The 72,089-nt window shown below is 35.8% G+C and overlaps 1 protein-coding gene across 1 annotated transcript; it reads right to left on the bottom strand.

Moving 5' to 3' along the window:
- Positions 1-22,396: 22,396 nt before the first annotated feature.
- LOC141389505 (UDP-glycosyltransferase UGT5-like) lies at positions 22,397-51,929 on the bottom strand. The gene is made up of 3 exons (XM_073961092.1): positions 51,179-51,929; positions 23,587-23,755; positions 22,397-23,498 (listed from the first exon to the last, which is right to left on the bottom strand). The coding sequence occupies exons 1-3, from the start codon at positions 51,859-51,861 to the stop codon at positions 22,761-22,763; spliced, it is 1,590 nt and encodes a 529-aa protein (XP_073817193.1). The 5' UTR covers positions 51,862-51,929; the 3' UTR covers positions 22,397-22,760.
- Between the last annotated feature and the right edge of the window lie 20,160 nt (positions 51,930-72,089).

Genomic DNA, 72,089 nt, shown 5'->3' with positions numbered 1-72,089 from the left:
ACGACGTAATCCGAATTTCTGCCCTTTATAGCCCACACAAATAAATATCGCTTGTAACGACATATCGGTTGTAACGTCGTCCTTTTGGCAAATATTTAGACTTTGCTATAGGTTATAATGACGAAACATACATTTTTGTTGCATGATTCAAACTTAACAAGCGGTTAGAAATATGTACTTGTAAAATAACCAACATATTTACAACATGTTCAAAGATGGGGTTGAACAACTGAATTACGACCAACAACCTATGACTGATTTATAACAAACAAGTTCGACTTAAGTCTTTCTTTGAATAGCGTTGTGTGAGAGACTGTTGCTATATATGTTCGTCCGATTTGAGGTATTTGGTGTACCAAACACAAATTCAGTCCAATTTTCGGTTGATTTCATGTATTGGACGGTCCAAACAACAACTTGGACAGATATTTTGATGAAATTTGGAAAATGTGACGCAATTGTGGAAGATAACTCTTTAACTTTTTAAAACTTAGTTTAGAGTAATTTAGTATTACGAGTTCATTTTATGTATAGGTCTAATTATTGTGATTGCTTCGTTTTTGGTCGGAGACTGAGGGTATATCTCCTTCAGCAAAGCTGAATGATACTCTTTTACTTGTTTTCTTTTTTAATTTTGATATGAATAGCTGGCTGGCATTAAATAAAGGAATTGTTCCTTTCTTCTCGTATTTCATTCTAAATGATCAGTTTTTAATATCTTTTAAAAATAAAATAACTTACTCATATATTCTTTGGGATATATTTTCTCGAATAGCCATGAAAAACATATCCACTCCAAGTGCAACTAGATTCCTCAGACGAAACATAAATCCACTTGTATCTGGTGTCAAGTTCATCATTGACGAAACTATGTAAGTTATTTCCAAAGGGTTTCCAATTAAATTACAAATTGCACTCAATGGTATATTGGGCCACAGTAATGCCACAGGACAATCAAAATGTTCACTTAGGCCAAAAAGAAAATCACCATAAATATAACCGTATAACATTAAATCGAAATGGTTATCAGAATTATTCATTAATTCCATCATTTTGGGATCATCTAAAATATTGGCCAACGACGAAAGAACTTTTTCAAGCAACGGTACAGCGTTGAAAAAACGTTTCAATTTCGATTTACTTGTCGAATTTATGGCCGTGTTCATGTCAAAATGGCCACAATCGAGTTGTATATATGTTATACTCGGATGTAACCATTCCGGCTTAAAAGGTAACACCGACACTACAGTAACATTGTGATTTCGCTCCGCCAATTCTCTGACCACAGCCATTTCAATAATTAAATGCGAAGAACTTGGTGATGGTAGGAGTGCAAAAATATTTGCACCTTCTGCGATATTGCTGGCGAAAAGACATGTTAGCAGCACAAATGATGCCAGAAGTTTCCGCATATTCTAAACACTATCGGCAATTGTGGACAGATTATAATTTTTTAGATTTTATTAGCTCAATGGTCACAAACAAACTAAAAATATTCTGGCATAGTCTTCAGGTGTGATACCTGTATAATCTATTAACTCGTTATTCGTTAAGTATGTTTTGATGAGATCTCTCTGTATTGCATTGATGGACAGCTCTTATCTGAAGAACAAATTCCCATTGGAAGTGGAACTAACAATAATACATTAATGTACACAAATACATAGTTTTAGAAGCACTATGGGATTGATTAAAATTTATTTTTATTCTTAAATACATCTGCGGAAAAATAATAGCACCGCCTCCTATAAAAATGTTTTAAGAACATTTCTATTAAATGTGTTTATGTAAGTCCGTATTTACATCAGGCAATTTTCTTTGCGGCAATTGTCAGTTTGTAGGTGAGAGAGGGAGTTGAGAGCAAAGGGTTACCACATGCCTCACCTCTCTCTCCATCAAATTGACAACTGCCGCAAGGAAAATTGCCTAATATAAATATGGAGTACATTTAGAACTCAACGACTGTAATAAATTTAAATGTTACATGACTCAAACTTATTATCGGTATAACATTATTACCCATGCATTAATACTTAATAATAACCAATTATCATCTGCATTACTATAACATAATACAGAATATGATCACTTTTTATTTTCTATATTTTAGACGTTGTGTAATATTCACTTATTTATTACTTACTTTCAAGTCCATACACTGTAGTAAATATTTGTCGGTATTCTGTACCCTTCACCATAGTTGGAGGGTGTATTAAGTTTATTTTTCCGTTTGTAATTCATTGATCGGTATTGATTCTTGATTTGGATGAAATTCTGAGTCGATCTAGCCATGTCCGGCTGTCGTAAACACTCTACCGCCTACAGTAATTGAGCTAGAACCATATATTTTGCACCGAACCAAGGTTTGGGAATATCCCCAATATAACGGTACCTCCCGATTATCGGTATTTTAGCTAAATTTTTACCCGAACTAGCTGTTTGAGGTTCTTCGATCTACCTGCAATTTGGCATTTGATAATCCCAACGGTCACAACACTTGTTAACTAAAAATTATCAACATGCTTCCATTTTTTGGTATAACCTCCATATAACGTAACCTCGCAATTTGAGGTATTTTGAGAGTTTAAGCTAATTTTTTTGCTCGAAATTGCAAGTAGCAATTTGAAATTTTGAGATCCCCAGTGGTCACAAAACTTCTTAACTAAAACTTGTCAATATAAGTCCATGTTTTGGTATAGTCCTCATATAACCGTACCTCCCCATTTCGGTTTTTGAAGAATTACAGATACATTTATGGACCGAACTACATTTAATTTCTACTAAAAATGTTCAACATGGGTCCATGTTTCGGTTTAGCCCCCATATAACAGTACCTCTCGATTTTCGGTATTTTGAGGGGTTTAGCCACATTTTTTGAGCGAACTACCCGTAACGAATCTTCTGAACAAAAAATTGTTAACAAAGGTCAATTTTTGGTATAACCCCAACCAACACAAACGTACCTCCCGATTTTTGGTATTTTGAACTTCAGATACAGTTTTTGCCTACTACTTGCAATTTGACACAAAATGTCTTCCAAAAATTGTTTCCTGAATTTCGTTTTCTTGTGGATTTCAGATACATTTTTTGACTTCGGTCGAATGTATACATCTAATTTGTGATTCCCAGTTGTGAGAAAACTTCTCCACAAAAATGTTCAACATAGGTCCATGGTTTGGTAAAGGCCCCATATAACGTCACTTTCCGATACTCGGTATTTTAAGGTTTTAGCTATACGTTTTGACTGAACTACCCGTAATTTGACATTTTATGTTTTTAGTGGTCAAAATACTTCTCCCCCGAACGGTACCACCCAATGTTCGGTATTGTGAAGATTTTAGGCACAATTCTTAACCGAACTAGCTCTAATTTGACATTTGTGGCTCTGTTTGGTCAAAAATCGTATCCACCAAAAATTTGTGGAGATATGTCCACGTATGTGAATAGTTCCTATGTAACAGTACCACCGTGTTTGACTTTTATAGCAACATTTTCAGACCAAAATTCGTTTAGCGAATTAGCTACAATTTGGCATTGAGGGTTCGAAGTGGTCAAAAAACCTATCCAAAATATTGTTGACATAGCTTCATGTTTTCGTATAGCCTCACTTAACGTCACCGCCCGATTTCAGGTATTTTGACGTTTAAGCTACAGTTTCAGGCCAAAAAACTTATCTACCAAAAATTGTGGATATACACAGGTCCATGGTTTGGTATAGACCCCATATGAACATGCCGGCCGATTCCAGTTATTTTCAAGTTTTTAGCTGACCGAATTAGCTAAATTTAAGTATAGTAAGTATATATTTTTGCGTTTAAATCGAAATTTTGATTTTGACAATTCACAATTTTTTTAAATAGATTTTTTAAATTTCTGTTTCACTTAATGACAAGATTATAAGGTTCTTTATACGCCAATAAAAATATACGAAGATCAGTCCATCCGTTTTCGAGCTATCGTTGGCACCGAAACACGTTTTTACAAAAAAGGGTTTCATATGCAGCCATTTACAACCAGACTATGATGTTCTCTTTCAGATGAAAGAAAGAACCACATAAAAATCTTGGTACTTTCTTCTAAAAAAATTATGAAAAATTTGTTTTGTTGGTCTGCACAACTAGGGATAACCCCTTAAGTTCGAAGATCTGCCTTATCCACTCCTTCGGGTACCTCTCCCACAAAAGTTCAAAATGTTCAGCATTAATGCCACCGGTTTGGGCGAAATCCGTTTCAGACAATTTGCAGTCTATTTAGCCATGTCCGTCCCTCTGTCCTTCTGTGTGTCTTCTGCGCACGATAACTTTCGAACGCACTAACCGATTCGGTACAAAATTTGCCTCTCGAAATATTTTGTCCAAACTTAGTTTACGGTAACCCTTGAAAGGAGTAACCGATTTGGTCCGCACTTTGACCATCATAAAAATTTTACCAGATATAGATGAGGTTTCAATATGGACTCTATTGACCCTTTCCTTCGGGTACCTCCCACACAAAATTTCGAATAAGTTCAGTTTAAGACCTCCTCTCGAATCGCATTGATTTTTTGTGACAACTTGTATTCACTGCCCCCCTTACGATGGTACAAGCTTTTTAAGGAGCAAGTCCATACTTCCTAAGAAAATATCCCAAAATTTGTAGTCCTATGGTAGCATGTGTAGTGGTTGAAGCGCACTATATCACTCGAACTTATCAACCGATTTGTCTAAAATTTGTCGATCGTAATATTTTCTCCAAACTTAGTTTTAAATGAATTATAAAATACTAGCGGACCCGGCGAACTTCGTCTCGCCATTAAGGAATAAAATTTCATACAAACACTCAATTTTCGATTTTTCCAATTTTTCGACTTTTCCAGAGAGATTTTCCAAAATTTTCTTCCTTAAAGACCTTCTCCTCGAAAATACGAATAACTGACAAAAAATTTTACAGAAATCGGCCTAGCCGTTCTCATTTTATGAATTACTATACATTTTTTACACCATTTTTATATATATAGATAATTGAAATTTACCATTAGCCTAAAGGCTGAGGGTATAAAAATAAGTAAATTGAAAATGTCATTTTGGATGGTTATTAGACATTTTTAACCGATGTTATTAAATTTACATTGTTGTTTATTGTAGTTGGGACCCCTATATTACAGAAAGTGCATGGTTCATTTCTTACCGATAGGTTGGAATTCTTTGATAAGAACTCGATATCGCATTCGTGCATTTCTGTTAGTGACTGTTTGGAGTAATGTGCTATTGAAAATGCTCGCTGGGTGCTAAGATGTTATATAGGGGCTCTAACTGCAATACACAATAATGTTCAATTAATAATAACGTTTAGAAATTGTCAAATAACCATCCAACATTATATTTACAATTAATTTGTTTTTAGTAGGCTACATGCCAATCAATTGATAATAAAAAAACAAATTGTGGTTTAAATTGTTGAAATATTAAATAATAAATAATCAAACAACATAAGGTGCCATAGGGGGTTTTTACACTCTTCGGTGCGTTTGCTCAAGAAGTATGGATTTGCCCCTAAAAAACTTTTACCATCGTAATTGAGGCAGGAATGCTAGTTGTTTCAACAAAAATCAAGGTGATTCGATATCCGGTCTTAAAGTGGACTTATCCGAAATTTTGTGTGAGAGGTACCGGATGCAGCGGACAAATGTAGTCCATATTAGAACCTGATCTATATCTAGTAGATATATTACGATGTGTAAAGTATAGACCAATTCGGCCACTCCCTTCAAGAGTTACCGTACGAACAATTTTTCCGAACATTTTTGAACTTTTGTGGGGGAGGTACCTGAAGGAGTGGACCGATATGGCTTATCTTCAAACTTAAACTATGTTTAGACAAAATACGTTCGACAGTTATCTTACGCTCCAACCACCTCACACGGTGTCATAGGAATTTTTTGCAACTTTCAGGCTATTTTCTCAGGAAGTATGGACTTGCCCCTGACGAAACTTGTACCGTCGTATGGGGAGCAGTGAATATAAGTTGCTACAGCAAAAATCAAGGCGATTCGAGAGCAGGTCCTAAACTTTTTCGAAATTTTGTGTGGGAGGTTCCAGAAGGAGTGGACCGATTGAGTCCATATTGAAACCTTATCTAAGTGTGGTACACATTTCACGATGTGCAAAGTATGGACCAAATCGGTTACTCCCTTCAAGAGTTATCGTGCGCACTAATTTCCCGAACATTTTCGAACTTTTGTGGGGGAGGTACCGGAAGGAGCTGACCGCTATAGCCCATCTTCGAACTTAAACTAAGTTTGGGTAAAATATTACGAAAGCCACAATTTGAACCGAATCGGTTTATCCGTTCGAGAGTTATCGTGCGCTCCAACCAGCCAGACAGACAGACGGACATTGCTCAATCGACTCCAAATTGTCTGAAACACATTTCGTCCAAACATACTTGGGGTCTAAAACCATTATCATGACAAAACAAGTAAAGAAGTATAAGTCGGCTTTGCCGACAGAAATATACCCTCAGCTTGTGTGAATTGGAACATTCATCTATTGACAATATCGAAACGAATACCGGCTACGCAACCAAAATCCTTTTCCCCTATAATTATGTATTAGGGGTTTTTTGGACGTATTTTGAACGAAAAATATATTATCTTTGTAAACAGGACCACATGGAGAAGCATCGGTATAAATATCGAAAGGATCTTCGAACAGACTCTAAACAGAACTTAAAAAAGATGGGTGGTACCGTCTTCTTCTCCTTAAACCGATATGGACCATTTTCGAAGGCAAACTAAATTTAAAGATACTTTCAAGATAGGCGTGCTTACCATTTTAGTAAATTTTGTTAGACTTTTGCCCTTCTTCGAACTTAAACTAAATTGTACAATAGGCCGGGGCGATTTGAAAACCTTAATGAGCCCTTCGCTTTTCTGATTCCTGGGATTGAACTGAGCAAAAAAGTCCACTGGACCATATATCTACCGTGAAAATCGAGCCTCCCGATTTTAACTTTAAGTTTTTTATTGACGTTTTTTGGATATTTTGGCATATAACAGCCAAACCATTGAGATTTTCGATTCAACACAAAGACCAAAATTGTAGCCAAGACAGTAATTGAAAACTCCCTAATACATCGCAAAAGCATTGGAACGCTCCTTTAGGCAGTTTTGGCCTTAAGAATGTGCAAACTTTTCGGAAAATGTCGATAAATGACATTGTGCTACAAAATTTGACCAGAAAATTATTCAAGCGTTCTGATGCAAAATTCTATCGTGTTGGGATCCATGGACGACGAAAATGCCTTTATTTCGATTGGGTAACTCCGTTTTATTTGTTTATAACACTAAAAGTAGTGAACATCTGGGTTTCGTACATTTTCAAATTTAAACGGACATATCTTCTTTTTTCACAACGGATTTCTAGTGGTCCTTCTTTCTTTTAAAGGGGTGAATAATATCTTTAGAAGAAGTTATTATTTATTTAAATCGGTTAACAAATGGCTAAGTTATAGTGGTTTAAGTCTGAAAACCCCCTCAAAAAAACTATAACTGAATTTCTCATAATTCTGAAAATAACAAGTGAGCAATGGCTATAGTCGGGACGGGGCCGACCATGTGATACCCTACACTACTACCCCTGTGCATAAGTTGTTCACTGGTAAACATTTATTTTAGGGAATATAATCCGACTACCACCAAACATAATATGCCTCTTTCTCTCTGTGACCTCCATAAACAATCAAAATTTCGTGACCATCCAATCAAAATTGCGACCTGTAGGGCGATTGCAAAAATTGGAAGAATTGGATGCATTACCAACTATTGTGGACCTGTAGCGTGATTACAAAAAAATCGGAAAATGGGATGCATTGCCGCCTATTGTCTGTTGTTTGACCACCTACGACAGCCAACTTTACATCGTTGTAAAGGTGATATTTTCTACTTTCCTTGCTTTTGATATACCTCTTAAAGAAACAGAGCTATTGACTTTGAAATAAAACGATGACCTTTTCCCAAATAAGTTTTTGCTCATTCCGACCCCCGAATATTATCAGACCATCATCAAAATCAATATGCTTCTTGCTCTGTGGGACCCCCAATAACTCCCAAAATTTCGTGACGATCCAATCAAAATTGCGACCTGCAGCGCGATTTCGTAAAAAATGAAAAATGGGATGTATTACCGACTATTGCTATATCTCTATTATTTGACCATCTACGCCAACCTACTTTGCATAATTTTAAATATGCGATCTTCTACTTTCTTAGTTAGGCTTTGTTTTTAGAAGGTCCCCAACAAAAGGTGTGATATCCGTCATTATTATAAAAATCGCTAAAATGAAAAGTTGGGTTCTATTAGCGACTAATGCGATATCTTCGTTGTTTGACCACCTACGGCAACCTTCGTTACATCGATATATAGGTGATATTTTCTACTTTCATCGCCAGATTTTGCTTTGTGTATACCCCCTATAGACTCTGAGATATTTGCTTTGGAATAAAATGTTGACTTTTCCTCAAAATAAATTTTTTGTTCATTCCGACCCCTAAATATTATCCGACCATGACCAAAATCAATAGACTTCTTTTCCTGTGAAACCCCCACTAACCCTCGAAATTTCGTGACGATCCGATCAAAATTGCGACCTGTAGCGTGATTTCCAACAAAAATGTAAAAGTGGGATGTATTACCGACTATTGCGATATCTCCGTTAGTAGGTCACCTACGCCGACCTAGTTTGCATCATTGTAAAGATGGTATATTCTACTTTCATAGTCAGGCTTTGCTTTTGGAAAGTCCCCAACCAACGCTGTGATATTCGTCATTATAATTAAAATCGCAAAAATGAAAATTTGGAGTTTATTTGCTACTATTGTGATATCTTCGTTGTTTGATCACCAACGAGAACCTACTTTTCACCATTAGAAAGGTGATATTTTCTACTTTCATTGTCAGGATATGCTTTTGGTGTACCCCATATAGAGGCTGAGACATTCGCTTTGGAAAAAACATTGTGTTTTTATGCAAATAAGTTTTTTGCCCATTACGACCCCTAAGTATTATCCGACCGTCACCAAAATCAATAAGCTTCTTCATCTGTGAGACCCCCATTAACCCTCACATTTTCGTGACGATCCGATCAAAATTGCGACCTGTAGCGTGATTTTCAAAAAATAGAAAAATGGGATGTATTACCGACTATTGCGATATCTCCGTTATTTGGTTACCTACGCCGACCTAGTTTACATCATTGTAAAGACGGGATTTTCTACTTTCATAGTCAGGCTTTGCTTTTGGAAAGTTTCTAACCAAAGCTGTGATATTCGTCATTATAATTAAAATCGCAAAAATGAAAATTGGGGTTTTATTTGCTACTATTGTGATATCTTCGTTGTTTGATAACCTACGAGCACCTACTTTACATTATTAGAAAGGTGATATTTTCTACTTTCATTGTCAGGTTTTGCTTTTGGTATACCCTATATAGAAGTTGAGATATTAGCTTTGAAAAAAAACGTTGTCTTTTTATCCACCTAAGTTTTTTGCATTTCCCACCCCTTAATATTATCCGACCATCACCAAAATCAATAGGCTTCTTCCCCTTCGGGACCCTCATCAACACCCAAAATTTGGCGACGATCCGATCAAAATTGCGACCTGTAGCGTGATTACAAGGTTTAGACGGACGGACGGACGGACTGACGGACGGACACACATAGCCAGATCGACTCAGTCGAGACATTCATTTTGGTATATATAAGTATGGGTCTACGACCATTATTTCGATACGTTACAAACTTTTTGGGCAAAACCAACTTATAATACCCTCCCCACATAGTGGTGTAGGGTATAATTATTGAACAAAACAAAAAACATTATATTTTTGAAAACTATGAGAAATTCAGTTATAGTTTTTTTGGGGGGGGTTTCAGACTTAAACCACTATAACTTAGCCATTTGTTAACCGATTTAAATAAATAATAACTTGTTCTAAAGATATTATTCACCCCTTTAAAAGAAAGAAGGACCACTAGAAATCCGTTGTGAATAAAGAAGATATGTCCGTTTAAATTTGAAAATGTAAGAAACCCAGATGTTCACTACTTTTAGTGTTATAAAAAAATAAAACGGAGTTACCCAATCGAAATAAAGGCATTTTCGTTGTCCATGGATCCCAACACGATAGAATTTTGTATCAGAACGCTTGAATAATTTTCTGGTCAAATTTTGTAGCACAATGTCATTTATCGACATTTTCCGAAAAGTTTGCACATTCTTAAGGCCAAAACTGCCTGAAGGAGCATTCCAATGCTTTTGCGATGTATTAGGGAGTTTTCAATTACTGTCTTGGCTACAATTTTGGTCTTTGTGTTGAATCGAAAATCTCAATGGTTTGGCTGTTATATGCCAAAATATCCAAAACACGTCAATAAAAAACTTAAAGTTAAAATCGGGAGGCTCGATTTTCACGGTAGATATATGGTCCAGTGGACTTTTTTGCTCAGTTCAATCCCAGGAATCAGAAACGCGAAGGGCTCATTAAGGTTTTTTCCTTCCACACAAATCGCCCCACCCTATTGTACAAAATATTACGTTTGGAGTTGTGGCCGGAGCAACTACACATGAAGCTCTACGGCTTCCGGACATTTTCTCCCCTGAAAAAACGTGTACCGTCGTAATGGGGGCAGCGAATACAAGTTGATATAACAAAAGTCAAAGCGGTTCGAGAGTAGGTCTTCAACTGAACTTATCCGAAATTTTGTGTGGGAGGTACCCGAAGGAGTGGACCGATATATCCCATCTTCGAACTTAAACTAAGTTTGGACAAAATATTACGAAAGCCAAATTTTGGACCTGTTCGGTTAATCCGTTCGAGAATTATCGTCCGCACCAACCAGCCAGACAGACGAACAGACGGACGTATATTGCTAAATCGACGCCAAATTGTCTGAAACGGGTTTCGTCCAAACATACTTAGCGCTTAAAACTATTATTTCGATGAGGCGCATTCTGCCCGTATAAAAGTGTATATGGTAAATTTCAAATTTCCTTTACAATTACATAGAAAAAAAATTAAAAATTTTTTTGGCGAGCACATCCGCCATTTTTGGTACATGGGTTAAGAAAAAAATCGTGGTTTCAAACCTGTTCGCGTTCACAAAATTGGATGCTGCACTCAAAAGTTATATGCGGTTTTACTCTCTTGTAAAGAAAAAATATTTAAAAATTCCTATTGAGTTGTATTAAGAACATGTATATATGAATCGTTAGCAAAATGTGATATCTATCCGTAGATGCTAAAATAGTTGCTAAATTTATTTTTATTTTCGCGGTAAATCAAAAAATATTGAAGAAATCTTGGAATAAATTTTATTTATTCAAAATCAAAGTCCAAAAAATCTCTAAAAAAATAATTTAAAAATACGTACAGAATCTAGACAACGCCTAGAAAAATGTGAGACCAAAATTATAAAGATCGCGTTTATAACTTGCATATTACAGCAACAACAAACAACGGAAACTTATTGTTGGAAATTATTTCAAAAATATATTTTTGGTTAAATACGAAAAATTTGAAAAATAAATGTTGGGAGTTATTCTATTATTTCGCTAAATTTCGATCAAAATCCTGAAGTATTTTGCTTAAACTTCTTCGAGAAAAGTAATTAGTCATCGTGAAAGTATATTTGCTTTCTGTGATAAGCTATAGAAATAAGAAGTAGAGAGTAATATTGAAATTACAACCAAAGAAAAAACACAAAAATTAAAAGGCGTGTAATTCGCGAATCCGTTGAAATCAGTTGGGGTGCATGTGCTTTTCGGATACAGGGAGTCCATGTCTATCAATATGTATGGATTTTCCCATGTTTCATTCAGCGGCCAAAGTGTGCCATCAGTTGCATCTTACTATTCAAAAAACCTTCAAGTGGGCAAAAATTACGCGATGTGCATATGATTATAAGGTGCATCCGATTTCAATGGCCCCCTATTAAAAATAAGTCAATATAAATTATTTTAGACAGATTCGTTAAGAACTGCGGATGTGCCACCACATTCTATTTTGGGATAAATAGGGATATTACTCCCGAATCTTTGTAATTTGTGACACACCTTTTTGGCAAATATAATAATCGCGTATAAAGGATTACATTTATGTAAAAATAATCAAAGAAAATCGCGGTTCAATTCGCGGAATTGTCAAAATATATTTTTGCAGATTTTCCTACTTTCAAGGTATCTATATCCGGCGTTTTAGTGGATGGATTTGACCGCGGAAGAGCTCATTAGATCCGGCGCGTAAAAAAACTAAAATCACGCGGGGTTCAGGGGTACCTGTACGACAGTTGTAAATTTAAAAGCCAAAAAATAGGTTTTTTCAGAAAATTTACGGACCAAATTTTCGCCTTTGGACTTCTATTACTAGGAAGCTGTATGGAGCACACTCATGAGATATACATCGAACGACGTGGAATCGCGAGTTCTACAATCCTATAAACTAGTTTCGATTATTATCTAGTTGCACCATCTAATTATAAGAAAAATTCGAAAAACACTGAAATCAAAACTTCAAAATGTCAGCATCGATTTTAGGGGGATACAGTGTATATATCGAAAAGTCATACACTAGAACCATATTGCCTAAGGGGTATTCTTTAGTTCTTTCTTTGAGCATAGGTTTGAATTTTCCGTGGTTTGGCCAGAAATCAAGAAAAAACACAAAAAAACTTGTAAACTTCAACACATTTTTCCCATTTTTTTATATTACCACCAGCGCAGCTTCCACGAAAATTATTTGTTATGGTCCATATTATGAGATCGTAGCTAAAACACTTCAATATATATAAATGTATTCATATTTTATAAAATATATTAACAGTTCGCGACTTATTAAATGGTGAACCTCAACTTCAACGATTGTAAAACTTTTTTGAATATTACCATATACCTCGTTAGCATAAATGCTGAGGGTATAATTAAATGTCAAGCGTTTTATTTGACAGATTCCATCATGAAGAAGAATATACAAATTGAAGCCGATTCGGCCTAAAAATGAAAATAAAATCCTTATAACACTTGAGATCGGGTGGTACCGCTATATGGGGGCTACACCAAAACCTGGACCTATGTCCACAATTTTTGATGGAGAAGTTTATGTACCGTTGGGAACTCCAAATGCCAAGTTAAAGCCAATTCGGCCTAAAAATTAAGATAAAATCCTCAAAATACCTGAAATCGGGTGGTACCGTTATATGGAGGCTATAGGAAATAAAAATAGGTAAAAAACTTTTTAAGTTAAACGGTTTTATGTTAAACATACATTGAAATGTTTAAGATAAATGTACTAAAAACCAAAAAATAATAAAATAGATACAGTCGTGGGAATTATAAACATATGCATAGACTAGACTAAAATAAAACCGTGGGGCACGTCAATTGTCTACAATCGTTGATTAAAATGTTTGTTTTGTAATGTTACACTATAATTAGACTGTTGTTCAACCGACAACGATGGACGTGTGATAAGTAGGACTAGAATGTGGAAACAAGCTAGCAAGCTCGATTATAAGCGAGTTTTAGGGTTTCATAGTGGTGAGCGAGTAGTACTTTGTAGATTAAAGACAAACTACGAGCAGTGAAACGATTCCTCGCCAGCCAGCAGTGTGAATGTCCAACGATAAACTAGTTGAAACATCTCTTTTATTTACATGGAGTGTATATCTATTGGAATTTCCATGAGCAAGAAAATAGTAAGTAATTTCATCACCGACGAATTAAACGATTCTTCTATCGCACATTAAGTCGATAATTTGTAGACAATTGACGTGCCCCACGGTTTTATTTTAGTCTAGTCTATGCATATGTTTATAATTCCCACGACTGTATCTATTTTATTATTTTTTGGTTTTTAGTACATTTATCTTAAACATTGCAATGTATGTTTAACATAAAACCGTTTAACTTAAAAAGTTTTTTACCTATTTTTATTTTCTAGTTTTTAGTTTTTATTTCGCATTCTGTTTAATTCATTTAGTGCTTCATTATTGCAAGGTTTCTTGCCCGTTAGTTTATTGCAGTCCCACTCCTTCATACGTAGTCCCTGCAAAGAACTTACTCTACTAAGAGCCACGTAGGCTTGACATTCATCAAACAGTTTCGCACCTAAGTATACGACTGCGTGATCCACAGTGCTGCCCTGCATTTTATGTATTGTAGAAGCCCATGTATTAAAGGCAACACACATCTGTGTGTATCGCTCCCGTTGTTTTGTTAACCTGGATTCATATTCTTCAGGTGTTTCTGACGCCGTCATTTGTGTATATCGCTGACGTTGCTTTTTTAACCTGGCCTCATATTGCTCAGGTGTTTTTGACGCTAATTGTAACCGACTATTTGTATCACCTTCACTTTCTTTAGCTCGTTTTGCTTTACACTTTTCTTTCGCTTTTTGAAGCCTTCGTTTACGTTGTGTTGCAGTTTCTGTTTTATTTGTGTTTGTATTTTTTATATTTTTTTACCATTTTGTTCCCACGAGTAATGGACATTTAAACGGTCGACCCCCCAGAGGTCCAATAAAGGGGCAAGGCTATGTACAACAAGATGCGCCTGAGTCTTGAGGGGAAAACGCTAACGACATATCATTTTTATCCACCCTAATGACATACAGTTCTCGGCGCGTTTTAACCTTTCACCTTAACTTGGGTGGTGTACCGCTAACGACGTATCGTTTTTAGCCACCCTAACGCCACACAGTCCTCAACACGATAAAAAATCTTGACTTGGGTGGTGGATTCAGGCTGGATTAATCAGATACCTAAATTACAGATTTAATTTCTAAATTTAAATCTTAATTATACACCATTTAGTGGCTGCGCCCATCTTAAATATTGTGGTTGTATAGTGCACTGTATTCTTCTTGTCAAGCTCTTTTATTTGATACCCATATTGGTGGGATTGATAAAAAATTGTTATCAGCCATTTGGTAGCGGCGGCCATCTTAGATTTAAATTTTGCACAGTAAATTGTATTCTACTTCTTGAGACCTTTCATTTGATACCCATGTTGATGGGATTAATAAAATCTAAGTTATCCGCCATTTTGTAGAGGCCGCCATCTTGGATTTTAATTTTATACAGTACATTGTATTCTACTGGTTGAGAACTTTCATTTGATACGCATATTGATGGGATTGATAAAACCTACGTTATCCGCCATTTTGTAGCGGCCGCCATCTTGGATTTCAATTTTATATAGTATATTGTATTCTGCTTGTTGAGCCCTTTCATTTGATACCCATATTGATGGGATTGATAAAACCTACGTTATCCGCCATTTTGTAGCGGCCGCCATCTTGGATTTCAATTTTATATAGTACTAGCAAATGCCCGCTACTTCGTATGCGGAAAGGAAACGAAATATATATAAACAATATTTAATACGGGAATGGTGAATACTGGAGATTCTGTTGTACTAAGACCTATTTTTATTACCAATATTTTTTCGATTGTAGTCAGAATTTAAAAAAAATTTGCCGTATCGCATCCCTACACAGCTACCATATTTTTATTTAGAATTTCCAAAATTGCATATCATATTGCAAATTTCAGATTTGACTCCTGGTTTTACCCCTTCACTAACACAGCATTCTCTTCCAGTACAAATTTCCAAGCACTAAACTTTATCTCACCCCTTCACAACAACAATCACGCACATTCACAATTCAAGGTTCTAGCTTTAGCGGTTTCGCCCAGAACCCGAATAGGTCCGTTAAATTTTCGGCCACGTTTTCGTATATCCCCATATAACGGTACCTCTCGACTTAGTGTATTTTTAAAGAAGAACAAATGTATATTGTCCAATTTTCTTTAAATTTGGACCTTGAATACTCAGAGGATATAGAAGTTTAATTTAAAAAATCTCCACTTCAATCCACGTTTATTAGAAGAGATATTTTGAAGATTTAGAGTATTTTGAAGATCTTCTGCACATTTTCCAACCGAAATTCGGAATTTGTGGCATGAAAGGTTAGAAAACGTCTTTACAAAAATTGTACTTAATGTGCACCGGTATGTCAACCGTATATAACGGAAAATTTTTTGAAGGCATTTCAATTTAGGATTTTTTAATATCAGGGGTAAATACATTCTAGTTAACAAAATTGTCGCATTGGACCACTTTTTCAAATTTACATACCAAAGCGGTCACAACAAAAAACATTTTTTGAAAAGATACTTCACGTTTGACTGCTTAATTTCAGTACATTATTTAGAAACTCCTTGGCGTTAACATCAAATCAATGGGGCAATATTCAGTACAATTTTTCAAACTCAGAACTTTGTCTCAAACTTTAGAGCGATCTTCATAACAAATATTTTTCCATTTCGTATTTTTTGTACAAATAGCGTATTTTTAAATTATATAATCCCAGCTTTGTTCCTACACCCAACACCAAATTTAGTACCTTAACTATTTAAAATGGTTTTGGTATCAACATGTTACCCAACTTTTCCTACACATAGATAAACGTTTCAAAAATTACTTCCTTATATTCAACATATATCCTAATCCTAATTCAGTTTTCCAGTTTTACCAGTTCCCCTGAAACCCATTTGAGGACTATTTAGTAGTTTTTGTATAAATAAGTACGAATTTTCAAAACCTCCTCCCTACCTCCACTCTAAACACCAATTGCTAATCTAATACCGAATTTCAAAATTCCAGTTCTACCCTTTACAAAATCACAAATTGTACAAAATTCTATACCATATATCAAATACCAAAAGGTACGAAATTTTGTACCATTTAGCACTTTTCGTACATGATTTTCCAAAATGTACTTTCATATCTCAGCTCTATCCGTTCAGCTAAACCCAAATTATAGCCAATGTAGTTCCATTTAGCACTTTTCCATAAGTACGAATTTCCAAAACTACCTCAATCCTACACTCCAACAATAATCTGTTCACGCAAATACAAATTATAGCGAATTTCGTACCATTTAGTACTATTTTCCATTAGTACGATTTTCCAAAGCTACATCCATATCTCAATTCTATATTCCAACAGTAATCTTAATTCCAAATTTCAGGATTCCAGCTCTTCAAATCCAAATCATACTAAACTCACTACCATTTAGGACTATTCGACCTTGGGTACATCTTTCTTACTCTTCATCAGTGACCCCCATTCCAAATTTCAGGATTCCGGCCCTATTCGTTAACCCATACCCAAATTGTACTATATTTAGTACCATTTAGTATTTTTCGTATAATTTTAATTCGAATTTCCAAAAACCTTTCGTTTTTACTTACTTACTTACTTACTTAGCTGGCCCATTACAGAACATTTGTTCTATAGGCCGAACTAAGAAGAGATCTCCATTCCTCTCTATTTGTTGCTTTGCTCTCTGGAATACCGCGCCTTTTCATCTCAACATCCACTTGTTTGCGCCATCTATTCCTTGGCCTGCCAATTCTGCGTGCACCGCCATGTGGCATGTATTCATACGCCTTTTTAGCGGGTTCATCATCGCTCATTCTTATGATATGGCCTAGCCAACGCAATCGCTGCATCTCGATACGTTTAACAATATTCATGTCGTTGTATAGCAGATACAGCTCGTGGTTCATGCGACGTCGATATTCACCGTCAACGCAGATTGGTCCGTAGATCTTTCGAAGAATTTTCCTCTCAAACACACCAAGCACTGCCATGTCTGCTTGCGCAAGTACCCAGGCTTCGGAGCCATACATCAGCACGGGTAGTATCAGTGTTTTGTAGAGCGTTATTTTTGTTTGACGAGATGTGGCTTTGTTTTTAAACTGCTTACTTAATCCAAAGTAGCATCTGTTGGCCAATACAATTCTTCTTTTTATTTCACAACTGATGTCGTTTGTTGTGTTGACGGAGGTGCCGAGGTAGACGAAGTCTTTTACTACCTCAATATTATAGGAACCAACTTCCACAGTCGGTCCGAGCTCAATGGACGCATTGCGCGTCGACACCATCAACTTGGTCTTCTCACCGTTTACCGCCAGACCCACTTTAGCAGATTCTCCTTCGACCTTTATAAAGGTATCAGTTACTTCTTTTACTGATCGACCCATGATGTCTATATCATCAGCATAAGCAAGTAACATGTGACTATTGGTGTAGATTGTGCCACTTCTTTTGACGTTTGCCTCTCGTATAACCTTTTCTAGCAGGATGTTGAAGAGGTCACACGAAAGGCTGTCTCCTTGTCTGAAACCTCTTTTGGTACCAAACTCTTCGGAGAGGTTCTTTCCTATTTTAACTGAGGACCTCGTGTCAGTTAAAGTCATTTTACAAAGCCGGATGAGCTTTGCGGGAATACCAAATTCAGACATGGCTTGGAATACCTTTGAGCGCAGCGGACTGTCGAAGGCTGCTTTATAATCGACAAAAAGGTGGTAGGTGTCGATCTGCATCTCTTGGGTCTTCTCCAGGATTTGCCGCAGGGTAAATATCTGGTCAATGGTGGACTTGCCAGGTCTAAAGCCGCATTGGTATGGTCCAATAATCTCGTTGACCATTGGCTTTAGTCGTTCGCACAATATCCCTGACACGATCTTGTAGGCAATAGGGAGTAGACTTATGCCCCTATAGTTAGAGCATACAGTCTTATCTCCCTTCTTGTGGACGGGGCACAGGATACTCAGGTTCCAATCGTCGGGTACTCGTTCTTCCTGCCAGATGGTGCTAACTAGCTGATGAATACACCTTATCAGCGTGTCGCCTCCGGTTTTGAACAGCTCGGCTGGTAAGCCATCGGCCCCTGCTGCCTTATTATTCTTCAGCCGATTTATTGCTGTCTTTACCTCATCTTGGCTGGGCAGTATACATTCAATACCATCTTCTGGGATTGGGACTGTGGTATCTTCGTCTTCTTCGCTGCTATTGGATACCAACAGATTTGAAAAATGTTCTTTCCATATCCTGAGTATACTATCTGTATCAGTTACCAAATTACCTTGCTGGTCTCTACAGGAGGATGTGCCTGTACCAAAGCCATCAGTTTGATGCTTGACTCTTTGGTAGAATTTTCGGACTTCATTCTGGCTCCTGTACATCTCGATTTTTTCACACTCCCGCTTTTCCATCTCTCTCTTTTTCCTGCGGAAAAGACGTTTCTCCTCTCTCCTTTTCTCCCTGTATCTCTCTCGTGCGCTACGCGTTGCTACGGATTGTAAAGTAGCCTTATATGCCGCATTTTTCTCTTCGGTGGCAGCACGACACTCCTCATCATACCATGGATTCCTTGGTGGAGGTCTCTGGTATCCAAGTATGGATTTTGCGGCTGTTTGCATGGAGTGGGCAATGCTTTGCCATTGCGCTGATATGTTATCGGGATGAGGAGGGCTTTGATTAAGCAATTGGGCTAGTTGAGTGGAATATGCTGTGGCTATCTGTTGTGATTGCAGCTTACCGATGTCTAACTTTCGTGTTGTGTCTGCTCGTACTTTGTTTGCTACGTTTAAGCGGGTGCGTACCTTTGCTGCAACAAGGTAGTGGTCCGAATCAATGTTTGCGCCTCGGAACGATCGTACATCCAACACGCTCGATGAATGTCTTCCATCTATCACAACATGATCAATTTGGTTTCTTGTTTTCTGATCTGGAGACAGCCAGGTGCCCTTATGAATATCGAGATGATTAAATCTGGTACTGCTAACTACCATGTTTTTTGCAGCTGCAAAGTCTATCAGTCTCATACCATTGTCAGATGTTTCACTGTGGAGACTGAATTTCCCGACTGTTGGGCCAAAGATATTCTCCTTTCCAATTTTGGCATTAAAATCGCCTAGAATGATTTTAATGTCATGGGCAGGGCAACGGTCATATGTTTCTTCTAAACACTCGTAAAATATATCTTTGGTCTGTTCGTCCTTTTCTTCAGTGGGAGCATGAGCGCAAATAAAGCTGATGTTGAAGAATTTAGCTTTTATTCGAATTGCAGCAAGTCTTTCATTCACTGGAGTGAAGCTGGATACAAGATGTTTTAGTCTCCGACTAACTACGAATCCACAACCAAACTCATGCTTTACGTCATGGCAGCTATAATACAGTGCGTCACCTTTAGGTGTTGTTGTGACGCCTTTCCCAATCCATCGTATTTCCTGTATGGCAGTAATATCGGTCTTGTACTTTTCAAGTACGTCTGCCAATGCGAAGACTGCACCTTCTCTATAAAGAGTGCGAACATTCCAGGTGCAGATTCGCAGATCATGGTCCTTAAAACGTTTGCGGGGTTCGTCAACTTTAGAGGGGTTTGTTTTTCTTTTCTTTCGTTTTTTCATAGTAGGCTGTTTTTTCTAGGGGAGGGTTACTAACCCGACGCCCAAACCCAAGTTTTTAACGTTCTTATGGGTGAACGCGCGGCACATGTTAGCTCACTACCTTTAACGGGTGTTAAAGGCAGTTCCCCAGGTGACACCACGGGGAGGTCAGTGTCCACTTGGGATGAAAGAGGGACCAAGATAAATCCTGGGCTTTGCCATGTTAAAACCGGTCAGGACCGTTCCTTGGTATCTTCCATCCCCTACGTCACCTTTCGTTTTTACTCTCCATCAATGACCTTCATTCCAAATTTCAAGATTCCAGCTCTATCCGTTCACCCAAACCCAATTTGTACTAAATTTACTACCATTTATTACTTTTCGTACACTTATAGTTCGAATTCCAAAAACCTTTCACTTTTATTCTTCATCAGTGATCCTCTTTCCAAATTTCAGGATCCAAGCTCTATCCGTTCACCCAAATGCAAATTGTACTAAATTTAGTACCATTTAGTACTGTTCGTGCACTTTTAGTTCTAGTTTCTAAAAACCTTTCTTTGTTACTCTCCATCAGTGACCCTCATTACAAATTTCAGGATTCCAACTCAATCCGTTCACCCAAATCCAAATTGTACTAAATTTAGTACCATTTAGAACTTTTCGTGCACTTATAATTCGAATTTCCAAAAACCTTCCTTTCTAACTCTCCACCAGTGACCCTAATTTAAAATTTCAGGATTCTAGCTCCATCCATTCACCGAAATCCAAATTGTACTAAATTTAGTACCATTTAGTACTTTTCGTACCCTTATAGTTCGAATTTCCAAAAACCTTTCATTGTTACTCTTCATCAGTGACCCTCATTCCAAATGTCTGTATTCCAGCTCAATCCGTTCACCCAAATCAAAATTGTACTAAATTTAGTACCATTTAGTACTTTTCGTACCCTTGTAATTCGAATTTCCAAAAACCTTTATTTTTTACTCTTCATCAGTGACCTTCATTCCAAATTTCAGGATTCCAGCTCTATTCGTTCACCCAAACCCATATTGTACTAAATTTAGTACCATTTATTACTTTTCGTATACTTATAGTTCGAATTCCAAAAACCTTTCATTTTTACTCTTCATCAGTGATCCTCATTCCAAATTTCAGGATTCCAGCTCTATCCGTTCACCCAAATCCGAATTGTACTAAATTTAGTACCATTTAATACTTTGCGTGCACTTATGGTTCGAATTTCCAAAAACCTTTCTTTTTTACTCTCCATCAGTGACCTTCATTACAAATTTCAGGATTCCAGCTCAATCCGTTCACCCAAATCCAAATTGTACTGAATTTAGTACCATTAAGAACTTTTCGTGCACTTGTAGTTCGAATTTCCAAAAACCTTTCTTTGTTACTCTCCATCAGTTACCCTCATTCCAAATTTCAGAATTCTAGTTCTTACCGTTTGCCTAATACAAAGGGTACCATATTTAGTACCTTTTAGTACTTTTCGTACACTTCTAGGTCGAATTTCCAAAAACCCAGCCTTATCTCACCCCTACACACCAACAGCAACCTACACCCAAAATTTCAACTTTCTAGCTTCAGCGGTTTCGTCTGGGCGCTGATGAATCAGTCAGTCAGTCAGTCAGTCACTCACCTCACTACTCTTTTATATATATAGATATTGTATTCTGCTTGCTGAGCACTTTCATTTGATATCCATATTGATGGGATTGATAAAACCTACGTTATCCGCCATTTTGTAGCGGCCGCCATCTTGGATTTCAATTTTATATAGTATATTGTATTCTGCTTGTTGAGCCCTTTCATTTGATACCCATATTGATGGGATTGATAAAACCTACGTTATCCGCCATTTTGTAGCGGCGGTCATCTTGAATTTATAATGATAATGATTAAACATAATTGTATTGTCACCAAAATCCAAAGTGTATACAAAATTTCAGATTAATCGGTTGACAGGAAGAGGGTCAAATTTGAATTACTAAATTTGACCCAAGAATAAATAATAAATAAAACAAACGGGGTGAGCTAAATAAAACCATTTAAAAATGGACCATATTTTTTTCATATTTATGTGTTGTCATCCAAAACTGAAAGCAAGTTAAGTAAAACAATGTAAAAAAATAGTTTTATTTCAATATTTTTAAATCGTCGTACGTATTTCTATAATAAACTAGCGGACCCGGCGAACTTCGTCTCGCTATTAAGGAATACAATTTCATACAAAAACTCAAATTTCGATTTTTCCAATTTTCAGACTTTTCCAGAGAGATTTTCCAAAATTTTCTTCCGTAAAGACCTTCTCCTTGAAAATACGAATAACTGACAAAAAATTTTACAGAAATCGGCCTAGCCGTTCTCATTTTATGAATTACTATACATTTTTTACACCATTTTTATATATATAAGATAAATAAAGATTTTTTATGTAGTTGAGGGAATAGTATAAGTATAGTTTTCATTTTCAAAATTAATCTCTCTTCGATTTTAAATTATTATTTGAACATGGCTTTAAACATCTAAATATGCGTTTTGTAACTAAATGAAGAACTTTTAAAATTAAATATAAAACTAAAAGTAAAGTGGCATAAACATCTAAATTCATTTTCTCCACAAAAGACATTGTTTTCAATGGACTTTGCATATGCGGTGCACCCTTATAACGTATTAAATATTCCAACCAATATACAGCATTATCTTTGATTTTTAATGGTCTATCACGGTAGAGATTTGAAAATCGCTTAACATTATTTGCATATTTGGGATTTGATAAAACTTCCATTACTGTCTTCTGGATAATTTCTTCTGACAATGATTCATCGTGATTAATAGATATACCATAACCTTTGGCTACAACTTCGTCCATGTTCATGGGTTGATCGGCAAACACAGGCAATCCGACCATTGGAACACCGTAGAATTTCGCTTCAGTTATACCTCCTTTACCTCCGTGGCCAAAGAACAGCTTTACATTCGGATGTCCCAGAATATCACCCTGAGGTAGCCATTTTCGGAAGAGTATATTTGTGGAATTTCCCAGAACATTTGATTCATCATCACATTTCCACAACACCCTTTGTGGCAGTTTTGAGAGAACATTGTAGATTTTATTTAAAACATTGGGGTGTAAATTTCCCTCCTTAATATTTGTACCCAAACTAAAATAAATTACACCATGTTCTGCCCCACTAACAAATGTTTCAATATCCTGAAATTGAGAAATATTTATAAATATTAATTAGTAATTAGTACACACTTTAATGGAAAAACACATCTCTGTAGTAATTAAATCATACCTTAGGTAGAGGTTTTGGATTCTCATTCAGGTGTATTCCTCCAATCTCAATCATTCCGGGGACTAAAGATCTGGCAGGTTTTTCACTGAAATGATGACTAAATAAAACCATGGAAACACGTTGCTTGACCTTTTCCAGGCTCACATATTTATCCGCTGGAAAATGTTTTCTGCAAATAAAGAAATGATGTAAAAATTTTGAAAATATGTATATGCAATGATTGAAAACGTTTGCAAGCGGAAAGGAATTATTTTCAGTGGTCACGGTGCGCCTGAACTAACTTTAAATTTATTGTGCTTACATCTGGAGGTTTTTACGGATTCTGAAACTACAATGTTCATAGATGAGAAAAATTAAAAAAACAAAAAATCGCCGGAGGGCTTTTTAAATAAATCGCGGTCAAAGTTCACATTTTGAGGGTTTTTTAGGTTTTTACGATATTGCTTGGAAACCCCCCGTCCTATGGAAATGGGAAAATTCTCTACATGATCGAGATATAGAATTTCAAATTGGGACAATGGGTTTTTAGGGTTTTCAGGATTTTTACATGGAAACCGCAATTTCTATCGAAATGAGAGTAAAGACAATGTCACTGATACAACATTTTCTTATATATATCGATACAGTCATGTCCGTCCGTCAGTAGAAATTAAGATACAGCTCGCAGTTTTTAAGATAGAGCTTTATAATTTGGTATAGACGTTTTTGTTACTCCTTGGATGTTTGGTTTTGAAAATGGTCTATATCGGCCCACGTTTTTATAAAGCCCCCATATAACCGTAGCTTCCGATTTTTGGTATTTTATGTTATATTTTATACTATACTAGCTGAACCCGGTGCGTTTTGCTGCCCCGACTACGATAAAATATAATGGAATGCCAGAATTATTTTAACGTTTTTAATATTTTAACAAATAAATATAGGAGATATGAAGGCGTTATATACCTATTCAGGGTTGTTATGGAGCTACTATGGTATTTTTGTAGCCTTGGTCAATTCCTTCCCGACTATAAGTACTTCTGTAAATAATGATGACTTCTACTGACTGCTAAGTCTTCAAAATTTCATTTAAATTGAACATACGTAACAAAAACATGAAAGCGACCGAAAATGTATATGGGTAGCTATATTCCTATATGAACCGCTCTCGATATAATTTGTCATATTTATTTTTAGACCAAATCCGGTCTCACATTCACATTTTGTGCATAAAATACAGAAAATCAGCCGAAAATATATATGGGAGCTATATTCTAATCTGAACCGATTTCGGTATAATTTGTCCCATTTATTTCTAGACCAAATCCCGTTACGCATTCCAAATTTCACCGAAATTGGACATAAATAGTGAGTTTGGTTCATAAAATACAGGAAATCGGCCGCAAATATATACAGGAGCTATATCCAAATCTGAACCGATTTCGATATAATTTGGCACACTTATTTCTAGACCAAGTTCTGTAACACATTCCAAATTTCAGCGAAATTGGACATATATAGCGTGCTTGGTGCATAAACTACAGGAAATCGGCCGAAAATATATATGGGAGCTATATTCAAATCTGAACCGATCTCTACATAAGTTAGCACGCTTATTTCTGGAACAAATTCCGTCAGACCCTCCAAATTTCAGCGAAATTGAACATATAGAGCGTGTTTGGTGCATAAAATGCGGAAAATCGGCGAAAATATATATGGGAGCTATATCCAAATCTGAACCGATTTCGATATTATTCGGCACATTTATGTCCAGACCAAATTCCGTTACACATTTAAAATTTCAGCGAAATTGGACATATATATCGTGCTTGGTGCATTAAATACAGGAAATCGGCGAAAATATATACGGGAGCTATATTCAAATCTGAACCGATCTCTATATAATTTAGCACGTTTATTTCTAGAACAAATTCCGTCAGACCCTCCAAATTTCTGCGAAATTGGACATATATAGCGTGTTTGGTGCATAAAATCGGAAATCGGCCGAAAATATATGTATGTCGGAGCTATATCCAAATCTGAACCAATCTCAATATAATCTGGCACATTTATTTCTAGATGAATGATACCAAGCAATGGTCTTGACTGGCTTTAACATGGCAAAGCCCAGGATCTATCTTGGTCCCTCTTTCATCTCAAGTGGACACTGACCTCCCCGTGGTGTCACCTGGGGAACTGCCTTTAACACCCGTTAAAGGTAGTGAGCTAACATGTGCCGCGCGTTCACCCATAAGAACGTTAAAAACTTGGGTTTGGGCGTCGGGTTAGTAACCCTCCCCTAGAAAAAACATCCTACTATGAAAAAACGAAAGAAAAGAAAAACAAACCCCTCTAAAGTTGACGAACCCCGCAAACGTTTTAAGGACCATGATCTGCGAATCTGCACCTGGAATGTTCGCACTCTTTATAGAGAAGGTGCAGTCTTCGCATTGGCAGACGTACTTGAAAAGTACAAGGCCGATATTACTGCCATACAGGAAATGCGATGGATTGGGAAAGGCGTCACAACAACACCTAAAGGTGACGCACTGTATTATAGCTGCCATGACGTAAAGCATGAATTTGGTTGCGGATTCGTAGTTAGTCGGAGACTAAAACATCTGGTATCCAGCTTCACCCCAGTGAATGAAAGACTTGCTGCAATTCGAATAAAAGCTAAATTCTTCAACATCAGCTTTATTTGTGCTCATGCTCCCACTGAAGAAAAGGACGAACAGACCAAAGATATATTTTACGAGCGCTTAGAAGAAACATATGACCGTTGCCCTGCCCATGACATTAAAATCATTCTAGGCGATTTTAATGCCAAAATTGGAAAGGAGAATATCTTTGGCCCAACAGTCGGGAAATTCAGTCTCCATAGTGAAACATCTGACAATGGTATGAGGCTGATAGACTTTGCAGCTGCAAAAAACATGGTAGTTAGCAGTACCAGATTTAATCATCTCGATATTCATAAGGGCACCTGGCTGTCTCCAGATCAAAGAACAAGTAATCAAATTGATCATGTTTTAATAGATGGAAGACATTCATCCAGCGTGTTGGATGTACGATCGTTCCGAGGCGCAAACATTGATTCGGACCACTACCTTGTTGCAGCAAAGGTACGTACTCGTCTAAACGTTGCAAATAAAGCACGAACAGACTCAACGCGGAAGTTGGACATCGATAAGCTGCAAACACAACAGATAGCCACAGCATATTCCACTCAACTAGCCCAATTGCTTAACGCGAGCACTCCTTGTCCCGATAACATAACAACACAATGGCAGCATATTGCCCACTCCATGCAAACAGCCGCAAAATCCACACTTGGATTCCAGAGACCTCCACAAAGGAATTCATGGTATGACCAGGAGTGTCGTGCTGCTACCGAAGAGAAAAATGCGGCATATAGAGCTACTTTACAATCAGTAGCAACGCGTAGCGCACGAGAGAGATATCGGGAGAAAAGGAGAGAAGAGAAACGGCTTTTCCGCAAGAAAAAGAGAGAAATGGATAAGCGGGAGTGTGAAAAAATCGAGATGTACAGGAGACAGAATGAAGTCCGAAAATTCTACCAAAGAGTGAAACATCAAACAGATGGCTTTGGTACAGGCACATCCTCCTGTAGAGACCAGCAAGGTAATCTGGTAACAGATACAGATAGCGTGCTCAGGATATGGAAGGAACATTTCTCCAATCTGCTGGTATCCAATAGTAGCGAAGACGATGATACCACAGATCCAATCCCAGAAGATGGTATAGAATGTATACTGCCCGGCCAAGATGAGGTAAAAACAGCAATCAACCGGCTGAAGAATAATAAAGCAGCAGGAGCCGATGGCTTACCAGCCGAGCTGTTTAAAACCGGAGGCGACGCGCTGATAAGGTGTATGCATCAGCTAGTTAGCACCATCTGGCAGGAAGAACGCGTACCCGATGATTGGAACCTGAGCATCCTATGTCCCGTCCACAAGAAAGGAGATAAGACTGTATGCTCAAACTATAGGGGCATAAGTCTTCTCCCTATTGCCTATAAGATAGTGTCAGGGATATTGTGCGAACGACTAAAGCCAATGGTCAACGAAATAATTGGACCATACCAATGTGGCTTTAGACCTGGCAAGTCCACCATTGACCAGATATTTACCCTGCGGCAAATCCTAGAGAAGACCCAAGAGATGCAGATCGACATATTTCACCTTTTTGTCGATTATAAAGCAGCATTCGACAGTCCCCTCCGATCAAAGGTATTTCACGCAATGTCTGAATTTGGTATCCCCGCAAAGCTCATCCGGCTTTGTAAGATGACTTTAATTGATACTAGGTCCTCAGTTAAAATTGGAAAGAACCTCTCCGAAGAATTTTGTACCAAAAGAGGTTTCAGACAAGGAGACAGCCTTTCGTGTGACCTGTTCAACATTTTGCTGGAAAAGGTAATACGAGATGCAAATGTCAAAAGAAATGGCACAATTTACACCAATAGCCACATGTTACTTGCCTATGCTGATGACATAGACATCATGCTACGATCAGTAAAGGAAGTAACTGATACCTTTAGGAAGGTCGAAGCAGAATCTGCGAAAGTGGGTCTGGCGGTAAACGGCGAAAAGACCAAATTGATGGTGTCGACGCGCAAAGCGTCCATAGAGCTCGGACCAACCGTAGAAGTTGGTACCTACAATTTTGAGGTAGTTAAAGACTTCGTCTACCTCGGCACTGCCATAAACACAACAAACAACATCAGTTGTGAAATAAGAAGACGAATTGTATTGGCCAACAGATGCTACTATGGATTAAGTAAGCAATTTAAAAACAAAGCCACATCTCGTCAAACAAAAATAACACTATACAAAACGCTGATACTACCCGTGCTAATGTATGGCTCCGAAGCATGGGTACTTGCGCAAGCAGATAAGGCAGTGCTTGGTGTGTTTGAGAGGAAAATTCTTCGAAAGATCTACGGGCCGATTTGCGTTGACGGTGAATATCGACGTCGTATGAACCACGAGCTATATAAGCTATACAAAGACATGCATATAGTTAAACGTATCGAGATGCAACGATTGCGTTGGCTAGGCCATATCATGAGAATGAGCGATGATGAACCCGCTAAAAAGGCGTATGAATACATGCCACATGGCGGTGCACGCAGAATCGGCAGGCCTAAGCTTCGATGGAGCAAACAAGTGGATGAAGAAATGGAAAGGCGCGGTATTCCAAAAAGTCAAGCGAAAAACAGAGAGGAATGGAGATCTTTTCTTAGTTCGGTCTATAGAACAAATGTTCTGTAATGGGCCAACTAAGTAAGTAAGTACATTTATTTCTAGAACAAATTAAGTGAGAAATTCAAAATTTCAGCGAAATTGGACATATATAGCGTGTTTGGTGCATAAAATAAGGAAGTCGGCCGAAAATATATGTATGTGGGAGCTATATCCAAATCTGAACCGATTTGAATATAAGAGATTGTATCTGTAATAGTTCTAAAGATATTTGCATACAAAATTTAATTTTTTTTTTGGAGGTACCTCCGGTTTTGATGCTATATCTCCAGATCAACGCAAAATTTCAAAAAATCATATAGCCTATTTTCATTCCAGGCCATGTAGCAATGTACCCAAAAAAATTCAGTAAGATCTGTTCAGCGGTTTTCGAGTCTATAAGGCACAAACAAACAAACAAACAGACAAACAAATTTCAATTTTATATATGTATATAGATAGGTTTCGGTATTTTATATTTATTTTATAGTTCCAAGTTTTGGTGTACAGCCAGATGACAGGTATTTTTAAGTTTTTATACTCGCGGCCTTTAGGCCGGTGCGTGTATACACTTTGATCGAAACAATTTCTCTTTTTCGTTGTTACAACATAAATAAACATGTATGGCTTGTTTTGTTAAATTACACTGTGCAACACTGTTTCTGTGCGGCGGAAAATTCTTTTTGGAGATGAAAGCCCTTAGTGAGTATATTAAGAACCCAAAAGGAAATTTTCCCCATAGGTCAAGTTTCTGAGATATCGCGCGATGAATTTTTTGAATTTTCGCCTATGATGCTTGAGAAAATAGCTTTATATCTCTGTTTGCCGTTATTTTAGCTTTGTTTTGAGATTACATGTCTTCAGTCAAATCGAATGGCGAATCTTTTTGTAGAACATTTCATTCTTCTAACTCAATTCCTTTCATGTCCTTTTCGTCCTTTCTTTCTTGAACCGTAGCAAAAGTACCACAATATGAGATTTTACAGCATCCAAATATTCCACAAAATTGTTGCTCAGAGAATTTTAGGTACGGTTCTCATTGATAACTAATCGATATTGTCACGTTTTCATTGTCTTTTTTAACATTTACCCGGTTTTTGTTCAGAAAAAAACCTATGTTTTGTTTTTCTGTATATTCGTTATTTGTTATGTATTGGTAGGTAGACATACCCATTGGTTATCGCTTTTTTGGTGATGTGTACAGTACAATACAAAATTTTAAAACCGGCGGAGAAGTATATTGATCACTATGAACCCTTAAATTGCACCCAATTTATAGAGAAAATGTAAATAAAAACAAAAATTTTGAATGGGAGTTACCCGAAGAACGGGATTGATATGGCCTATATCCGACATGATACATGACTGGATGAAATAATTCGGTACATATAGCATACCTAGATAATGTTAATATATGTATGTCTATGTTTACCTGTTTAACCCATTTCGTACTTGGTGTTCGATTTTTTGAACAGTAAACAAATTTTAAACAAGTTTCAGGATGTATTCATCTGTCAGCAAATAAAAAAATCTTCCCGTGAAAACTCCCCCTCCTCCTAGATGGTAGGGGTACAATTTTGTAACCTATATTTTTGAATACTTTTTAAATTAATTTAAAAAGTTAAAAACAAATGCAATTTAAAAAGTAATCATGGTGAATTATTGCCAATATATGAATGATTTAGATGCTCAAGCACGACTTTACATATGTGCAAAGTTGACTAAAAAACCCTTAAAAATGTCAACTTAAATCGCGATTTATTTAAAAAGCGCTCCAGCTATTTTTTTAAGTTTTTTGATTTTTCTCATCTATGAACATTATAGTTTCAGAATCCCCAAAAACTTCCCAGGTGTATGCACCTTCCATTTAAATTTGATTCAAGAGCACCGTGAAATGATAAAATAAATCAATAAAACAGCAAATAAGTAAATTTTTTTTTACGTCTACACATATAGAGTACATATATTAAAATTGATCATCCACATAAATTTAGATAGGGCGCTGAAGTTTTGGAAAGACGGAATTAGCTACTATTTGGCATTTAGGATGATCAAATCTGCACCAAAAATTATGGACATAGATATAGCCCCCCATGTAACGGTACCGCCCGACTTCAGTTATTTTCAAGATTTTATCTACAAATATATTTGCTTTAATTTTGAATTTAGGGTTTAGGTATTTGTAAGTTATTAAATTGGCTGAAATTTGGCTTTCAAAGTTCAAGTTTGTCAAAAAAGTTAGTCACTGAAAAGGCAATATCCCCCTTAAAATTGCAAACATAGGTCCACGTTTTGGTATGGCATTTTTATGCCATCAGCCTTTAGGCTAACGAGGTTATATACACTTTCATACGATCAAAATGTGTCTTATCGACATACTTATTTTAGACCCCAACTGAGGCGCTCAGCGCCAAAACGGACTAACCCACATGCCCAAAAAAATCAAACAGACTGTAAAGATTTAACTGAAACTTTTTGAAACAAATTGTAAAAAATGCCATATTGTTTTATTTTAGAAGGTAGTATTACCTAGTGTTAATCAATGCTATATGGAATTGTTTAAATAGTTATTTATTTCAAAAGGTTCTGGTTAGATCTTTATAGTCTGTTTGATTTTTGTGGACATGTGGGTTAGGCCGTTATGGCACTGAGCGCCGCAATTATGTTTGGGGAAATCTGTTTCAGACAATTTGGATTCGTTTTAGCTATCTCCTTCCGTCTGGCTGACTGGACGCAAAATAACTCTCGACGGATCAACCGATTCGGACCAAAATTTGGCCTTCGTAATATTTTATCCAAACTTAGTTTAAGTTCGAAGATGAGCCATATCGGTCCACTTCTTCAGGTATCTCCCCCATAAACATTCGAAACTTTTCGCTAAAATGGCTCGCACGGCAAATCTGGTCCATACCTTGCACATCAAAATATTTCTACGAGACATAGATGGTCCAAACATACTTTAAAGAATTTCATCTATGCTTTCTCTTCAATGATGAAACAAAAATATCTATTTAACAAATTTTGACATCACACATAATTAAAATGTGGACCGATATGGCCCTCTTCGAAGTTAAACTAAGTTCGGACCGATATAATAATTTGGACCGATTTTAATTTCGACGGATTGACTAACATGACTAGATCGACTCAGAATTTTATTCTGATCAAAAATATGTATACTTTATAGGATTGCAAATAACTATTTCAATGCGTCAAAAGCGGAAAAACCAACTTTATATACCCTCCATACTATGGTGGTGGGTATAAAAATTACACATCACATATATTTTTCAACCGAATTCATAGGTTTCTCCAATTTTCAACAGCTTACTTGCAAATAAAATAAAATATTATAAAATAAGAAATAAATTGTACTGTTTGGTATCTTCTAAGTAGCCAAGAGCTCGATCAATCACCATAAATATATAGTCATAAGCTTAAAGTGGTTAACCTAACCATTTGTCAACCACTTTTAAAAAAATATAGCTTATTCGAAAGATATTAGTCATGCATTTGCCGTTATTAAATAAAGAATAGTACAGTACATTATTTTTCAAAATTTTTTGAAGGATTTAGGGGGGGCAGTTGCCCCCCCCCCCTGCCCATAGCTGGCTGCGCCCATGTGAACTTATCCGAAATTTTGTGTGAGAGGTACCGGATGGAGTGGACAAATATAGTCCATATTTGAACCTTATCTATACCTAGTAGATATATTAGGATGTGTAAAGTACGGAACAATTTGGCCACTCCCTTCAAGAGTTACCGTACGAACAAATTTTCCGAAAATTTTTGAACTTTTGTGGGGGAAGTACCTGAAGGAGTGGACCGATATGACTTATCTTCGAACTTAAACTATGCTTGGACAATATATTGCTAAGGCTAAATTTTGGACCGAATCGGCAGAACCGTTTGAGAGTTATCTTGCGCTCCAACCACCTCACACGGTGTCAAAGGGGGTTTTTGCAACTTTCTTGCTATTTTCTCGGGAAGTATGGACTTGCCCCTAAGGAAACTTGTACAGTCGTATGAAGGGCAGTGAATACAAGTTGCTAAAAGAAAAATCAAAGCGATTCGAGAGATGGCCCTAAACTGAACTTTTCCAAAATTTTGTGTGGGAGGAACCCGAAGGACCAAATCGGTTACTGCCTTCAAGAGTTATCGTGCGCACAAATTTTCCGAACATTTTCGAACTTTTGTGGGGGAGGTACCGGAAGGAGTGGACCGATATAGCCCATCTTCGAACTTAAACTAAGTTTGGGCAAAATATTACGAAAGCCAACATTTGAACCGAATCGGTGCATCCGTTCGAGAGTTATCGTGCTCTCCAGCCAGCCAGACAGACAGACAGACGGACGGACATTGCTCAATCGACTCCAAATTGTCTGAAACACATTTCGTCCAAACATACTTGGGGTCTAAATCCATTATTTCGATGAGGCACATTTTGCCCGTATGAAAGTGTATATGAAGAAAAGACAAAATTTTTTAGTTTTCCATAAAAAAAAATTAATTTTTTTTTTAAGCTACATGAAAGATTTTTGGTACATAGATTGGGAAAAAAATTCCATTCTTAAATCTGTTCGTGATACTAATTTTGGTTGTTGCGCGCAAAAGTTATGGCGGTTTCAATTCTGATAAAAAGAAAAAAATCTTTAAAAGACTCTAATCATTATATTGAGAAAATCTCTTAATTAGGGGCTCCCTACATACTATATGTTTACTGAGGTCCCATAACTTTAGTGAAAAAGTTGTGCATTTTCGCGGAAATTAGGAAAGAATTCCAAACAATTGGTAGTTTGCAACTTGTTTTAATAAAATTCAACCTGCTTATGCCTCTGAAAAATATATAAAAAATATGTACGTAATCTATACATCGCGAAGATTCAAATGAAACCAAAACTATACAAATCCGTTTAGTGGTTTTCATATTATAGCGAAAACAAAAAAATATATTGAGGAAATTTATAAAATTTTTGTAAGAGAAAATATTTATTAAAATTTATTTTGTGAGTTAGTTGAACAAAATGTAAGAAAAATAGGTCGGAGTTTTTCTTCTATTTTAGTTAAATTTCACGCAATAAATCACATTTTTTATTCTAATCACTTCTCGAAAACACGCTAACATCTAGCAGAAGATATGGATATCTTTCAAATAAATGTTGGGTTCCTTTAAATGGGGTATAATCTTGAAATAAAATTGTATCGCGTAATGTTCATTTTGAAATGCGTGTAAATCGCGAAATCCTCAAAATCACTTGATGCGCATGCGGTTTACCAATACAGCGAATTCTTCTCTTTTAATTTGTACACATTTGCCAGGATTTACTTTGGCCGCTAAGATGTAGCATCGTCTGCAGTTTAGTGTGCAACAAACTGTATAACGCTTATATTTTGCACAAAGTGCATACACTTTTTATGCGCATCCGATTTCACTATCAACCGTGAAAAAATACATCGATCTAGACATATTTCAATAAAATCCATCAAGAACCGTGGATGTAGCATCACACAGTATTTTTTGGATAAATCGGATACAGCTCCCACGCCACTAAATTTTTCAAACCGCTGTTTTCGCACAAACGCGAGTGATGATTCACTTTCTTCATTGAAATGGAAACGATCCACATAAAACGCGAATTAGTCAGCGATATTTTGAAAAACATTTTTTGCAAATTTTTCAATTTTTGCAGTAGCCATTTCCGCCGTTCTAGTAGATGGATTTTTACGATCTGTGATTCATATGATCCGGATCGTCGAAAAACTAAAATATCGCGGGGTACCAGCACACTCAAAACGATATTGTAAATACTGTACTCAAAAAATAGGTTTTTTAGAAAAAATATCGCACTAAATTTTGGCCTTTGGCAGTAGATTACTCTGCTGCTGTGTGGGCTACATACTCAATATACATATCAGATTATGCGAAATCGCGAGTTCTTTAATCCTATAATTGGTTTTTCGAAATATCCGAATGCGCGTCCCAGTTACATAAAAAATACAAAAAACACCTGAAATCCGGCTTCAAAATGTCAGCATCCATAAAAGGTGGATGCAGTGGAAGTTTTGGAAAGTGATACATTAGAAGTGTTATCTTCATTTTGTATTCTCCTACTTTTACTTTGGACAGATGCCCGTCATTTGAATGGTTTAATCAGAAATCGAATAGCAATGTAAAAAACCTGTTTAGCTTCAACGTGTTTTTACCTATGTTTTTTCCTTTACGCGGTCGTAACTACCACGTAAATTAAATTTTTTTGCTAAATTTTTAAGCTTTGTACAAAAACATCTAAAATAATCCAGCAATAGTCATAGTTACTGGTAAACTACAATAGTTCGCGTATTATAATAGTGCAAACCTTGGCTTCATGGAAACTAAAAAATTTTGACTTTTCCTCATATACCCTCGTTAGCATGAATGCTGAGGGTATAAAAATGATCTTCGCCATAATGGGCAAAATCTTTATAAATAAAAATCAAATGTCGTTGTTGGTAATGGCATCAGTAGAGAACGGATAGATAATTCTTTCTATGAAATGTTCGCCATAACCAAACTTAGGTTTTTATGCAAAGAAAATTTTACCAAGACCACTTTTACGCCCGCTTTTTTAAATTTTTATTTTAATCTTTTCTACAAAAACTACTGTACTGATTTTCCTGAAATTGTCAGGAAATGTACAGCGATGGCGCCCGGTGAAAATAGGCTACATATTTCGTTGAATTTCGGAAGGGGCGGGGTACTAATTTGGTTGTGTCTCCGACAATACCTACTTATTTGGGACCCAAAGATTTGACCACTGAACCGATTTTCCTGAAATTTTCACTTAATGTACAGGGATGACTGCCAGAGAGGGCGAGATATTTGCAAAAACCTCTTTTAGAAATTTACGAATTATTCTACAATCTATGTACTTCATTGGGGCCTAAAGACCCGAACACGACCACACCTCTTTTTTTTAAATATGTTATATCTCCAATACTACTGAAACGATTTCCATGAAATTTGTAGCAAAAGCTCAAGGTTTGCCGTTGTTATGTATATTTTATAATTTTGGGAGGAGATGAGGTATCGTCCTTTCGCCTTTCTTTTAAACGCTATATGTATAAGCCAAACTTATGATTATATAGGTTTCAGAATAAATTTTGGAGGCAATGGGGTTGTGTGTATCCTAGGTAGATATTTGGAGTCAAAATACCGGACCACGCCCACTTTCTTAAATATGTTATATATTGAAAACTGATGACCACGCTTACTCTTTTCAATACATTATTTTTCCAAAACTACTGAAACTAATTTCATGCAATTTTCAGAAAATATTTAGGAATGTCCCGTGGTCCAAAATGCTATATATTTGTAGATGAATTTCGGGGGCCTATTGTTTTATAATCGATATATTTACTAACTTATGCATCGACTTGCAAATTGATTTTCGAGACAACGGTCGTTGGGCCTCGATCATGAAAAACGATATATTTACAAATTTTCTCAATGGTCCATCAGTCATGAAAAACAAAAATATATAAGTTTCACTAAGCGGGAGAGTTCGACTTAACCATTTTTTTAACTTTTATCATTAGCTCGGTTAAGGTTAAAGACAGGGGACATGGGCGATCATAAATTCTAAACTGCATCAATGAGCGAAAAAATCCGACAAAGTCCTTAAAAGAAAAGAAAAGTTACAGATAAATTTAAAATTCTCCTAGTTTTGACAATGGACCGAAGAAGTGAGGTGGGGTCATGTTAATGGGGGCATGTTGAGAGTGGAGGCAAGTTTAGGGTTTGAAGTTTAGTGGGGGCATGTTGTAGTGGGAACGTGTTGAGGGGATATACATATGTACGTAGAATCACTTTCACAAAATTTGGTCTACCAATAAATGTGTCAAATCATAGATATATAAAACTTATCCATTTATTTATGAACAAAATAAATGAAGCAAAAAAATTAACAATCATTTCCATAAAAAAATTGTTTATATTTGGGTATCAAATAGCGATTTTAACCGAGCCGAAGCTCTTTTGTTGCTACATATAATATCTTCGATGGTATGTTAACGGATTAAAAAATTCAGTTTTATTAATTTCTTTAATAATGAATATACTAAATAGTTTCACCTTGTAAAAACTTAAGGAAATAACCCATGTTTTCAGCCTTCTGTTAACGGAGAAAGTAACTTGATCACACTACTTTGTAATGGGTTATTCGGCTTATGTAGCTACCAAATTTCTGTTGGTTAGCAATATGGTTGTCTATATTAGTCTTGTCATTTGAAAAATCACCTTTTGATTATTTTAAGTTTTCTTCAGAGCGTCGACAATTCGTCGGTGTCATGCTTAAGTGTTCCATACGCCATTTGCCTGTTTTGAGATAATCGCATTTTAATGTTTTGCGTCACAACTGTGTGGAGCTGGCTAAAGTAAATATTTATGTTTTTGACTTGAAATATTAATAATAGTATATAGAACATATTTGCAAACATTTAGAGGTCGATTTGTTCCATATCCGCACTTATAACACAAATGTGAAATATTGTAAATCACATGGAACAAAGTGACAAAAAAATTTTCCATCTTTGCCTCAATAAATTAAATACTTCTAAATCGAAAATTAAAATTCTGATTTTTGAAATATGTTTTTAAACTTGTAAGTTTTTAAAATATTAATTTAATAACTGAAAAAAGTTGAGGCTTTCCCGTCGAGGCGTGGATATCTCGGAAACTAGAGCAGATAGAAATTCAGAAAGAGCATACCGGAAAACCCTAGAAACCACCTGTATCTCAAAAAGTCAAAAATGGCGTATGGAACACTTAAGCATGACACCGACGAATTGTCTGAGAGCCATGATATATTAGAATCGATTAAGTATGGAGGTCATTCAAATTGTGGGCAGTTTGTTTTTGCTTTCATTATTTTAACATTCTTACAATATACATTTGAGCGGTATCATGCTAATAATTTCACAACAGTTACCTAGGGGTATCCGAAGTTTCCGAAAATTGTTTCAAATCGAATGTTATCACAAATCGTGAATTAACAAGTTGCAGTTGCTTAATCATTGTTATTAGACACTTTTAAAATCCAGAAAATTTGGTATAGGTAAAGATTTCTCTAAATTACGTATTACTGATAAGACATTAAAAAAGAAATTAAATTATGTTGCTGCTGATGATAAAAGCTATTGAAGAGGGTATCAACAATTGGGTGATGACTTTTATAGAACTCGTTTCCCTGTATCATATTGTGATGATGAAACCTCACGCACAAATTACATTTATATACGAAATACAGTTTTCATGAGAAAAAAACGGTTAAAATGACAAAGCAAAATGAAAACATGACAATATCGATTTCTTGTCCTTATGGACCCTACAAAAATTTTTCCTAGCAACATTTTTGTAGAAAATTTGCACGTAAGAAATCTCATCGTATAATAATTATTCGGATCGAGAAAACATCATTCAAAATGTCTGCGCTCTAAAAGACATTTTGAAATCGGTGAAGTACTAGATTTTGATTTCCTTGATAAGCCCAAAAAAAATATGACATTAGTTTTCGAGCTAGAGTTGGTACCGCAAAACGCTTTAATAAAATCAGGTTTTTATAGACGGCCATTTGCCACAAAACTTTGTAATACATATTTTGCTTTTGCACATGAAGAAAAAATCTACCAAAAAAGTATCGTAATTTTCTTGGCAAAAAAAAAAAAAAAATGCGGGAAAAATAGCTTTCATTGGACTTTACAACAGGGGATCTCTCCTTAAGGCTCTCGAAGCACTCTAAACTGTTGGCTTACATCACGTTTGTAACGCACAAATTGCATACTCATATATTGTTTGACCATTTCATTATCTTTAATATTCTGTTTAAAAAACCTTAAAATGATAAACATTAATCAACTAAAATCGAACAATCGGTACATAAGACTTTTGAGTCGTAATGTCTTACTATTTTTTAGATTGTCGTATGCGTGGTGACTTTTGGGATTACTATCATTTAGATTCGATTGGTGTACTCGTGTTTTGTTAAATTTAATCAATATTTATTTTGATAACTAGGAAAGTGCCCTGTACTCCGTATGCGGAAAGGATATAAAAACAAATAAACAATATATAATATGGAAATGGCGACCACTGAAAATTTTATTGCACTAATACCAATTTTAATCAATATTTATTGTTATTTTTGTACTGTTCAAATCCCCTTAGTTCGATTTTCAAAAATATCAGCCGTATCTCACCCTTACATATTAACAGCGAGACCAACGTTGCACACCAATACTCACCCTAAATCCAAAGAATACAGATTCCAGCACTGTCCCTGCACCTAACAACATATTGAGTTCCATTAAGTACTCTTCGTACGATTTTCCAAAACTACCTCAAACCTTCACTGCAACCGTAACCTTAATTCCAAAAAACAGGATCAAAGCGCAATCGATGCACTCAAATCCAAATTGTACCAAAAGTAGTGCCATTTGGTACACTTCGTACCCATAAGTACGAATTTCTAAAACTACTTCAATCCCACACTCCAACAGTATTCTTAATTCCAAATCCTATGGTTTCCAGCTCTATTAGTTTACGCAAATCCAAATTGTACCAAATATGGTACCATTTAGTACTTTTTGTACTCATAAGTACGAATTTCTACACTCCAACAGTAATAGTAATTCCAAATCTCAGTATTCCTGCTCTGTTCGTTCACTCAAATCAAAATTGTACCAAATTTAGTACCATTTAGCCATTTTCGTACCCATATGTGCAAATTCCCAAAACTGCCTCCATATCTCCAACCGACACTCCAACAGTAATCTTATGTCCAAATTTCAGGATTCCAACTCTATCGGTTAGCCCGAATCCTAATTGTACCAAATTTAGTACCATTTAGTACTTTTCGTACACATAAGTCCTCCTCCTTGTATTAACTCCTCAACCTTGATTTTCATTCCAAATGTCAAGCTTTTAGCTCTATCAGTTGAAATAATACCAAATGTTACCAAACTTAGTACAATTTACTCGTAGCACTTTTCACTCCTACATTCCAACAGTAATCTTAAATCCAAATTTCAGATTTCCAGCTCTACTTAGTACTTTTCGTACAAATATGTACAAATTTTCAAAAATGCCTTTATATCTCAATCTTACACTCCAACAGTAATCCTAAAATCAAATTTCAAGTTTATAGCTCTATACGTTCTTCCGAATCAAAATTGTAAAAAATTTCGTACTATTTAGAACTTTCCGTACACATAAGTACGAATTTCCAAAACCATTTTCTTATATCAGCATCACTTTCCATCCTTCATTCCCATATCAAATTTCAAGATTCTGAAAATATACAATTGGTACAAAATTTAGTACTTTTCGTACACTTATAGGTCGAATTTTCACCAGTGACCCTCATTCCAAATTTCAGAATTCTAGCTCTTCCCGTTTGCCTAATACAATGGGTACCATATTTAGTACCTTTTAGAACTTTTCGTACCCTTCTAGTTCGAATTTCTAAAAACCCAGCCTTATCTGACCCCTTCGGACCAAGAGTGATCCACACACAAAATTTCAAGATTCTAGCTTCAGCCGTTTCGTCTGGGCGTTGATGAATCAATCAGTCAGTCAGTCAATCACTTTATTACTCTTTTATTAATATAGATTGAATTCAACTCGGACAAATGCTATTTGCAGTTTTAAAACCCTAAATCAAAAGTAATGTTTGGAGTCGATCTTGTTATTGTCACACCTTCTGTCCATATAGACCTTGTACAAAATCAACCCACAATTCGAATTGTTAGAAAATTTTTGGTGGGATGTTCCATAGAGGAAGGAAGCCTATTGATTTTGGTGATAATCCTTTACAACCTTTACAATGATGCAAAGTAGATTGGCGTAGGTGGTTAAACAACTGAGCTACCACAATGTATTGACGAATATCGCAAATTTGGTTGAGGAGTATTTTAAGAAAAGTGAAGACTTTCTAATGTTTACGTTGGTCCCAATTATGTTACACTCCCAATGTAGCTAGAAACGTTAAATTATCCAAAATCAGCTGGTATTGTTATATGAGGGCTACTCCAACCATGGACTTTGTCTATAATTTTTGGTTTTTCTTTTTTGTCCTATTCAAAACATACATTTCAAACTATAGTTAAATAATAAATATAATGCTAAAAACGTCAAAATGAAAAACCAAAATCGGGTGGTACTGCCATATGGAGGGTATAATTAAATTTGTCATTCCGTTTGTAACACATCGACCTATAAAGTATATACATTCATGATCAGCATAACATTTTAAGTCTACATAACAATGTCCGTCAGTCCGTCCGTTGAAACAAGATACAGCTCGCAATTTTGAAAAAAAGCATTGCTATTTGGCATAGAAGTTTTTATTACTCCACGTTTTGATATAGCCCCATAGAACGGCACCTCCTGATTTTCGCTATTTGTATATGTATGCCAACAAATTTCAGGTGGAAAGGTGTATACCCCTTAAGTGAGGTTGTAGCCTCAATAATGCAACGAAAAGGCTGGAATTTGGTATTTGGACTTAGTTAAGGGGTATGGTAACATGGGGAGGGTGTGCCACGTTTTTGTTCAAAATCTTCTAATATCAACATCGTTAAAGTTTTATCAAATATTATTTTTGGAAAAAATATAAGCATATCTTTGCTATAAGTTTTGATATATAGATGTTTATAATTTTGGTTTTAAAATATAATTTTGAATGCCTACGCCAGGGGACTCTAAAACTTCATTTACCATACTTCTTCCTTAAATAACAAAATTTTACAATAAAGGGACGTCTTATCTATTGAATAATCAAAAATTATACTAAAATTGACAAAAAGAAACAGATCCTAGCATTAAATTGAAGTTGGTATGTTAAATTTAAATAAAAAAGATATAATATTACATCAATACGATACATTTAGCCTAAAATTTGATTTTGACTTCACATTATAGTGACCCAGCAAAAAAAAAAAAGTCCTCCCAAAATCATGGGTTTCGTAAGGGATTTTTGGCAGCCGTAACTACTCTCAAACCCCCTTTCTTCCCCATTATTTTTACAAGGGCATGTCGCACTCAGTTTGTAGTTATTTAATGACCACTAGAATAACAAGTTATTCTGTGGCCACTAGAAGTTGAAAAGTAAGGTAAAAAAATTCTATTTTTAGACAGTTGATGTATAGAATTTGTTTTTAATTTCATCACACATCTTACTTTTATTTTATTTTGCTGTCTGCCCGAATTGAACCCACGAACCCTCTGATTTGCTTAAGAACTTAAATGTGCAGTGCACATGTGCGCCACGAACTGTTATTTTTTAATTAAAAAAACTCGCGTGCCGACGCACAGTGGTAGATTTGAAATATTTAGGCGGCCAAAAATATTTTTGGACGTTAATGGCTTCGAATGACAATATTTTAAAAAGATATGTATTTATTTAACAAAATTAATAAGAAAAACATATATTTTATAATAAAAACACATTTTATTTTCATAAATCATAAATAAATAGAAATTATAAATAAATTAAATTGTCTTATTAAATGATGTTTCTATCTCGACCTCTTCGTGCTCAATACATGATTGTGTGTGGAGTTCGGTAGGTTCTAATAGTTCTATAACTTCACTGGAAAACATCTTGTGTGAAGTTTTCTTTAACGATCTTTCACTACTTATGAGTGGATCTGATGTAAGAAGCAGTCTTTGATAAATATCACGGTTGCATTCTTCCCTTGAAAATGTTCTTGAAAAATTCTGTCTGTATGACCGAAAATGTTTATTTCGAGCTTCCGCAGCCTCCTCCGACAATTGGCCGATTGGCAGCAGTGCATTATCTATGATGGTCGCCCCATGTAATAGTAATTTATTCATTGTTGGAGTCATGGGATGCCAGTCGTATAATTCCACATACATTTGCGCGGTGTTGAAGGCATATTCTTCGAATTTTGTTGTATTTATTTTGTGTCCAATTGAAATCGCCTCTAATAAGATTTTAAATCTATGTATTAATTCGTGGTTAATGCCTGTTATGTCCGCCGCTAATTCTGTGTTTTCAAAAAATCTCCTACTCGTATTGCCATCATTGGTATTGCCAAAATTGGCTTTAGGCATGTCCACCAACAGCCCAGTTTCTAAGCGGAATCTTTCTTGGATTTCTTTTTTCTTTTCTTCTTCTAATGCTTTCTCTTCCTGGATCCTTTTCTTTCCATATTTCTTCACGGGCAATTTATATGCCAAATGCAGAATGCTTTCAAAAATACGTATTTTTGCGTGCAATACCGAAATTCCAAACTCAAGAACATCGGTGGGTAGCATTCTTGTTTTGCTTTCAACAAAAGGTCGTAACAAGGGTAATGCTTTGGGTTAGTTGCCCTTATTATTTCATATTGTCGTCTTGTTAGATCAGCTTCTACGGACATTTTGAGTGCTTGGAACGGGTTCAAAGGAGCAATTGTTTCATTGGTCTTGGAATAAGCTTTTCTATATTTACTAGCCTTTGTTGGTGATTTTTCTATTTCTTTGAGCAATTTTGAGGCAGTTCTTTTTCCATTCGTTTGCAATACGACTTGTGCGGCATGTATAATCATTTCATCATCAACATTTGATCGAATTTCCTCAGTTTTTCTTCTCTTGCTTCGTTCACTCGAATCCGAAAATGATTTACTCGGACGACCTGGTTGATTAAGCGAATGCACTGGTATTTCAAAAGTGCCTTCCAGCCACTTCTGGTTGTTTTTCATAAAAACTTCTTCAAATTTATGAGCTTTTAGCCATCTCCGTTTAAATTCGTGTTTGATGTAGGAAAATTTATGCTTAAGGTTCTTTTTTCTTTTCACTTTCATTTGCTCAAACAGACATTTACGGGTCACTAGTTTCACCCCCGAAGAACTAGGTATCTCCATAGTTAAAAAAAAAAAACATAAAATAAAAAAATGGTTTTTTTAAATTTTTTAACTAACTTTGAACTGCTGTATTTAAGGAATAGGCGGGATTCGGCGGCTATTGTATTTTTATAGAAAAGCTGAATGTCTAACGTATTTAATAAACAAAAAAAAATATGACCCGGACGAATCCTGATCCATAACAAAATTGCTTTTGAAATTAAAAAAAATAAATTTTTTTCTGTGAAAAAGAGGTTATGTTCAACTACCGAAAAATATAACGAAAGTTAAAAATAAAAGATAAAACTATTATTTATTTAATATAAGCTTACTTGAGCTATAGGAATCACTATCACTTTCACTTCACTACACAATTTAAAATAAAAATATATGCGTATTGCGAAATTTGATATAATTTGGGCGCCCAAATAGAAATACGTATCAAGTCAACGATCAAATTGCGTCTAACTGCACGGAAGCGGTGACGTATGGTTTAGAAAAAAAAGGTGGGGGGTAATTCGCGGAAGTGTTTACTATACCTAGAATTCAATATTTTGCGCCTAGCTAGTATTTAGAATTTTGGACTTTTGGCCGCCTAATTACTCAATATCTACCTATGTGCGACGGTGAGCGTTGAACACACAACCCTAGGACTCTACCACTCCCTACACACTCACTGTGCCACCGTCGTCATTACTTAGTGAGGAGTTATATAAGTAGGTTTACCTTGTACATTTGTTGAGAAGTAACCCATTACTTTTCAGATTACTTGTAATGCGAAAAGAAGCTTGTTTACATTACTTTGTAATGGATTACGTAATGACTACCGGATCCAAATTTTTGCTGGGGTGGTATATCTACTATATAAACAATATATGTTAAACCCGACAAAATTCTCACATTAACCCACCCTACCCCCATCCTGGCATAGGCGCCCCACCACCAACATATTTCATAATGTGAATAATTTTGGCATTTATAATTACACTATGCAACACTGAAAATGCAAACAACTTCTAATATGCATTTTTTGAAAGTACATATTTAGACTACAAAAACCCTAGTAGGGGTTTGTCCTGTCAGGTGCAGTTCGGATTTTATGGCCTCATCTAAACCGGGCTAAAACTACAGTTTTTTGCATTTATAGGACCTTTATCTCAGAAACGATTAGGAATTTGGCCGTGTTGTCTGCGGCAATATTGTAGCCCTAAACTAGTAGAATTTATCCACATAAGAAGAACTCCATCTAGGGCATCAAAATCTATAAAATATAGAAAATTTTACATAATTGCTGAAATTCTGGTCAGTATCGGCTAAACTATTGGGAGTTGAACCAAGTAACTTATAGCAAAAAATCTTCCAAATAAAGTTTTCAACAATTCTTTAGAACATTCTGAAAATTTAAAATGCTTACTTCATGTTGTTTCAGCGGTATTTTGCATAATATCTTTTACAACACGTATTTCAAACACAGTTCACACCGACAGTTTATTCTCACAACTTTATTCACATTTTTATTAAATCATCGTTGAAAAATGTACTGAAAACAACGGGATAGAGGCATTTCACAACAATGGCATGTTCTGAAGAGTTATGTATTACATTTCAGGGAATATTTTTCCAAAAGAAAATATTCAGAAAAAATTAACGGTGCGAAATGTATAAAAATTGTGGTATTTTTGCATATATTTTGAAAATTGAGGCAATAAATATTGTTTTTCGAGTTCATTATTTCTCCAAATATTTTATTGTTGTCCTAACCTACAAATTTTCTTCAGAAGTCAGAAGAAGATTCGCATTGGTTTCAGAGATATAGCCCCGAATTTCTTTAAAAACTCAATATTTAACCATGTTTAGATGGGGCCATAAAATTCGAGCTGGATCTGACACAACAAAACCCAACTAGGGCCTCTTGTCGTTTGGCTCTGAACTTTCAAAAAATCCTCAGTTCGAATTGTTTGCACAAGATCACCTTAAAAAAGTTGCACAATGTTATTATACCCTACACCACTATGTGGGTAGGGGTATTATAAGTAAGTTTGTTTTGGGAAAAAATCATGTAACATCGCGAAATATTCGTCGGAGACCCCCAATGTGGTATACCAATCTTCATATCTCGACGATATAAAGCGATTTTGAGATGTGTGTCCGTCCGTCCGTGTGTCCGCCTGTCCATTATAAACTGTAAACACGCTCCAGGCCGCAATTATGGACCGATCGTCACAAAATTTTGCACGGAGGTCGGGTTCGGACCAGAATAGATCCCTATTCTTATTGGTGATGATCGTGAAATATTTAGCGGGTGAAATGGACCAAAAACATAATTTTTATCCGATTTTGTAGCCCGATCGCCGCAAAAATTCGAACAAGGTAACAGTATATGACAAAGAAGATACTTGCAATTTGAGATGGTGATCGGATGATGTTTAGAGGGTCAAATGGAACAAAATATACCGGTTATATCTTTATTCCTGCAAGACACATTCCGCCCACGTAAAGATATATTTGGAAGGCCACCTCTTGCCATTTCCATTGATACCAATTTTTTGCTTGTAGTGTAATCATAAGCACACTAGAGGTCGCAATTATATCTCAATAGTCACGATATTTTTCACGAGGTAGGGGTTTAGGTCGAAGAAGATGCCTAAAAATTTGGATGATATTATTTAGCGGGTGTAATGGACCATTACTTTTGAATGCAAAATAAAAATATTTTATTTTTGGTCCATATTTGAATTCCTGGAGGGCATATACCGGCAAAGTCGCCTACATATGGAAAAACAACTACTAATCTTTCCTCTGATGAGAATTGTAATAATATGTTTGCTTGATAACGGGCCTACTACCTAGTATATAATGAGTTTTGTGAAGAGAACCACATGTTCCTCCGATGCTACAAATTGTCCCTATCATGACTGAGAAATTCCCAGTTTTTGCAAATTGCGTGGAGCCCTAGCGTATTACTTGTCCACTTGTCCAAAATTTTAACATGTTGCTGAAGGGGCTAAACAACGCCAATTTTCTAAGTTAAGAATATTTATTAAAAATGTAATATAATTGGTCCACAAACATCCCAGTAGGGACAAGGGACCCTTCTCTCATATCAATGAGTGCACCCCGATTAATATTAGCTCAATGATATGTAGACTGCGTAAATTTTATGCAACACCTATTTTTGTCAAATTTTGGGACTGGGCATATTATTGGCTTCTGAATAAATTCCAATCGAAATATATCACATATGTAAAAATAAGGAAAATGTATAAATTATGCATATGCAAATATTATTTTTGGCATATGGAAAATTTATGTATTTTACATATTTTCGTAAGCAACATACACTGCCGCTCACTTGAATAGAACCCCCCTGCAAAATTTTTTTCAACGTAAATTTTTTGCGAATTGTACAAGATATGAAGTTTTTAATTTTTATTATATTTTACTACATGTGTTTGGGGTAAACTTAGTCATTCATTTGTATTCAAATCTAATTTGTATATGAATTATACAAGGAAAACAAAATAAAGTAAAAAATTTAAGTAAAAAATTTGGCTCATTTGAATAGAACCCCCCCTTAAAACTTGGGAATTCAGAAATATTGTATTAGAATATCGATGCATATTCACTCTATATTGAAAACGAAGTACTTTCAGTAATATTCAGTAAAAGTATATCCCCCCAGATTAAAGATACACCCGTATATCCTGCTTTGGCAAGGATTCTTTAAATAATCGGGTGTAATGCCCAACAAAGCTTGCTTTTTTCTTTCAACAAGTTTATGTTTGGAAGCGTGCTGTCGCCTTTAGTCGTATATTTTACGCATAAGCCATTCCCATACATTTTAGAGAATATTTACCACTGTAGAATATGACGGACCCTCCAGGATATCCGCATTTCTTTCCAAAATTTTAAGTTTTAATGACTCGAAGTGTATAAGAGTTTATAAATTCGTGATGAAATTTCCACTCGGGATATCCGAAAATGCTTCTCACTATTGGAAATGCCTGTTTTAGAACTCCTTTGTACATTTTCGTGCGCATTTAAGGTGAAAGAAATAGGCGCCCAAGTCCTTCATAATTAGTAAGGACTATCCTCATTAAGTAAACAATTGCATAACTGTATAACTATTTTTTTCGCGTCTATTGACTGGAAGACCATCTTCTAAATTGTTTTTGTAGCGATGAATGTGCTTTTATGGTGCTGGAACGCATTACTAATTATTAAGGACATGGGCGTCAATTTACTTCACCCTAAATGCGCACGACAACTTATAAAGGAGTTCTAAAACAGGCATTTCCAATAGTGAGAAGCATTTTCGGATATCCCGCGTGGAAATTTCATCACGATTTTATAAACTTTTGTACACTTCGAGTCATCAAAACTTTAAATTTTAAAAAGAAATGCGAATATCCTTGTGGGGCCGCCATATTCTACAGTGGTAAATGTTCTCTTAAATGTATGGGAATGGCTTATGCGTAAAATATACGACTAAAGGAGACAGCACGCTTCCAAAACTAAACTTGTTGAATGTAAAAAGCAAGCTTTGTTAGGCATTACACCTGATTATTTAAAAAATCCTTGCCAAAGCAGGATATACGGGTGTATCCCTAATCAGGAAGGATATACTTTTACTGAATATTACTAAAATTACTTCGTTTTTAATGTAGAGTGAATATGCATCGATATTCGAATACAATCTTTCTGTATTCCCAAGTTTTAAAGGGGGATTCTATTCAAATGAGCCAAATTTTTTAGTTAAATTTTTGACTTTATTTTGTTTTCCTTGTATAATTCTTAAACAAATTGGATTTGAATGCAAATGAATGACTAAGTTTACTCAAAACACTTGAAGCAAAATATAATAAAACTTAAAAACTTCATATCTTGTATAATTCGGAAACAATGGAGGATGAAAAAAAGTTTGCAGGGGGGTTCTATTCAAGTGAGCGGCAGTGTATATTTCAATAATATCTTCGAACATTTTTATATGTACATTTTTTCTGTTTGAAATTCCCTTCAGACAAGTCAATAAATTAGAGAAATCTGTAACCAGAGCCACAATCTTCATGTCGAAAATGGGGAGCTATCGTTCTATGGGAGGTACGAGCTCGTATATGAACGCCTAGACCTATACCGACAAATTTCAGGTAGAAAGTTTAATACCCCCAACGTAGACTTAATTCCAAATGTTAGCCATTTCGGAGGGATATTGAGACCATAACCTTCAAAGTACAGAAAATCGGTAGGTCATGGCTTTGCGAGCTATATGAAGACGTGGACCTATACCGACAAATTTCAGGTGGAAAGTTTTTTACCTCCAACGAAGACTTAATACAAAATGTCAGCAATTTCAGTGGAATCTTGAGGCCACAACTTTCAAAATACCGGATATCGGGAGGTACGGTTCCATGGGACCTATATGAAGACATAGACCTATACCGATTAATTTCAGGTCGAAAATTGTATACCCCCAACGAAGACTTAATACAAAATTTCTGGGATTTTTGTGGAACTATTATTATATTATTATAAAATCTTAATGTGATAAGATTGCAGACTCAAAAAAGTTATTTCTTACAATGAGTTTAATTGTCCAAAAGGAATTTTGATTTGCTGGAAGCTAATTCGCAGGGTAGTGGTGTAGGGTATCGTATGGTCGGCCCTGTCCGACTATAGCCTTTGCTTACTTGTTTTTTAATACAAATTATTTGGATTTATTTTCTTTAGAAATTGTATTTTAACGGTATAAAATATATTTTGGATATCACCAAAGACAAACAAGATATAACAAAATATGCCTTCCATGAATTTCTTTCGCAATACCTTAGAAAACACAGAATGCTTGCATCCTCAGTCATATCTTTGATACAAATGCCAGCTTTTGGGATAGGATAGGCCTTCGCTAAACTCACACTTTTCCTTTTAACGAGTTTTTTGCAGCATTTGTAGTTTTCAAGAAAATCTGCGGTGGCAAAGCAGCCCCAGTGGCACAGCCGCCCCATGTTACCATATACAACTTTCCACCTGAAACTTGTTGGTATACATATGTCTACGCCTTCATATAGCCCCCAGAGAACGGTACCTCCCGATTATCGGTATTTTGAAGGTTGCTGAAATTTGGTATTTTGCCGTCATTGGTGGTATACATTTTTCCTCCTGAAAATTGTGGGTATAGGTATATTGTGGATATATAGGGTATAGGTTGTGGCCTCCATATCACATCTAAATGGCTGAAATTTGGAGTTTAGTCTTCGTTGGAGGTATACAAATTTCCTCTTGAAATTTGTCGGTATAAGTCCACGTCTTTATATAGCCCCCATAGAACTGAACCTCTTGATTTTCGGTATTTTCAAGGTTTTACCCTCCATATACCACCGAAATGGGTGAAATTTGTTATTTAGTCTTCGTTGGGGATATACCACTTTCAACCTGAAATTTGTCAGCATAGGTCCCTCAGTATCCCCCGAAATGGCACCTGAAATTTGTCGGTATAGTTCTTCATATAGCCCCCATAGAACGATACTCACGGATTTTCGATATTTTGAAAGTCTTAGCAAACAGGTGCAGGTAAAAACATCCTTTGCAAAAAATCAGAGAGCGTCCGTCTACGTTTTGCCAAAACCTCATCTAAGGGTACCACCCGATTTAAGATTTTTTGAGGATTTTAGTTACATTTTCCTATCGAATTGTTTTTGAATTGGATTTTTATGTTCACATATGTATCCATATACATATACAGTGTTGCGCATATAAAAAGCAACAAATCCACGATTACGCATTAATTCAATTTTTGGATCCGTTACAATGTTTTTAAAATGTAATATTTTGTGTCCAGTTCTTCTCCATTATGTACAGAGAGCTTTCAACAAGTTGTTTATGTACTTTGTAGTTGGATGGGATGACAACAACAATATTAACTGATCCTTGAGGATGGGGAGTGCAAAACAAGAGCAACAACGGAATATTATTAAAAGTTGTAATCTTATCGGTTTTAATTAGCTGTACTTTTGACTAATATGTGTTGTTTTGTTATCCTAACAGGTTTAGTTGTTTTAATAAAATTAAAACAGATTTTTTTCAAAAAAAAAAAAACAACATTATTCATCGATGTAAAAAATTTCCTTGGGTGCCACCGTGGTGCAATGGTATGCACAGCCGCCTTGCACTCAGAAGGTCTGCGGTTCGGTTCCCAGGCCAAGCGACATCTAATTTTCAATGGTGGCAAAATACCTCTCAGTAATGTTGGCGACATTTCCTGAGTATTTCAGCTTTGTAAAACTTCTCCACAAGTGGTGTATTAGGACACACCGTTCTGACTCGGTGATAAACAGTAGGTCCCACATCATTGAGCCAATATGAATTGGGGTGCACTCATTGATATGAGAGAAGTCTCCCTTGTCCCTTCTGGGATGTTTGTGGAACAATTATCATAAAAAATTACCATATGTACATCGAATCAAACTCACCTGTAAATATCATCGATTAATTTGTTTTGAGACTTTATCATAATCAGTTCAAATATTTCAGCCATTAAATTTTTCAAACGGAATAAAAAACCAAAATTGCCATCTGCTGGAACCGGTAGCATTAAACTTACAGGTGCATATGTCATTTCCAATGGATTTCCAATTAATTTCGAAATTATTCCAATTGGAACATTGGGCCAAAGCAAAGCCACGGGACAATTGAAATGCTCAGCCAAACCCATGAAAAAGTCGCAATAAAAATATCCATATAACATTAAATCGAATTTATTGCCAGGATTAGTAATAAGTTCCTTCATTTTAGGATCATCCAGTGCTAGACCTAATGCTTGCGTCATATCCGTTACCATATCGAAAGCTTTAAATATTTTTTCCAATGCACTGCCTCTTGTAGCATTAATGGCAACATTCACATCCAAAAATCCCGCTTCTACTATTACATGTGTCATTGATGGATGTAGCCATTCTGATTTAAGAGGTAACACCGTGACGATAGTTACATTGTGATTGGATTCAGACATTGCTCGAGCTACAGCCATCTCAATTATCAAATGAGATGGACTAAAGGTGGGTAGTAAGACCAAAATATTTGCTCCGTTGGTATTGTGACAGGAAAAACTTAGCATTAATGCTAATGTTATTAAAATTGTTCGTACTTTATCCATTGTTTAAAAACTATACAAATTTATCGCGAAAATAGTGTGAAGCTTGAGCGACAAACACGTCTGCTCAAGTTGATAACAGTTAGGCAACTACTAAAAAGCTATGTGAATTTCATTTATTTGATCATTTTCAGTTTATCAATTTACTGTTTATCAATTAGCTGGGGGTACGAGCCATGGGCGTCGCCAGGAATAGCTAGGGAGGGGCAGCTGCCCCCCCCCCCACAATAGATCCTACAAAACAGTTCATTTGTATGTAAAAAATTATATATATTACAAAGAAACAAGCATTTGCGCCCCCTAGAACGACCAAAAAGCATACCTGACTACGCCCATGTATGGGGCGAAGAGAATATATATGTATGTACACAGTGGGCAGTTAACGCGCATTATGCGTGCTCATATATAGTTTGACAATTTTATAATCTTTTATGTTTTTCAAAAATTTTAAATAACAAATAATATTAAGGTATCTTCTTCAAATCGAACAATGGGTACTTAAGAGTTTTGAGCCGTAATGGTTTAATATTTTTTATATTGTCGTATGAAAAATGGCTTGTGAAAATACTGAATTAATTTAATTCGATTGTTTGTTTTATTCAATCAATATTTTTTTTTATAATTGAATTAGACTTGAAGAAATGCTATGTAGTTACATTTGTATATTTTTTTGATCTATTAAACATCATTCAAACATACATATCGCTCATTTACTCAAAGAGTGACACATTTCAAAAAATCAAGTTTCGAGAAAAACGCGTTTTAAGTTGCGTAATGAAATTTGACTTCCCAACTTAAAAAGGTTATTACACAAAAAATAAAACAACTATTGGGATCATCTTTTGTAAAGATCTTGCCAGATATTCGCGCTAAATTTCTGTGCAAGATCAAGCATGATTCGAAATGTTTTAGTGCTTCATAACCTCAAAAAAATTTTTGTTGATTTATGCCAAACTCCTAGAAAACAAGCTGTAACTCGTTGAGTTTTTGAGATATCAACATGAAAATTTGACACAAGATAAAATAGAAGTCGTAGAAAAAATAGAAATTGCTAACTCAAAAATCCCGTTTTTTGAGTTATGCCACTCTTTGAGTAAATGAGCGATATGTACATGTGTACAGTTGCGTTCAAAATAATAGAAGTGTCCATACAAAGTATGGAAATGGTCATATAAATGTGGCTGTTCTTCTCCATATTTAATTTGTTTAACAATGCTGAAATCCCATCTTTTGATTCATTAACAGAAATGTTACAGTGGTTAGTGGTGAATTAAATCCAGAAAATATTGGGACTTTCAAAGGTTTAATTTAGAGAACTCATTCATTATCCATTTAGAGAAACAAATGATGATTTAACAAAATAACCCGCAATTTTACGAGTCAAAAAAAGTTTACAACCTAGTAAAATGTAATTTTTTTATTTCCTTTACTTGGTATGCCTTTCATTTGGCATTTGAACTTATTTTTATTACATTCGAGGGTCCAAACAATAAATTTAGAAATGCTTTGGTGAAATCCGGCATGTAACCGCTTTTGGGTAATCTTGGTATGAAATTGACCTCTACTTAACTTTCTGTAAAATTTTTTACGATATTTTCTTAATGGATTTGAGATCTATAGACTACAATTAGTGATCCTTTATATATAGGAGTAAAATATAGCAACATGTTATTCTCATACCCAATTTTTTTTCCTTATATGTCCGTATATGTCAAAACTAAGTTATAACATAAATTGCGGGACGTTACTCCACCTGTTTCGGAAGATACAGTACATTATTTCTGAAATTTATTTGGCTATTACAGTATAGTCTCGATAATCCGGACACTCGTTAATCCGGACAACGCGGTAATCCGGACACTAGAATTTTTTACATTGTAGACTCGGTAATCCGATCATCTCATATTTTTCGTACCTCGATAATCCGGACATCAATATTTTTTCTTATCTTGAGCATTAGATTCTTATCTATTTCATTAAGGTTTTCGTTCTTAGCAATAGCAATTGGTGTATAATATGAAAAATTAAGTTTTTCAAAGTTTTCGGTCCACATATCGTATTTCAGGCTAGCCACTGCACTGTTGTTTAGCTTGTATGGGAGACAGCGACAAAAATATTTCTAACCAAGATAGAGATCTGAAAATTTTACAGTAAACTCGTAGTGACTAGAAGATAATTTTCCCCAAAAATCGTCAGGATTGGTCCACTTTTATGTATAGACCCCCATAACGGTACTTCCAGTTTTTTTATTAATTTCACGATTTTGGCTACATTTTCAAACTGAATTCGCTGTAATTTGAAATTTTGTGTCACTTGGTGGTATTAAACATCTTGCGTAGGTCAATGGTCGATAGAGGTCCATGGTTTAGTATATCTTCCATATGCACGTACCTCCCGTTTTTTTTTATAATTTCACGATTTTGGCCATACTTTCCAACTGAATGTGCAGCATTTTGACATCTCGATTTTATAATCTGTATCAAACATTCTTGCCAAAACGCATCAATATATGTCCACATTTTGGTAAAGTCCTACATCATGTTAATTCCCGATATTTGGCATATTTAAGTATTTGGCCTAAATTTTTTACAAAAACGTTTGTAAAAATCAAGACATTTTATGAATTTTATTCATGACAAGGATTAACTGGTAACAAGTATCAACAATATGAGGCACAGAATATTCTTACTAGGAGGGTTAAAATATGGACCAAGGGCGTACCAGATTATATTAGATGTAAACAATGTCCTATAGGTCTCAAACAGGGAATATCTGGAAACTAAGATATTGTTACGAATGTAACTGATAGGTTTAAGTTAATTTAGTTTAATTTCCGTTAATTTAAAAATTTGAATTGTAACGTAAAGTTTTTATTACGCAGTTACTTTATTTAAGCAACAACAACTACCGTGTAGAACTCTCTTCATCATTCTAGTTCTTTACCTTTCATTAATGTGCTTTTATTTTGTTTTGTCCGTGCGGAGTTTTTTTTTTCTTTTTTCTCCCATCGGACGCCTCCCCAGGTGGTGGATAGGGGAAAGCTCATCAGATATGACGGGTACCGCAAAAATAAAATATGTGGGGCGAACCAAAAATAAAAGGAAAAAGGCAGCGTCTGATCGAGATTCGGCGGCAGCAAACAGCGTCTGTACTCCATTGGAGCGGCTGAATATGTAGACGGAAAACTATAAACCCTTCAGAAGGCAACGGGAAACCACTGAAGCAACATCCCTTGAAAATCGTACAACATGAACAATACAACGCAAAATACACGGCCCTCAGTCTCCGGCCAAGAGAGGGTGCTAAGAATCCCCGGAGGTAAAACCAAACAAAAATTAACAATTGGGACATGGAATGTCCGAAGTCTTTATGAAACTGGAAAACTGAACAACACCATCAGTGAAATGAATCGTCTTAAAATAGACATATTAGGTGTTAGCGAAACATGGTGGAAGGACAGTTGTGATTTTAGATCAGAAAATGTCACTGTTTACCACTCAGGAAATCAGCGCGGCCTTCATAGAAATGGAGTGTGTATCATTGTAAAAAACCACATAGCCTCATGCGTAACTGGGTATGTTCCACTATCAGATAGAGTCATCCTACTCAAAATAATGGCAAAACCAATAAACATCAACATAATCCAAATTTATGCTCCCACATGCGATGCAAATGCCAATGACATCGAGGAATTCTATAACAACATTTCGCAACTATTAAGAATGACAAAAAGTCATGAAATAAATATTATACTAGGTGATTTTAATGCGAAGGATGGTAACGATGAAGTTAAAGACATCACTGGGAAATATGGTCTTGGAGACCGAAACGAAAGAGGTGACCGACTTATCCAATTCTGCCAAGAAAACAATATGAAGATCATGAACACATTTTATCGTCTACACCCCAGGAGATTATACACATGGAAATCACCGCAAGACAACCATGGACATATATTAAGAAATCAAATAGACTATATATTGATAAACAAAAGATATAACTCCTGTGTTTCCAAGTGTACAACATATCCAGGTGCAGATGTTCCAACAGACCACAATCTATTGGTCTCAAAACTGCGCCTCAAACTCGCGCTTATACGGAAAAAGAAAACCCAGCCAAAAATCGATATCGGAAAACTTAGCGATCCTACCATAAAAAACCAACTGCAACATCAAATCAATGGAGAATTAGAAAACATCAAGGAAGACAATCCGGATCTACTGTGGAACAACCTAAAAACTACTATAAACACAGTAACTAAAAGCATCCTGGGAAACCGATCAATGGCAAGAACTGAAGACTGGATAACAGACGAAATTCGAGAACTTCGGGAAGAAAGAAGTAGACATAAAAATAAAAATTATGAAAGGTACTGGGAAATAAACAAAGAAATAAGATCGGCAATCCGCGCAGCAAAAAATGACCAACTAAATAGAAAATGTCAAGAAATTGAATTTCTACAGTCCATACATGACGACTTTAACCTACATAAAAAGATAAAGGAATCTGCGGGGACGTATGGAAGAAAGACAAGTGCAATTATATTTAATGATAATAATGAAGCAGTGTTTGATATGGAGGGAAGAAAGACTATATGGAAAGATTATATAGAAAAACTTTTCACGGATGAGCAGCGAGCACCTCTTGAGAATAATATAAGCAATTATCTAGTTGGATCATCAATAACAAGATTAGAAGTAGAACGCGTCGTACAAACTCTAAAAGATAAAAAAGCCACAGGACCTGATGAAATACCCTCTGAAGTCTTAAAGCTAATAGATTCCAGCAATAAAGAACTCCTCATCACCCTTTTCAACCATGTATACGACACTGGACAATATCCAGAAGATTGGCTCAAATCTACTTTCATAGCCATTCCCAAGAAAAACAATGCAAAACGATGTTGTGAATTCAGATTAATAAGTTTAATGAGTCACGTACTGAAAGTATTCCTAAAAATAATACATCAACGAATATATAGCAAGTGCGAACATGCTATGGGAAAAACGCAGTTTGGGTTTAAGGAAGGGATGGGTACCCGAGAAGCTCTATTCTGTTAGTCCAGAAATGCAGAGAAGCCCAAAAAGATGTTTTCATCTGCTTCATCGATTATGAGAAAGCCTTCGATACGGTTAACCATGATAAATTAATGAACATTTTGACATCTATCGGAGTACAAGGAAAAGAATTACGATGTATTAAAAATTTGTATTGGAACCAAAAAGCACGAATCGACGTCAATGGTGAACAAAGTGATGAAATTATTATCTCAAAAGGAGTTAGACAGGGATGCATACTGTCCCCATTACTATTCAACGTGTACTCGGAAAAAATATTTCAAGAAACGCTAGATGGAGGAAATATTGGAATAAAAATAAATGGACATATTGTGAATAATATAAGATATGCAGACGACACCACACTACTGGCTGAGAGCATATCAGGTCTACAGAAACTTATAGAAAAATTGGCACTCACAAGTGAAAATTATGGGTTAAAAATTAATATGAAAAAAACTAAATACATGATAGTAAGCAGAAAAAACGACCATCGCAACGTGAAGCTTACTATAAAGGAAACGGAAATCGAGAGGGTACACACATTTAAATATCTGGGAGTACTAATAAATGACCGTTGGGACTACTCAAAAGAAATTAACAGCCGAATAGAAATAGCGAGAGATGCCTTTTTTAAACACAAAAAAGTATTAACAAGTCACGACATAAATGTGACAACAAAAATAAGATTTATCAAGTGCTATGTTTGGTCAGTCCTCTTATATGCTTCCGAAGTCTGGACACTTAAAATGTCCGATGAAAGAAAATTGGCAGCTTTTGAATGTGGACATTAGGGTTATGACTTTTTTACAACCTCATATCCCTGTATCATAGCGTGATGAGTTTTGCCATAAGATTACATAAAAACATAATTATAAGGTGATTCGTTGAAAAAACCTCACGCACAAAATGATTTTAAAATTTGAATTTATCAAAATTATGGACAATTTTTTGAAGTCTCTGTAAGCAGATATACAATTAAAAATAAACTTTAGAGTCACATGAGATAATTAAACTGACATAATATTTATTTCTCACTAATTTTCTTCAATTCTGAGAATCGTAAAAATGTCGTAAACGCTTTTATTAAAGATATAATTTTTTAACAAAAAACAAAAAATTTAAAAATTTTTCAAAGTGGTTTGTGCATGACCTTTTTCAATATTTGAATGAAATAAACATTACACTGTGCAACACGAAAATTATTAACCATATTCTGACACCGCAGTGTGATAGAACACCAAAAATGAGAAGACACGTGTCTCGCCGTTTTTTCCTATCTCATTAACTTTCGCGGTTATAGGCCTCCAAAGGTTTGAGGCTTGGATATAAAAAGGGTCATTTAGTCAGGACTATATCTTCCAAACCGTTAGAAAATTTGAATTTATGTCAGAGGCAAAGTTGTAGGTCTTGTCTTAAAGAACAAAAATTGTGAACACATATAACCCATCAAACTTCATCTGCAAGGTAAAAACCGCCATGGTCAAATTTCTTTTAAAATTTTTCTCAAGTTTTGTTATACAGCTATCAAACCAATCAAATTTAAAGCAAACAACTACCTACAAAAATGTACCTCAGATCTCAATAAACATCTTTCTAGAATATACGAATCCTGAAAGAACAGGTCTTAATGGTCAAAATATCAAAACAATTGGGATTTTTATCCTCTTTTCTCGGCTTCTGTTCCATAGATATTAAACCATTCAAATTTCAAGAAAACAATCAACCACAATAGTGTAGCAAAGGCTTCAATAAACAACTTTCTAGAATATGCGAAATGTCTATGAACGGTTCTTAATGGTAAAAATAGCAAAAATAGTTTGAAAATATCCAATTTTTTTACTTTCTTCTACGACTCTGTTCCAAAGATACGCAACCGCCGAAAAATTAAGGATACCGTCTACCACAAAAATGTACCTAAGATTTCAACTTTTTAGAACATATGAAGATTCAGGAATGATTCTTAGGGCTGAAATTCACGAACAATTAAATTTTTTTTAACATTCCTTCTGCTCAGGTTTGGAAATAAAAAACTGTTAAAAACTCAAGGAAATTTGAAAGGTTTGTTACTTACGGACCTGAACAGGAAAGAATGATCTAAAATAATCGAACTTTGAGCTTGAAGAATCGTTCCTAAACTCTTCATTTGTTCTAAAAACTTGTTTGTTGAAATCTAAGGTACATTTTTGTAGTTGACTGTATCCTTAATTTGTGGGCGGTTGCGTATCTTTGGAAAAGAATCGGAGAAAAAGTATAAAAATTGGATATTTTCAAACGATTTTTGCTATTTTTACCATTAAGAACCGTTCATAGACATTTCGCATATTCCAGAATGTTGTTTATTGAAGCCTTTGCTACACTATTGTGGTTGATTGTTTTCTTGAATTTTAAACGGTTTAATATCTATGGAGCAGAAGCCGAGAAAAGAGGACAAAAATCGCAATTGTTTTGCTATTTTGACCATTAAGACCTGTTCCTTCAGGGTTCGTATATTCTACAAAGATGTTTATTGAGATCTGAGGTACATTTTTGTAGTTGGTTGTTTGATTCAAATTTGATCGGTTTGATAGCTGTATAACAAAACTTGAGAAAAATTTTAAAAGAAATTTGACCATGGCGATTTTGACCTTGCAGATGAAGTTTGCTGGGTAATATGTGTTCACAAGTTTTGTTCTCTAAGACAAGAGCTACAACTTTGCCTCTAAGATAAATTCAAATTTTTTGACGGTTTGGAAGATATAGTCCTGACTAAATGACCCTTTTTACATCAAAGCCTCAAACCTTTGGAGGCCTCTAACCGCGAAAGTTGATGAGATAGGAAAAAACGGCGAGACACGTGTCTTCTCATTTTTGGCGTTCCTTCACACTGTGGAGTCAGAATATGGTTAATAAAACATGACTCAAAAAATTACACACAGTGTTATTATAGTTATTTGTAGGCTTATATTTATTCATTCGTGCAACAAAAAATAATTTTTGAAAAAAATTTTTTTTTTCATTTCATACATTTTTTCAAAAAATTATATTTATACCCTACACCACTATGTGGTAAGGGGTATTATGTGTTAGTGCATTTGTATGTAACATACAAAAGGAAGCGAGATAGACCCATAGTTCCTTCTAGGGATATATATAGAATCACTTTCTGAGTCGATTTATGCATGTCCGTCCGTCCGTCCGTTCGCAACATACAGGTCGCATTTGTTGACCGATTTCGCTGAAAATTGGGGAGTACCATTTTTTTAGCCGTCGGAAGATCAAGTTCGAAGATGGGATATATAGCTATATAGCTACATTTTCAAACCGATGTAGCTGTAATTTAACATTTAGGGTTCTTAAGTATCAATAAACTTATATAACAAAAGTTGTGGACATAGGTCCCCGTTTTGGTATAGCCCCCATATAACGGTGCCCCCCCGATTTACGGTGTTTTGATGTTTTTAGCTACATTTTCAGACCGATGTAGCTATAATTTGACATTTAGGGTTCTTAAGTGTCAATAAACTTATATAACAAAAATTGTGGACATAGGTCCACGTTTTGGTATAGCCCCCATATAACGGTACCCTCCGATTTGCGGTATTTTGACGTTTTTAGCTACATTTTCAGACCGATGTAGCTATAATTTGACATTTAGGGTTCTTAAATGTCAATAAACTTATATAACAAAACTTGTGGACATAGGTCCACGTTTCGGAATAGCCCCCATATAACAGTACCCCCCGATTTACGGTATTTTGACAGTTTTAGCTACATTTTCAGACCGATTTAGTTATATTTTGACACTTAGGGTTCTTAAGTGTCAATAAACTTATATAACAAAACTTGTGGACATAGGTCCACGTTTTGGTATAGCCCCCATATAACGGTACCCCCGATTTGCGGTGTTTTGACGTTTGTAGCTACATTTTCAGATTTTCATATTTTCGTATAGCCCAGATACCTCCGAACTAGCTGTTAATGACATTTGAAGTTCCCACGTTATGTACCGATTTTCGATATTTTGAAGATTCTAGCTATATTTTTTAACCGAATTAGGAGTTATTTGACATTAAAGGCTCCCATCAAAAACTGTCAACATAGGCCCATGTTTTATTATAACCCCTATATAACAGTACCTCCCAATTTCTAGCCCCCCAAAAATTGTCACTATACATAGTTAGATATAGGCACCATAAAAAAGGGCCTCCCGAATGAAGCATAAATGTACATAAACATTATCTGACATTTTAACGTACCCACTTAAAGTTGGGGACAGGAATGAAAATATTGAATGAATATTTTATGGTGGAGGGTATGAAAAGTTCGGCCCGGCCGAACTTAATGCTTTTTTACTTGTTTTAAAATCGATTTGTGCGTGAACTTTTTTTATATTTCAATGGAATAAACGATAGCGTAGTGATTATTAGACAAAAGTTCATTCATCCCTGCTACAGGAAATCATTTTTGAGAAAAAATGTCAAAAAGTCATAACCCTAGTGGACATTCCGACGAGTACTGAAAATACCCTGGACTTCAAAAATATCAAATGACGAAGTACTTAGAAGGATGAATGTGAACCGACAGCTAATCTCAACAATAAAAAAGCGTAAAGTTTCATACCTTGGACACATACTTAGAAATAATAAATACAAGATTCTACAAACAATCCTTAAGGCAAAAATCGACGGAAAGCGCGGAAGAGGTAGAAAAGAAACAACCTGGCTCAAAAATATCCAGACATGGACCGGCTATAATGATGAATACACACTTTTACAAGCCGCTAAGAACAGGGAGCTGAACATCATTGTGTAACAACAAATAATTATAAATATATACTTGGTATCATATATGTATCATTGAAATATTATTGTACGATCACCAATATCCGAAAAACGGATGAGTAAATAAAGAAGAAGATTTTGTTTTGCCATAGTCATGTAATTATTGTTTAGTTTGTCACTTTTTGATTTCTTGCATTTGTTTGTTGTTGTAATTACGTCATTACTGTGCTTGTCGTCCGCTTGTATTTCCCCATGTATGTATGTGAGTATGGTTGTTCGCTAAGTGCGAATGTGCGACTGTGTGTTCGCTGCACAGATTGAGGTGTTGCCATATGTGTTCTAGAGGACTCTAGAACAGGGAGACTTTGGGGTATAAATACAGGGGAACTGGCAATGACGAGTTGAGTTGTGTTTTAAGCGTTGAACTGAACAGATCGGTTAAAGAATAGCTGCGTGCTAACTAGAGACTTGCTGTGTGCTTAGTAATTAAATTCGGTTCCGAATAAGTGTAATAAAGTAAATAAAGCATTGTAGAAACGTAATCTAAAACGAACCCTGTTTTATTTGGTACAAATCGTACTGGGGAATAAAACAACGTCTACACGGAGATTAGTTAAACCTAATTCCGTAACAATTGGTGTCAGAAGTGGGATTACGATCATCCTACAATGAAGTTTAAGGATCTACGAGTGGAAGACTTGAAGAAGGAGCTAAGTAAGTTGGAGTTGTGTTCTACTGGCAACAAGGCCGAACTACAAAAACGCTTGTTGGAAGAGTTCGAGCGCCGTGGAATGAACATCGATGAATATGAGTTCGACGGTAAGGAGGAAGTCGAGTTATCGGCAAAGGGCGAATCCAGCGTTGAGGAAGTTTCGTCGGTAGCTGCCAGGGATGACGATTTGAAATCAATGCTGGCTATGATGATGCTGGAAATGAAATCTGACAACAGTAAGATGTTAGAAGAGATGTCTAGAAAGAATGAAGAAACTTCCAGACTTGTGATGGAGAAATTAGATGCTAATGGAAGAAAATTCCAGAAAGAGTGAAGAATATTCCAGAAAATTGGAGGAAAGATTTGCCAAATTCGACGACAAATTAGAGGAAAAGTTAGAAGAGAACTCTAGAAAAATCACCGAAAACTTAATGGCAGAGAATTCTAGGATGTTTGAAGAAAATTCACGAAACTTAAAAGAGGAGTTGGAAGAGAATTCTAGAAAAATTAACGAGAAACTCGAGAATATCACGATAGTGATTGAAAAGAGAGTAGAAAACGTGGAGGTACAAATTAAAGAGTTGGATAAAAAGATTTTGTCTGTTGACGAGAAATTTCTGGCTCAAGATGAGAAGATTCTTGGCATAGAAAAGAAAATGTCGGAACTGGAAATTAAAGGCGGTCCAGTGAGAGCTTTTCATAACACGTTAAAAATTAAGCCTCCAGTGTTCGACGGCTCTACCTCTTTAAATGTGTTCAAATTGCAGTTCGAGACATTGGCTGCTAGAGATTCTTGGAACGACAACGACAAGGCGGTATCACTCCTTATGGCATTGAAGGGTGATGCTGCTGACGTATTACAGAGTATTCCCGCCGCTTCTAGGAATAACTATGGGGATATAATGGCTGCTCTCGAACGTAAGTACGGTAGTGAACACAAGCAAGAGATCTACCGAATGGAACTGAGGGGAAGAGTCCAGAAGCCAAATGAGACCTTACAAGACTTTGCGGCTGATATAGAGCGGTTGGCGCAGTTGGCATATCCAGGAGAGACACATCCATTGGTGGACCGCATAAAGATTGAGACATTTGCAAGTGGTATTCGTGATCCAGAGATAAAATTTGCGACGTATGCGGTACCGATAGGAACATTTGCAGAAACCGTGTCATTTGCCCTGGCCCAAGAAACCGCGAGGATGCTGGTGAAACCTAAAGCTTACAACGTGAGTAGGCTGCAAGTTGAGGACAACAATTCCCAGACCGTTGTCGATCCGCTAAAGGATGCACTAATGCGTGTGAAACGAGGGGCTGGTAAAACGAGAAAGACTTGCTAAAACTGTCGTAAAGCTGGACACATTGCACGAGAATGCATATTGCAACGACCAAGGCTCAGATCCACCTCACCGCCTTCAAAAAGCGACGACCAACCGGTGGCCGAGAATCTGGAAAGAGAGACATCAGGTGAATCAAATAAAATGAATTCCGTCAATCACGAGGCGCCGCTGGCAGAGGATGAAAACGATGGTCCCACAATTTCTATAGCCATAGTGCAGCAGAAGAACCACAACTTAACGGTTAAAGGCTTTATCAATGGTGTATTGCGTACCTTGACATTGGACACCGGTGCAACAAAGTCCATTATTAGACCGGATTTGGTAAAAGGGAAGGTATTGCCGTTAAATGGAGTCAAATTGCGGACGGCCACAGGCGAGACTACAACGGTGCATGGAAAGGCCTACCAAAGACTGAGCATGGGTAGAAAATCGGTAAATTTCGATTTTATAGTGGCCTATATTGTGGACGAAGTTATACTTGGTGTAGACCTCATGATTGCCTTCGATATCAATCTGGACATAAAGCACCGTGTGATGACCTGGTCCAATGTGGAAATACCGATAAGTGTGGGCTACAACGAGAAAAGCAAACATCGCCCAAAGGCAGAATCCGGCGAGATCACTGTCGATGTCCGTACGCTGAAGGTGGAAGCCGCCGACAATTGGCCCGTAGGAAAGCGGAAAAATCTCGCAACGAGGAGGAAAAAGCGAAGATGTACGTCGAGGAAAGGTCCATGGAAAAGCGGCCGTACAGCAAGGAAGGACAAGTCTGATGAAGACCAGGTGGCACTTAGGAAGGTGACCACAAAGAAAGAAGGTATAACGTCACGATTCCTGGAGAGAAGGCAACGTCGTCCAGAAGAGCGAAAGACCAAAGCTGACGCAGTAGAGGGTACATCTAAATCGGTTGCCACCACTACGGAACGAGAATTGCGTCTAGTCAAGAGGAACAGGCTTAAGCGGGAGGCAGTGTTACCAATGCCCATACCACCGAGAGGGAACTGTGCATATTCGGGACGAACAGGCTTAAGCGGGAGGCAATGTTACGAATGTAACTGATAGGTTTAAGTTAATTTAGTTTAATTTCCGTTAATTTAAAAATTTGAATTGTAACGTAAAGTTTTTATTACGCAGTTACTTTATTTAAGCAACAACAACTACCGTGTAGAACTCTCTTCATCATTCTAGTTCTTTACCTTTCATTAATGTGCTTTTATTTTGTTTTGCCATAGTCATGTAATTATTGTTTAGTTTGTCACTTTTTGATTTCTTGCATTTGTTTGTTGTTGTAATTACGTCATTACTGTGCTTGTCGTCCGCTTGTATTTCCCCATGTATGTATGTGAGTATGGTTGTTCGCTAAGTGCGAATGTGCGTCTGTGTGTTCGCTGCACAGATTCGAGGTGTTGCCATATGTGTTCTAGAGGACTCTAGAACAGGGAGACTTTGGGGTATAAATACAAGGGAACTGGCAATGACGAGTTGAGTTGTGTTTTAAGCGTTGAACTGAACAGATCGGTTAAAGAATAGCTGCGTGCTAACTAGAGACTTGCTGTGTGCTTAGTAATTAAAGTCGGTTCCGAATAAGTGTAATAAAGTAAATAAAGCATTGTAGAAACGTAATCTAAAACGAACCCTGTTTTATTTGGTACAAATCGTACTGGGGAATAAAACAACGTCTACACGGAGATTAGTTAAACCTAATTCCGTAACAATATTTTATGAGACCTTTAATTCGCGAGGATGGGTTGGCATCGAGGATGGGTTGGCATCTATTAAAATAAATACTAGCTACAGGATATTTCGATTAGGAGAGTTCCCAGATCGACTAAAATTTTACCAGGATATATAAACAGTAAACAAGACCACACAGGCAGGCCTTCCGCGTTTTTATTTTCAACGGTAGATAATTCTTAAAGTGGCATGTATCTTTCAAAAATAATGGTTTCTTTTATAGCAGGCCAATTTGCATGATGTTTATCAATTTGTTTGTTCTCTTGTTCTGTATCCAGATTTTTGAAATTCCTTTGCAGAGATAGTGTATATGATAATTTCTTCGAATACCGTCCGTCCCATGGTGGTATTGACAAAGTTTTTTGAACACCATATTTCAAAAACATACAAATGTGGAAACACACGTTCATACTGTAATCCTGAAAATATAATTTTTTATAAAATACGATCGAAACAAAACGCAACACCGATTGCTTGAAAACATCTAAAAACCCTATAATAAAAATTCACAAAACTCCAAGTATACTCAGTATAATGAAAACTGAATACCGCTCGGCAACTTTCGGCAGACGAGATAATTTTTTTCTAATTCTGGACACTTCCACGAACATTTAAATAAAAATAATGTGAGGATCCGCGAGGATCCAAGGTACTAAAAGTCTATTTCTTTTCACAATATTAAATAAAAACACTCACAAAAATACATTTCAAAAGAGATCAATTTTACTACAAAATTAAGATACAACTTTATGATGTTATTAATTAAAAACAATAACAATACCATTAACTTTAACTTCCATTTCTTACTATAGTAATTTTACACATTACTTTCTTGTGATATCACTTGTAACATGTCACTACGTTAATGGAAATTTCAATGTCGCAATTTCTTCAAATGGAAATTTTCAATTCTGTGGCTCTGCTTTAGCAAGTACCGTTAGAAGTTGTAAAAAGAAAGCCGGAATACTAAAATTTGATGTGTCTACGATAGATTTGAATAGTTAAAATCATAATTTGTAGACATTGATTTTCGTATTTTTGTCGCGGGCTGGGACCACAGTGCACTGTTGACACAGTTATACAGTCAATATGAAATTAACTATGTATTTGAATCTCTCGAATGATTTTTCTACCTTTCAACCATCGATGTCTAACTATGATAAACGACATTATTTTTAACCTAATCGTGGCTAGCCTAGTTCCCTTAAAAATCGATGTTGGGTGTTCCTTTCCTCTAAAGGAATTAATTCTTTAGTGATAAAGTCCCTTGGAACTGTGTAATGTATTCCAATGATATTTTATCTAGAAATGTTTAAAAGATTTAAAGCGTTGGAATTAATTGCTTAGTTTTTAGATTTTTTTTTAAATTCTCAAACCCATATTTTGAGTTACCGACAAAACGACTATTTTTTTATCACTAACTTACTAAAAATAACGTTCATTACCGAAATTATAAACAATTTAATTTTACCGATTTTTTCGGTAAAGCAAAAAAATAAGTTAAATAATCGAACTTCTGGTATAGAAATTGCAATAAATTATTTAAAAACGCATGACTCCTTTTATTTTCATTCTTTGAGATACAAAATCACCGGCAACTACGGATTGTTGTATTGTATTCTCGTAATTATACAACCAAAAGATTTAAATTCCATTGTCTTATTCCAACATTTATATCAAGCTTTTTGTAGAAAATTAACTTATGTTGAAACTGAGGTATGGGGTATTGTAACTCGCGATCAGTTTTACTATACCATAACTTTTGACCGCATTTCGGTAAAATAAACTGTTTTAGCCCGATTCACCGAGGAGTTTCTTAAAATAATAATTTGAGCGGAAGCTGTGGTCGTACTAATGTAAAAAAATCGGAAAAAATCGTTGAAGAAAACGAGTTTCATTATGTTATTTTCCAATTAGTGGTTTTACAACACAATGTAGAGCTTAATGCTCAAAGGAGAAGTTAAAGGTACACTTCACAGTTAAAGTTTCTAATGTATGATTTTTTAATATATCCACTGTATCTACCTCAAACGGATGCTGACATTTTGAAACCAGAAAAATGGGGTTTTTTTGAATTTTTGCTCTAATCGGGACGCGCAGCTGGATTTCCCTAAAAGCTTATTATTTGATTATAGTACTCGTGATTTCGCATTTTTTATACCCTCCACCCATAGGATGGGGGTATATTAAGTTTGTCACTACGTTTGTAACTACTCGAAATAATCATTGTAGACCCCACAAAGTATATATATTCTTGATCAGCGTGCAATTCTACATCGATATAGCGATGTCCGTCCGTCTGTCCGTCTGTGGAAATCACTCTAGCGTCCGAACGGATTGACGTAGGTTGATGAAATTTTGGGAAAATATGTTATATTTACGTAGGACTTTTGGTATTGAAAGTGGGCTATGTAGGTCCACGCTTTCGTATAGCCCCCATACAAAATGACGCATGACGCGTCGTCGTTTTAAGGAATTTTTAAGATATTTGGCCCATTTTACCACCGAATTGGTTGTAATTTGGTACTTTGTGTCTCCAGAGGCCAAAAAATATTCCTACCAAAGTTGGGTTATATAGGTCCACGTTTTGGTATAGCCCCCATATAAGGCCCCATATAAAGTACGCGTCATTTTAATATATTTTGAATGAATTAGACCCATTTGACCACAGAATTGGTTGTAATTTGGTATTTTGTGTCTTCAGAGGCCAGAAAACATTCCTACCAAAGTTGGGTTATATAGGCCCACGTTTTGGTATAGCCCCCCACATAAGGCCCCTTATAAAGTACGCGTCATTTTAATATATTTTGAATGTATTAGGCCCACTTAACCAAAGAATCGGTTGTAACTTTGTATTTTGTGTTTCTAGAGACTAAGAAATATTTCTACCATAAAATGTTTATATAGGTCCACGTGTTGATATAGCCCCCATAATACAATATCTCCCGATTTTCGATATTTTGAACGTATTAACCTCATTATCACACCGAGATGGCTGAAATTTGGTATTTAGTCTTCTTTAGGCGTATAAAACTTTCCCCCAGAAATTTGTAGGTATAGGTCCACGCCATCATATAGCCCCCATAGAACGGTACCTTCCGAATTTCGGTATTTTGAAGGTTGTGGCCACATTAATCCACCGAAATGGCTGAAATTTGTGGTGGAGGGTATAAAAAGTTCGGTCCGACCGAACTTAACGCTTTTCTTACTTTTTAATGTATAACATGAGGGTCACAGGATTACAGTAATCTGCACCCAAACACGAAATTTTTGTGCGTAAATTTTTCTCAAAAACCTATTTTTTTTTTGTTTAAAATTTACAAACGTCAATCGATTTCCGTGGAAACCCGCGCAAATTTAGTTTTTTTACGTTGTGAATCTAACAAGCCACGACCCACTAGATCGGCGGATATGATACCCCTCAAATTTCGAAAATTTGCAAAATATTATTTTGAAAATATCGCGTATTAAAAAGCGTTTTGGATGTGTCAGTTCTATTTAAATAACTAGATCGATAAGCGTGTTTAAACTGCGGTATTAAAAACTCTCATAAATCCAGAGATATAATAGATTTTTTCTAAAAATTGAGTGCGATGCTACATCCACGGTTCTTGATGGATCGCGTTGAAACGGCATAGAATGATGTATTTTTTAATGGTGATTATTGAAATAGGATGCGCATACAATGTAAATGAAATTCGCGGAAATAATGACCATTTTACTGTATTTTGCACCCTAATATGCAGCAGATGCTACATCATGGCCGCCAAATAGAATTTGACAAACTGTACATCAAATAAAAGCGATTGATTCGCTGTGTTGCAAAATCGGATGCGCATCATGTCATTTTCACAATTGCGCGGTTTATATGCATCTCAAATGTTGTAATATTCAATATAACATTATTTTAATGTTATGCCACCATTGGAGTTCCTTGTGATTTAATATAAGGTTCTAATAATATTATCCAATAGGAAAACTATAAGCGAAAAATTTGTTACAACGGAATATCATCATTATTGCGTGAAATTTTGACGAAAATGCCGAAGAACTCAACAAATTTTTTCTCCAACTTTTCCTATAAAACCATAAAACGAAAACAGATTTGGAATGCTGGTTTTTTTTTCTTAATCTATGTACCAAAAATCATTGATGTAGTATCAAAAAATTTTTTTTTTGATTTTTTTGAAATGAAAAAGACAGTTTTAGACATTTTTCCTGATATAAAATAATACATTTTTGGGTTTCGACGACAAGGTAAAGCCAGTTGCTGATTTTCATAGAAATGGCTAAAATACATATGGCAAAAACCAAAAATTCTTTGCAATTCCATTTGAAAAAAAAATTGAAAATTTTTTTGCGAGCACATCTACAATTTTCGGCATAGAGGTTAAGAAAGCATTCTGGTTTCAAATCTGTTCGCGTTCGCAAAATTAGGTTTCAAATCTGTTCGCGCGCAAAAGTTATAGCGGTTTTTATTCTCATATAAAGAAAAAAATGTTTAGAAATATCTTATTTGTTGTTATGAGAAAATGTATGTATAATATCTGTTCGTAGATGTTTAAATAGTTATTAAATTTATTATTGTTTTCGCCGAAAATAAACAAATAATAGAAAAATGTTGAGGTAAATCCAAATTATCCTGTCCCAGAGTCCGTACAATCCCTAAAAAAAATTTTTGTTTTTTCAAAATAGTCTGGCTTAATCCCATTGTTGTTGTTTTAATATTTTAAAACAACTATTTTATTAGTGGAAAAGATTTGGCATTGTTCGCCAAGGGGTAAGGCAGGGAATACTATAGTTTCGATCCACGCCACTGGATCTCATCAGTTCCCTTGTTTCTTGTTTGTGGATATTCTCCACCGAAGTTATTTTTCAATAACTTCTTCAACAAAAAACTTGTTATACCCAAACATCAATCGTCAGCTCGAAGTATAAAGGTAAGCAAAGAAAAAAGTTCAATGAGAAGTTTTTCCTTGGCAACCTCATACAACTCCGACGAAAGTGTCTGCGAACAATTCAAACCTCTTCCACTTGTATGTGTCGTCGAATTTTGACGAATGCACACACCAAAATTTGGTTGGTCTGCTTTACAGCAAAAACAACACACGTCGTGCCAGTGTCTTCAATTTGAAGCATTGTGGCGTTTTTTATTGGGATAGCGTTTGCAATTTTGTTTTTTCAAAATAGTCTGGCTTAATCCCATTGTTGTTGTTTTAATATTTTAAAACAACTATTTTATTAGTGGAAAAGATTTGGCATTGTTCGCCAAAGGGGTAAGGCAGGGAATACTATAGTTTCGATCCACACCACTGGATCTCATCAGTTCCCTTGTTTCTAACGCTTGCAAACGCTATCCCAATAAAAAACGCCACAATGCTTCAAAAAAATATATATATGCGGAATCTAGACAATGCGTAGAAAAATATGATACCAAATTTATAGAAATTGGGTACATAAATTGCATATTATAGCAACAACAAAAGAGAAAAACTTATTGTTGGAAATATTGTTGCAAATATATTTTTTGGTTTGATTCGCAAAATTAGAAAAAAATATTTGGGAGTTCTCCAACTATTTCGCTAAAAACCCATACAATAATTAATGTGTACTGCTTAAACTTCATCAAGAAATATGGTTTACCATCGTGAAAGCTTATTTGCTTACTGTGATAACTTATAATGGTAGGCAATTAAGAGTAATATTGAAATTACAATCATTCAAAAAATGTGGAAATTAAAAAGACTATTATTCGCGAATTAGTTAAAATATTGATGCGCATCCGTTTTTGGATACAGCGAATCAATCTCTCAATATGTATGCATATTTCGATGTTGCACTCAGCGGTCAAAGTGTGCCGCCAGTTGCATCACACAATGCAAAAAACCTTAAAGTGGGTAAAAATGGCGGAATTTGCATACGATTTTGATGCGCATCCAGTTTCAGTAGCACCCATCAAAAATACGTCTATATACACACATTTCAAACAGATTCTTCAAGAACCGCGGATGTGCCTCCACATTCTATTTTTGGTAAAAAAAAACCATATTACTCGCGAATCTCAGTAATTTATGACACGCGTTTTCGCACATATTATAATCGCGTATAAAGGATTCCATTTATGTAAGAAATGTTAAGCTGACAACGTTTGAGTAAAGTTTTGTGTCGTTTTGGCCGTTTTTATACTGTTGGGCATGATGCCGAAAAATTCAAATTCATTTGAAATATATGCCGGCAAACACATCAACGTCGGACTATAATATCGGCGTCGCTCTGTTGTTGTTGTTGTTTTTTTTTTTTTGTCAACGCCCAACGCAAAACTTTACTCAAACGTTGTATGTGCTTTCAGCTTTAAAGAAAATCGCGGTTTAATACGCCGATTTGTCAAAATACATTTTTGCCGATTTTCGTATTTCCAAGGATATAGATATATTTCCGTGGATATAGATACCACGGTTTTAGTGGATGGAAGGAAATTGAATGGCACTTGTAAATATTTAACGCAAAAAATATGTTTAAAAAAAAAATCACGCATCAAATATTGGCCTTTAGACTCCAATTACTAGGATGCTGTAAGGAGCACACTCATGAGATATGCATTAAACGACGTAAAATCACGAGTTCTATAATC

Source organism: Musca autumnalis, unplaced genomic scaffold (assembly GCF_047663935.1).
Source record: "Musca autumnalis isolate F117 unplaced genomic scaffold, ASM4766393v1 scaffold_1, whole genome shotgun sequence".
Taxonomy (NCBI): Eukaryota; Metazoa; Arthropoda; class Insecta; order Diptera; family Muscidae; genus Musca; species Musca autumnalis.
Note: the sequence above shows the minus strand (reverse complement) of the source record. Positions and strands in the feature narration are given on the sequence as shown.

Coding starts and splice junctions, on each gene's coding strand:
- LOC141389505 (XM_073961092.1), bottom strand. CDS start 51,861: ATGGATAAAGTACGAACAATTTTAATAACATTAGCATTAATGCTAAGT. Junction 23,756..51,178: donor TTAATCGATGATATTTACAG/GTGAGTTTGATT, acceptor CTTTATTTGCAG/AAAACATTTTCCAGCGGATA. Junction 23,499..23,586: donor ATCCAAAACCTCTACCTAAG/GTATGATTTAAT, acceptor TCTCAATTTCAG/GATATTGAAACATTTGTTAG.